The sequence below is a fragment of the Carcharhinus amblyrhynchos genome, chromosome 18, assembly GCF_965287045.1.
Source record: "Carcharhinus amblyrhynchos chromosome 18, sCarAmb.v2.hapA, whole genome shotgun sequence".
NCBI classification, from domain to species: Eukaryota; Metazoa; Chordata; class Chondrichthyes; order Carcharhiniformes; family Carcharhinidae; genus Carcharhinus; species Carcharhinus amblyrhynchos.
Window position 1 is genome coordinate 7,975,232 of NC_137341.1, and position 71,875 is coordinate 8,047,106.

General features: G+C 47.4%; 1 protein-coding gene across 1 annotated transcript; it reads left to right on the forward strand.

Annotated features, from left to right (window-relative positions):
- Positions 1–9,130: 9,130 nt before the first annotated feature.
- Positions 9,131–10,835, forward strand: LOC145354639 (QRFP-like peptide receptor). The gene has a single exon (XM_080206070.1). The coding sequence runs from the start codon at positions 9,136–9,138 to the stop codon at positions 10,474–10,476; it is 1,341 nt and encodes a 446-aa protein (XP_080062196.1). The 5' UTR covers positions 9,131–9,135; the 3' UTR covers positions 10,477–10,835.
- Positions 10,836–71,875: the final 61,040 nt, after the last annotated feature.

Here is a 71,875-nt window from a genome sequence, read left to right on the forward strand (position 1 = left end):
GAGCAGGAGTAGGCCATCTAGCCCCTCGAGCCTGCCCCGCCATTCAAAAAGATCATGGCTGATCTGTCGTGGCTCAGTTCCACATTCCTGCCCTCTCCCCATAACCCTTAATCCCCTCGTCTATCAAAAACCTATCAACCCGCGTCTTAAATATATTTAGCGAGGCAGCCTCCACCACTTCAACGGGCAGAGAATTCCAGAGATTCACCACCCTTTGAGTGAAGAAGTTCCTCCTCAACTCCGTTCTAAACCACCCCCCCTTTATCTTGAGGCTGTGCCCTCTAGTCCTACTGCCCTTTCTGAGTGGGAAGAGCCTCTCCACCTCTATCCTATCCATCCCATTCATCATCTTATACGTCTCAATGAGATCTCCCCTCATTCTTCTAAACTCTAACGAGTACGAACCTAGTTTATTCAGCCTCTCCTCATAGCTCAATCCCCTCAACTCCGGTATCAGCCTAGTAAACCTCCTCTGCACTCCCTCCAAGGCCAAAATATCCTTGCGTAATTGCGGCGACCAAAACTGCACACAGTACTCCAGCTGCGGCCTCACCAGTGCCCTGTACAGTTGCAGCAAGACCTCCCTACTTTTATATTCAATCCCCCTCTCTATGAAGGCCAGCATCCCATTAGCCTTCCTGACCACCTGCTGCACTTGCAGGCTGGGTTTTTGCGACTCATGCACAAGGACCCCGAGGTCCCTCTGCACTGTCGTATGCTGCAGTTTTTCGCCACGTAAGTAATAGTCCTTCCTACCATTATTCCTAGCAAAGTGGACAACTTCACACTTGCCAACATTAAATTCCATTTGCCAGTTCCTGGCCCATTCGCCCAGCCTATCTAGATCCTTCTGCAGACTCTCCACACCCTCCGCGCAATTTGCTCTGGAGTCACATGTCGGCCAGACAGGGTAAACACAACAGATTTCCTTCCCTAAAGGGCATTAGTGAACCAAATGGGGTTTTCCAACAATCAACAACAGTTTCATGGTTATCAGTAGATTCTTAATTCCAAATGTGTTTATTGAATTCAAATTCACCACCTGCTATGGTGGGATTTGAACCCAGGTCTCCAGAACACGAGCTGAGTTTCTGGATTAGTAGTCTAGTGATAATACCACTAGGCCATCGCCTTCCCTAATTGCAACTCTCATACTCTGAGCTGCACTCCCTGTAGTTATAGCTCCCTATTGAGAGGACAATATCAGTGAGTTTACCTTTTGTGTTTGGTATTTCCTCGCAGGGAAACAAATGAGTGTAGCAATACAAGCCTTTTTATTCCAGGGTGTAGAGCCAACATTAAGATACAATCTTTCATCAAAATGACTACAAGTTCTTCCCTAGTGTTATGGGTTGACCCAAAGCCCGAGGCTTGTTTTCTGATCTTTTCCGTAGCTCCATTCCAGCTTAAACACAACAGGAGCTATTTGTTCATTAGAACAAATTTACTCAAACAATATATGGAATGCTTGACATGAGATATAAATAACTTGATACTGAAAGATGCAGGCTTCTATTTTATAATATTTGCATAGCTGTGTCTGTAACACTACATTCTGCACACCTTTCCTTCTCTGTGAACAGTATGCTTTCTCTGTATAGCGTGCAAAAAACAATACTTGTCACTGTATACTAATATATGTGACGATAATAAGTCAAATCAAATCAATACAGCTCCCCTAACATGGGACAAGATTTGGCAATGATATAGATAGATAGTTTACTGTATCCCCAAAACCTTACTATGATAACTCCAGGAGTCAACCATAGAAGAACAGCAGCTTTATTGTACAAAATAGAGCAAAGCAAAAACCACCCAAGCCTGCAGTGAACACCAGGTCTTAACCAGGACAATGGAATAATGGACCCACTCAGGGGCTTGCTTTATACAGGTTCAGTATGTGAGCTCCACCTGGTTAATTATCAATCCCATAGAGTCATGGAGTTTTACAGCATGGAAACAGGCCCTTTGGCCCAACTTTTCCATGCGCCTAGTTTTTAACCACTAAGCTAATCCCAATTGCCTGCATTTGTCCATATCGCTCTATACTCATCTTACCCATGTAACTGTCTAAATGTTTCTGAAAGACAAAATTGTACCCCAGGGAGCTTGTATTCAGTGTGTCCCACGGGGGGGGGGACAATCAGTAATTCCCCATACAAGTCCTTTTTCTTGCTGTTTCTACCAAACAGTTCTCAAATATTTTGACCATTTTGTTAATTCTTTTGTCTTCCTGTTTCAAAAGTGTCTGGACTTTTAAAGAAAAGATATCTCACTGTGTAATTCTAAAGGGTTACTTTTCTCTTTGTCTCTCCTTCATTTTCCATCAGTTTGACCTTGTTGTCCGTTGCTGATGACTGCAGCAGCCAGACTGTCCGTCCATTGCTCAATCCCCTGTTATTTGCTTTTCATACAGGTCGCCATTAGTTGTGCTCCGAGCCTCACGGCTGATCAACTCCAGCCACAGTATATGAGTTGGGAATGAATGGATCACATCAGCGTCCCTCTGGCTCCAGCACGCTCAGACACACAGAAAGAACTGTCATCTCAAACCATACCATTAACTCAGAGTTTTCATTCCATGCAGCATTAAAAAAAAAACTGAGAAAAAAAATCAATTAAAAATAAATGCACTCATCTCCCTCTGACGTTATTTGTCTTTTGCAGTCACGTTCTTGTGGAATACAATATCTTAGTGCAACAAAAGCAAAAGAATGGGAATCTGAAATGAAAAAAAAAAGGAGGTGCTGGAAAAACTCAGCGAGCAGGTTTTTTAACAGCCTCGCTCGCCCCGAAACCATAAAACCCCACCCGAGGTTGACAGACTTTCCCTCGTCTGTCCTACGCCAGTGCTGATTCCCGTGGTGGACGGGACAGTAAACTCCTGGCCAGCAAGTCTGGCAACATATGGGGAGGCAGAACATTTTTCTCTCTCTACAGACCTGCTGAGTTTTTCCAGCGCTTTTAAGTTTTAGGTGCTGACAGGGTGGATATGGAGAGGATGTTTCATAGAATCCCTACAGTGCAGAAGGAGGCCATTCAGCCCATCGAACCTACACTGGCAACAATCCCACCCAGGCCCTATCCCCACAACCCAATGCATTTCCCCTGCTAACCCCCATGACATGACGGGGTAATTTAGCACGGCCAATCAACATTACCCACACATCTTTGGAGGAAACAATAGCACCCGGAGGAAACCCACGTAGACATGGGGAGAACATGCAAACTCCACACTGACAGTCACCCGAGACTGGAATCGAACCCAGGTCCCAGGCGCTGTGAGGCAGCGGTGCTAACCATTGTGCCACCTTCCTCTTGTGGGAGAATCTAGAGCTAGAGGGTTTAAAAATAAGGGGTCAGACATTTGGAACAAGAGCTGGGGAGATGATGTGCAGGTTAGGTGGGTTGGTGGTGCTAAATTGCCCTTCCGTGTCCCAAAAGATGTGTGAGTTTGGGGAATTAGTGGGGTAAATGTGTGGGGTTACAGCGATAGGGTGGTGGGCTGGGACAAAATGCTCTGTCGGAGAGCCAGTGAAGATTCGATGGGCTGAATGGCCTCCTCCTAGTAGGGATTCTATTCTCTGATTTCCTGGCAGTTTTTCTCTCTGAGGGTTGTGACTCTTTAGAACTTTATTCCTCAAAAGGCAGGGGAAGCAGTGTTTTTGAATATTTTGAATGCGGCAGCAGATAGATTATTGATTAACGAGGGGAGTGAAAGGTTATCAGAGGTAGGCAGGGACATGGAGTTGAGGGTACAGTTGGATCAGCCATGGTCTTATTGAATAGCAGGGCAGGCTCGAGTGGTCTACTCCCGCTGCTAATTTGTATGCTTATAATTGCATGTTAAGGTGCAGTTTGGCTGTTAGCATTTTGCCGAGACAGTGAATCGTGCAGACTACAATGCATTTCTCTGCTGTGCAGAATTTCTCAATGAGAACATTTCTAAACCACAGTCTAAAGCAATAGTTGAGTTATCCAGCCGCCCACCTCCAACATACAAAACAAATAGAGCGGATGTTGGAATCCGAAACGAGAACAGGAAATGCTGGAAAATCTCAGCAGGTCTGACAGCATCTGTGGAGCGAGAAACAGAGCTGACGTTTCGAGTCTGGATCCGGATATACGCTCCAAATTTCCTTCCTCAATGGCTGTGATTTTGAATTGAATGCCCTGTGTATTCAATTGGTGCTCTGGGACGGTCAAATTCTGCCTGGCTCCAGAGACTCGGACTTCGGAATAAACTGAACATTCTGTCAGGCAGCTGCTTGGCACACTCCCCTGGACAGCTGCCCACCGTCATCTCAGGAGTGGCAGTCTATTCCTTTGGCCATATCTTTCCAGCTGAGATGGGGAGCAGAATCACAACAGTAACTTTTTAAACCTTTATCCTGATATCACCAATGGTTCTCAGGATCATGTTTAAGGAACCATTTTTTTTAAACAAATCATTCATAGAAAAGCCAACAAGACTTTTTTTTCCATAGTAACAGGGCTCAAATCTCTAAGAGCTAACAGAGAGCTCTTATCACCGTATCTAATGCAAATGAGCAAATAAGTATACTTTTTTTTGATTAGTGTCACATGTCGGCTTACATTTACATTGCAATGAATCATAGAATCATAGAAATCTACAGTGCAAAGAGAGGCCCTTCGGCCCATCGAGTCTGCACCGAACACAATCCCACCCAGGCCCTACCCCCATATCCCTACATATTATACCCACTAATCCCTCTAACCTACACATCCCTAGACACTAAGGGGCAATTTAGCATGGCCAATCAACCTAACCCGCACATCTTTGGACTGTGGGAGGAGACCAGAGTACCCAGAGGAAACCCACACAGACACGAGGAGAATGTGCAAACTCCACACAGACAGTTACCCGAGCCGGGAATCGAACCCAGGACCCCTGGAGCTATCAAGCAGCAGTGCTAACCACTGTACTACCATGTAAAGTTACAGTGTAAATCCTGAGTTGCCACACTCCAGCACCTGTTCGGGTACACTGAGGGAGAAGTTAGGTGCATGGCCAATGCACCTAACCAGCACGTCTTTCTGACTGTGGGACGAAATCGGAGCACCAGGAGGAAACCCACGTGGATATGGGGAGAACTTGTAGACTCCACACAGACAGTGACTCAAGCCAAGAATCAAACCTGGGTCCCTGGTGCTGTGAGGCAGCAGTGCGAAACATTGGGGTACATGGGGTGGTGAAGTAACATTGGATAACAGAAAATTATTGTGGATGCTGGAATCTGAAACCAAAAGAGAAAATGCTGGAAAATCTCAGCAGGTCTGGCAGCAGCTGTAATGAGGAAAAGAGCTGACATTTCGAGTCCAGAAGACCCTTTGTCAAAGCTGGAACGGTTAAATCTGTGCACTACGACAAAGGAACAAACGTCAGCTCTTTTCCCTCTTTACAGATGCTGCCAGACATGCTGAGACTTTCTAGCGTTTTCTCTTCTGATGAAGTAACATGTTCAACTATCAAGTGGAAAACAGCAGCAGTTAGATCAACTCTTTTCCATTCTAGCCAATTTTCATTTGCCTTTATATTACTGCCACGTTTCTACCTGATGCTAATAATGATTCACTGTGTGGTCATTGAGCAGGTGGTCTCTCAGGTTTGTATTGCAGTGGTTTCTCACTGAACAGTTTACCTGGGATATCAAAGCAACCACAGACTGCCATGAAAATATATTTCTTATCATCCACAGACTGTGCACATCATGTCCCCTGTGTCACACTTTGTCATGCATTAAAATAACTTGAAACCTGATGGGCTTGGTTCCTGATCTGTGAGGGGCAGTCCAAAGTATTTATTGATCAGTTACTGTCAAGTGGATTCCAACAGGCTGTGTCAGAAACAGCCTTAATGAGACAGGCTAAGTTAGCACCTCAGTCACACAGCCTGTCTACCCAGGTACAATGTATTGGTCACTGTTAATCTATGGGATTGTCACCCAACAGTGTGCCCTTCTACCATGGCGACATTCAGGGTTGGGTAACCCTGGAGGTGGAGCGTGCAGTGCCTACTGGCACCGGTGAGGCCTTCTGTGCCTGCTGGGCACCACAGGGACTGGGGTGCCATATCGACACCTTTAATCACATTTTAATTTTGAATCATAGAATCCCTACAGTGCAGAGGGAGTTCATTCGGCCCAGCAAGTCTGAACCAACTCTCTGATAGAACAGCTTACCCAGGACCCCCACCATACCCCCCTAATCCTTTTAAAGTTTATTTATCAGTGTCACAAATAGGCTTACATTAACACTGCAATGAAGTTACTATGCAAACACTCTAGCCGCCACGCTCCGGTGCCTGTTCTGGTACACTGAGGGAGAATGGAGCATGGTCAATGCACCTAACCAGCACATCATTTGGATTGTGGGAGGAAACCAGAGCACCCGGAGGAAACCCACGCAGACGGGGAGAATGTGCAGACTCCGCACAGACAAGCTGAGAATCAAATCCGGGTGCTATGAGGCAGCAGTAAAAACCACTGTGCCACTCTATACTTACTGACCTCACTAATCCCCTTAACCTATATACCTTAGGACACTAAGAGCCAAGTTAGCATGACCAGTCAACCTCACCCGTACATCTTGGAGTGTGGGAGGAAACAAGAGCACCTGGAGGAAACCCACGCAGACACGGGGAGAACGTGCAGACTCGGCACAGACAGTGAGCCGAGGCTGGAATTGAATTTGATGTTTTAGGTCACATTTGTGATTTGCTTTTGTTGAAGGTGATATTATCCCTTGAAGGGGCTGCTCTTTCACCTTGGTTTGATTTGGTTGACACAATAGAAAGTGCTGCAAATAGGCAGCGAGTCAGGCAGCCTCTGTGGACAGGGTAATGAGTTTCACCAGCAGCTGCTCTTCTCACTTCAGATTTCCAGCGGCCAGTTGCATTTCGCTTTTATTAGAAATACATTTATTTTTGAAAAAAGCACTCCTCCACCTTGTGAAGTCATTTTCGCATTCAGAAAGCACATGTCATTGTCCTCAGAAAGCTCCCAAAGAGATTTACAATCAATGACACACTTTGGAATTGTTACTGAGTCAGAAACTAATCTCCAACGCAGCAAGTTCCCACAAGCAACAATGCAATCCATTACCACGGGATCTATTCTGGTCATGTTGCCACAGGGGTAGATATTGGTCAGGGCAAGTTACTTCTCAGCCCTTCTCTAAATGCTGTTTCCTCTCTTGTCTCTGATGGCGCAGCTTTCAAATAGTCCTGGCGTTCATTGCGAATCATGGGCTCGAGCTCTGGGAGTGGGACTTCAGCTTGTGAAAGTCTGACTCAGACCAGAGCCTAACCCACTGGGACACCGACATTGTCCCTTTGGGGTTAGTGTCTGGAACACACACACACACACACACAGCGGGGACCGTTCAAGCATTCCCCAGGTCTTGGCTGGCGGAGTGTGGGGCGAAGTGAGTGCGGCGGAGAGCAGATGAGTTCAGATGGAGACTGAACAGTTGGCTGGCCAGCTTCCAGCTCCCGGCAGCAAGGAATCTCTTCCGTGGAGCGGAAAGTTTCGAATTTCCCGATTGCTGTTTCAGATTCAGTGATAGTAGAGTGAACTGTGTGAGGCTTTTGGTGAGGATTATTCAGCTGGCCCCGAAAGCCCCGTGACCAACGATTAAAAACTGGGGGAATTACTGTCTCTCTCTCTATCTTTCCCTCTCTCTGTCTGTCTCCCTGCTTCTGTCTGATTCTCTCTGTCTCACTATCTCAGTCTTTTTCTCTGCTTCTCTGTCTCTTTGCTTCTTTCTGGCTCCCTCGCTCTCTCTGTCTCTCTGCCTTTCTCTCTCTCTGCGCCTGTCTGATTCTCTCTGCCTCTCTCTGTGGTTCTCTGTCTCTCTGTCATTCTCTGTCTCTCTTTGTGGTTCCCTGTCTCTCTCTGCCTCAGTTCGTCTCTCTGTGTCTCTGCCTCTGTCGCTCTCTGTTCCTCTGTCTCTCCCTGTCACATTCTGCCCCCGTCTGCTTCTATCTGTCTTTCTGTCTCTCTGCCTCTCTGTTTCTCTGTCTCTCTCTGAATCTTTCTGTGTCACTTTCTCTGCCTGTGCGTGTGTGTGTCTTTTTTGTGCCTCTGTCGCTGTCACGTTCTGCCTCTGTCTCTCTTTTTCTCTGTCTCTCTCTCTGTATGGTTTTCTCTCTCCCTCTGTGTGGGTCACTCTCTGCCTCTGTCTCTATCTGTCTCTTTCGCTACCTCTTTCGATGTTTCTCTGTCGCTCTTTGACACTCTTTTTCTCTGTCTCTCTCAGTCTCTCTTTGTCGTGCCTCTGCCTGTCTCTCTGTCTATTTGTCTGTCTGTCTGTCTCTCTGCCTCTGTCTGCACTCGTGACTCGAGGCTGAACCCACGACCCTGCTTTGTTGGAAGTAAGAATACATTATGATCAAGATTTGAGACCTCCTCTGCTGCCGAGATGAGGGATGGATGCTGGAAGGGAGAGCGCGGACGAAGATGGGATTGAGAGAGGGCAGACTGCGACTGAGCGGAACACAGGCAAAGGGCAACGCAAACAAGCGATCAGAAGTAAACTCGAGCGGGAAGGAAGAGGGATTAACATCAGAAGTTGGAAGGAACTGCATTCGGAAAATCAAGAGAGATGAAGGCAGAAAAAGAGAAATGAGAAACTTGTGGTGAAAAGGTTAAAAGAGAAATGACGAAAACAAGGGCTACAGACAGTCTGATGATGATTGGGTGCCAGTAGATAATTAGAGATGTCCACAGCGTTTGGGAGAATAACTGAACGGAGAAGAGAGAAGCAAGAGAGAAATAATCTATCCTGATCTCTGTCAAGAAGCAGTGTTAAAGAGGGAGGCACCACTTTGTGTTCAAACACTGAGGGTGTAGGACTCAGAGGGCTCCCACTGGGGTGACTCCAAAGGTGGGAAATGCTTGGCCACCCGCGGAGTGTTGGAGTTGATCCTGGGGAGTTGGAGGCTGAGTCGCTGTTCTTTCAGCACTAGCTCAGTTCAGCACTGAGGGCAGCTCGCAGCGAGCCACGTCCCGGAGAGCCGGCAAAGGTTTTATTATTGGCAGATATCTCAAACCCCCTCCCTGTGATTATAGCAATGCTGCGGATTAATGTGCGAGTGGGACTTGTCTGGGCAACATGCTGAAGGAGATGAATTCTTCCCTGGGTCTCCCCCGCTCCAACTTCCCCCTGGCTGAACGTTGGACGAGAGGCAATTTTTCCCTCCCCCTCCCGGGCGCCTCCCTGCATGAAGACCTGGCAAACCTGGACAATATCCTGCTGACCATCCGAGAACCTTCCACTATCGCCCTGACGGTCATGTACAGCTTGTCTTTCGTGGTTGGCTTCGTCGGCAACGTTATGTCGATCAAAGTGCTGACCAGCAAAAGGAGCAACCGCATGCCTGGGGTGAGTGCCACTCGCAGTTTGTTAATCAACCTTGCTGTCTGTGATCTGATGGTGGTCTGTGTGTGCATGCCCACCACCCTGGGTTACCAGATCTACAAAGCTTGGATTTATGGTGACTTCATGTGCAGAGCGGCACCTTTCACCCAGGCAGTGTCTGTCTCTGCCAGTGTCCTCAGCATCACTGTTATCAGTGTAAACAGGTACTATAATGTCCACAACCCCTTAAATGCCAGATCCTTCTTTACCTGGAGAAAACTCTTTTGGACTATTTTCGTGGTGTGGTTGTTGTCATCTGGCATCTGCCTGCCCCTGATCTTCATGAATAAATTGGAAGTGATCGACCCTACGTTTGGGGTTCCCTTCTGCAGTGAAGTTTGGTCACAAGTCAGGCTGAAACAGGCCTACAACTTCCTCCTCTTCTGCGCTCTCTATGGTCTGCCTGTGCTATTCAACCTGGTGATTTGCTTTCTCACTTGGCGGAGACTTTGGAGCACGTCCAGTCATTTCAAGGAGTGCGACTCCAGGAGTCAATCCCTCCCAGCTTCCAGGCTGAAAATCCGGAAAAAGATTGCCAAAATGGTGGTGGCTTTGGTGATTCTGTTTGCCTTTTCGTGGTTACCCGTCTACGTGGTGGACATCTGGCTAGACTTCAACACTGAGGATGTTTCAAGGGATGATGACACATCTTCAGAGTGGATCATGCACTTTAGACCATTCGCCCAGTGGCTCGGTCTTACTAATTCTTCCCTCAATCCAATTTGCTATTGCTTCGTTGGAGACCTGTACAGGTCAGCCAAGGAAATGAAGAACAAATATCGAAGAACCCTTGTCTCTCTCTTTAACTATTCTGTGTCTGAAGGCTCCACAAGGTCGACCCTACCCAAACTCCTTTCCTACAAGGAATCTTGTCAGAAACCCACAAAAGAATTCAATTTCACGGAGTCAAAAGAGGAGAAGTTGAAGGACTATTGTTCGCCTCCTGGGATTTCTGAAACATCATTGAGTACTTGCCATCCCGTTCCCAAATCTACGGTTGGAGCTGATGAGGCGGACACGAAGAACAAGAAATAGACCACATAGAACTTGTAGAAATCTATTTCTATTGAGTTAACACTATGTCACTGATTAATTCACCACTATCATTCCCAATTTGAAAATAGCCCTGAAACCAAACTGGGTGAGGATAAATGGCTTTGTTAGTAGTCTCTAGGTAACCAATATAGAGTTCTGTAAAGCCAAAGATTGTGACATGTGTAAATCTACCATTCATATCTTGGGCAACCCAAAATCTTCCATAATGAATAGTGTTAATTCCTTACCTGTGCATATCATTTTGTGTACATTTTCTTGCATAAATACTTGAAGGTGTCCAGTTCTACTCTCAAGTGACGTGTTTGTATAGAAAATGATGTAAGCATGCTATTCGACCATGGGAAACACCACATTCAAGCCCAATATTGTTTTTGGCTGACGTATACACTTGCCAGCTTGGGACACTGCACAGACACCAGGACGCAAATGCTTCCTGATTGTTTGTCCTATCTCTTATGCACTGGTGTCAATTGTCGCACCCTAGTAACTGTACCAGCTGTGATAAAACAAGACAGTACAGAACTGAACCCAGCACTGTGTGGCCTTTTTCACTTGGAATTATATCTTTAGTAAGGACACTTTGTACTGAGACCACAATAACATAGCAAGTAGAATCAATACTAACATGCAGTTGAAGTGAGAGATTGTGACCACCCTGTTGATACATAGCTATTTTATCGAGATCAACATTGTTCTCATGTATAATATTTTAATTTTGTTGAAAACAGTGAATGTTTTATGATACTTTGCTTACCTGCTGTGCCTGATGTACTACTGGTCTGTCAGCTTTCATTCGGAGTAGCGTTAGTCATTTCAGTTGCTCTCAAATTACTAAATGTCCGCTAAGAAGTGGCCGTTTTCATTTTATAATATTTAGCCTATTTAATTTGTCCTCTCCCCTTTCCTGAAGATTAATGGTGGGGTTTGAATCAATGGGTGCCAGGCACAATTTAGTACCTTGTTCAGGCGACTCACCTTCATGTGTAAACACTGAGTGGTGTTGACCTGGGGATGAGTGGGGTTCATAGCTAATCCAAGTCCTGATTTCCTTCAATGTTCACGGAATCAGCACTGGATAGAAGAGTGTGGATGAACCTTTCCATCTCTAATCTTGAAGCACCGCAGTATGCTATGCCCCTACTGTCACAGTGATTCTAGCTAATGCAATCCTAACTGCAAATTTGGCACAGTGGCACAGTGGTTAGCACTGCTGCCTCACAGCACCAGGGATTCCCGGCTTGGGTCAATGTCTATGTGGAGTTTGCACATTCTCCCCAGGTCTGCATGGGTTTCCTCTGGGTGCCCTGGTTTCCTCCCACAGCCCAAAGACATGCTGTGACTGTGCTAAATTCTCCGAACAGGTGCCAGAATATGGAGACGAGGGGATTTTCACAGTAACTTCATTGCAGCATTAATGTAAGCCTGCTTGTGACTAATAAATAAATAAACTTTATAAAATTCTGCTGGGGTCTGTATAATCTCAATGAATGGTGCCTCTATAATGGGCCATTAGTGAAAACGTCTTCAAAGCGAACAAAGATAGGGGTAAGGTTTCATCCTCAACTCCTTGGTAATAATCTGGCAGAACATATTTTCTGCCTCTTGTAAAACATTTTGATCTGTTCTCTCGGGCAGATTTTACACTGGATAGTCAATTCAATCTGCAAAATTTCTATGCATGGGTGAAGATGAAAATTTTACCCCCTAATTGTAGTCTGGTCAGGTAATTCTACGTGCTTCACTCCCTTTTCCATAAAACTGGATAAGTGAATTATGTCACACTTCAGCTGAGATAAGCCTGGCAGCTACAAGTAAAATTAAGCTCCTACAACGACAGATGTAATATTTGTGGCAATAGCAGAGACTTAAGACATATTCTAAGCACGCACACACACACAGTGAGAAGGGAGGTGCACAAAATAATGAGGAGATGCAGCAGGTAGTCTTGTAGAAAGACTGAGAAATAGAGTCATACAGTGCAGAAGAGCCTTTTGGCCCATTGAGTACAAACTGACAATAACTACCACTCAAGTCACGCTAATCTAATTTTCCAGCTCTTGTCCCATATCCTTGAATGTTATGTTTCAGGTGCTCATCTAAATACTGTGCGGATGAAATACTTAATGATCTGGGGTAACAGGTGCAAAGAAGCATGTAAAACAAAATTTCAGAGCCATTTGAATGAAAGAAAGAGAAAAAGGGAAACAAAATAGTTAAATTTTAGTTTATTTATTCGTGTCACAAGTAGACTTACATTAACACTGTAATGAAGTTACTGTGAAAATCTCCAAGTCGCCACACTCCGGCACCTGTTCAGGTACACTGAGGGAGAATTTAGCATGGCCAATGCACCTAACCAATGTATCTTTCGGACTGTACAAACTGGAGTACCTGGAGGAAGCCCGCGCAAATTTAGGGAGAACATACAGACTACGCACAGGCAGTGACCCAAGTCAGAAATTGAGCCTGGATCCTGGGCGCTGTGAAGCAGTAAAGCTAACCTACTGTGCCATTGTGATAGAGAGAAACACACTTAACAGATCGTGAAAATTGTACAAACGGAGGATAGAGAGAGATGGTACAAAGGCATGCAACAGATGTACAGAGATAGACTTTTTCTGCCCATAAGAAACCAGTTTGGAAATGTCAGTCACTGAAGGAACTCACTGTATTTGTTATCCTTATCCTTACAGAGCAGCATGGTGGCACAGTGGTTAGCAATGCTGTCTCACAGCGCCTGGACCTGGGTTCAATTCCTAGCTTGGGTCAAGGTCAGTGTGCAGTTTGCACATTCTTCCTGTGTCTGCGTGGGTTTCCTCCGGGTGCTCCAATTTCCTCCCACAGTCTGAAAGACATGCTGGTTAGATGGATTGGCCAGGCTAAATTTACCCGAACAGGTGCCGGAGTGTGGCGACTAGGGGATTTTCACAGTAACTTTATTGCAGTGTTAATAGAAGCCGATTTGCGACACTAATAACTAAACTCGAAATAAACTACTCTTCTTTTGAAAAGAAAATATGAGATGGAGTCCCAACCATTACCAAACCACCCTGTTATTTTTGTTGGTCCAATGTCTCTGTCTTGTTCAGACAGGCTGGACAAGAGCTCAAGGAACCTGATTTTGATACACATTTACTATTCCTACGGAAATTGAAGAATAATTGATTGATTGACAGCATTCTTTGTGTGTTGTTCTGCTGCCACAGTGCCCAGACAAAGCTGTATGGCTGCAACGGCGACACAAAGTTCCCACCAAACAATTAAAAATGAAGACCGATCCATCAAGGCTATCCACAATTCATGAATAAGCGTAATAAAAAAAAAAGCAATCATGATAATAAATGGCATTTCAGCTCGGTCATAAACTTAATTCATACTGAGCTCCCCTTGAGGGCATTTTTGGCTTATTATTTCACCGTCAACACTCCAATCTTAAAATCATGGGCGTGATGAATTCAGACAGTCCTCAGCCAATCTGTTGTTGGTTTGTTCTTTTGTGTTGAGGGTTGACACAAGATTCCCAGAAACTGAAGCAAAATCACAGCTGTTGTGCCGAATGGCAGCCGCAGTCTCCAGGAGTTGTGACAAGCTAATGCAATGTTTAAAATGACCACAGATTTTACTTCTTTTTTTCGCTTCAGTGTGAGAGACACTCGGTATTTTCACAGCCATCTGGGAAAGGAGATGCTCAAACAAGTTGGCCCCAATTTTCATAGAATCATAGAAACCCTAAAGTGCAGAAGGGGGCCATTCGACCCATCGAGTCTGCACCAGCAACCATCCCATCCAGGCCCGAACCCCGTAAACATATTTACCTTGCATATCTCTCCTATCTACGGAACTCAGGACACTAAGGGGCAATTTAGCACCTAGCCCACAGTTTTTGGACCGTGGTAGGGAACCAGAGCACCCAGAGGATACCCATGTAGACATGGGGAGAATGTGCAGACTCCGCACAGACAGTGACCCAAGCCGGGATTTGAAGCCAAGTCCCTGGAGCTGTGAGGCAGCAGTGCTAACCACTGTGCCATTGTGCCGCCATCAACAACAAAAACAACACCTCTGGAAATTTGGAACATAATTTAATTTGTAGCTTAGCTCTCAACCAGTAAATATTATGCTGTGCAAAGTGTCTCTTTATTGCACAACAGTTATTAAGCGCAGATCCCAGCTCTTAAAATTAATCTCACAACATCAGGTTAAAGTCCAACAGGTTTATTTGAAATCATGAGCTTTCGGAGCACTGCTCCTTCATCAGGTGAGTCACCTAATGAAGGAGCAAGTGACCCTACAGTGAGGCAGGAAGGTGCCTCATTGTACCCATCCCAGTCTAACACCGGCATCTCCAAATTAAAACTAATCAGTTGATTTGAGTTTAATAATGGATACACTCAAATTGGTACCAACATTTTATTTTGTAATCGAATTCTGTTACACAAATAGCGGTGTTTTATTAATTACATTATACAAGTGATTACGTGACATTAACACTAACATATTGTGTGGCTTAACCAACTTGAGACAGTTTCAAGATTCATCGAGCAACTCTATTCTACTCTTGACAACAAGGACACTAAATTAATTTTGCCCACAAAGTTTGTCTGCTATTAGGAAGCCACAGATGTCTCATCACATTTAAAATAGAAAGAAATACATTGTGCTCATTTATTCCTGCTTACATTTAACCGGAGGGAAACAAATACCAATTGTACTTTGCTATCTTTGTTGAGGTCTGAAATAGAGCAAATGAAGACAGACAGAATTAAATGCAGTAACCATCTCCCCCCACTCCCCCCTCCCCCCTGCCGACTCCCCCCCACCCCCCCCCCGCCAATCAAATCCTGGAACAGTTAGCTGATGTTTCTTTCGCTAGAATCTAAATGTAGTTAAACACAAATAAAAAATATTGTATTTTCAACTTATTGACATTATAATTCAGCATTGGAAGATCCAATGAATATTTTTATATCCTTGTGTTCTCTGATATAATTAGCGGCCTGCCCAATGACAAACCTGAAATAGTTAATCATGTCGGTTGTTATGTTTAAAAATGCCATAGTTATTGGCACTAATTTAGTGGCACATTTTGAATTTGCACAGAAGTTGCTTAAGTGAGTTAGCAACATGGTGGCACAGTGGTTAGCACAGCTGCCTCACACTCCAGGGGCCGAGGTTCGATTCCCAGCTTGGGTCACTGTCTGTGCAGAGTCTGCACGTTCTCCCCATGTCTGTGTGGGTTTCCTCTGAGTGCTTCAGATTCCTCCAGAACTCTGGAGGCGGGCAGGTTAGGTTCACTGGCCATGCTAAATTGCATCTTAGTGCCCAAAGATTTGCAGATTAGGTGGATTGGCCATGCTAAATTTCCCCTTAGTGTCCAAAGATGTGTAGGTTTGGTGCATTGACCATGCTTAATTGTCCTTTAGTGTCCCAAGATGTGCAGGTTTGCTGGATTGGCCATGCTTAATTGCCTCTTAGTGTCCAAAGATGTACAGGTTATGTGTACTGGCCATGCTAAATTGCCTCTTAGTGCCTAAAGATTTGCAGGTTAGGTGGATTGGCCATGCTAAATTGCCCCTTAGTGTCCCACTATGTGCATGTTAGGTGGATTACTGGGGTAAATGCATAGGATTACAGGAATAGGACCTGGGTGGGATGCTCTTTCAGAGAGTTGGTACAGATCTGACGGACCAAATGGCCTCCTTCTGCATTGTCAGGATTCTATGATTCCAGCAATTTAGCCCTTAGAAATTCCAAAGAACTATTTCAAAGTAAGTTTATGGAAACCGGAGATGGGGGTGATTTTGATCATGTGTAAACTGGGCTAAAACAAATCGATTGGTAAGATACTGTAGGTGTGGTTAATCTTAGGAAAAAAATGAGGAGAGATTATATAAGTCAAATGAACATGATGAGCAGCACCTTCCCTGTCCCGTAATGTGGGACCAGGAGGAAATTCTGAAATTAGGTCAATCTTCCCAATAGCAGATGCCACCCCACCTGATCCCCTTCCCGTTTCCCCCATGCTGTCCCCCTGAGATCAAAGGATGGCAAGTAATTACAGATGACTTATCAGAGGCAGGCTGGGAAGGAGGCTATTTGTACCTGTTCTTTAACCCTAGCTGGATCAGCAGGGATCAGAGGGCCACCACCGTGGCCACAAGCCCTTGTGTAGAAGGCCTTTCCCTCTACAGGGGTTTCCAGGCAGCTGTGGCAGCGAAACAAACAAAGAACAAAGAACAACCCAGCACGGGGAAAAACATTCATTACAAATTGACTGCTCTCCAGGAAGCACCTTGAGATGGAGGTACTCCTTGTATTCCCCCTCCTACAGTCACAGCACTCACCTCTGCCAGTCTTCCCTGGCTGCATGCCCTGCAATTGGCCCTGAAGACTCAGGAATCTGCCCACTGGGGATGGTGTCTTAATTGGCCACTTCAGGGAGGATCTCACAGGCAGCATTTCACCGTGGGGTCAGGATCTGGAAATGGTCCCACGTCATGATGCTTAAGTGCTTCCACTTTATATGATTTATTTCAATGTGCACTTGACAGTTTTAATGTATAGAGCTGTAACCCATAGAATCCTGACAATGCAGAAGGAGACCATTCAGCCCGCATCGACTCTCTGAAAGAGATCTTACCCAAAGCCCACCACTCCATCCAACCCCCGTAGCCCTACACATTTACCATGGCTAATCCACCTAATTATACATCTTTCGACGCTACAGGGCAATTTACCATGGCCAATCCACAGAACATGCACAATCTTTGGATTGTGGGAGGAAACCGGGCCACCGAAAGGAAACCCAGAATGTACCAACTCCACACAGGCAGTCACCCAAGGCTGGAATTGAGCCCAGGACCCTGAAGCTATGAGACAGCAGTGTTGACCACTGTGCCACCCCACCTGTCACTGAGGTGAAACAGATTTTAATTGGTTATCTATAGGAGATAGATGAACAATTGGGTCTGGGGGGGTGGGTGGGGGGGGTCACATATCCCTGATTTTTTTTAAACTTAGATTAGGGAGAGATGTGGTCACCCACAGCTACCAACTTGAGTAATAACAAAGTAATTACGACAACGATCTTTAGAAAGAATCGCAAATATTTACCAGGGTAAAGCTCCAGAATGGAAACAATAGAGAGTTTGCAACAATGTAAACCTAGTACCAGCATTTGCCAAACAAATCATCTTATAATACATCATCTTACAATGATTATAATATAATCATCTTGCAAATGTGCTGTTTTTCTCAGCCTATTTGCAAATTGTCATTATCAAAGGTAACAAGATTAATGGGTAATAATGCTGCTTTGGATTTATCGTTCAATACTGACATCGGGCTGTATCTGTGACTGCTATATTAACAGTCCAGGTACTGGGTGCATTAAATTTATCTAATCTAGCCATCTATACTTCATCAAGATCTGTCATGTGGAATTACATACAGTTATGAATAAGACTAGCTCATTATTTTCAATCAGGAGGGTTACATTTTGGGTGGCTGTTGTATTTAAAAATACATCAATGTGTGTTGAAATCGCATTAAGTGGTGCTTTTAATCTGGAACAGACGAAGACAGGGGAGATTCACCGGGATGCTGCCCGGGGATGGAACATTTAAATTATGAAGGCATTGGGTAAGCTTGGGGTGTTTTCGTCAGGGCAGGAAATACTGAGAGGCGACCTGATCGAGATGCACAGGGGTTATGAGGGGTGTGGACAAAGTGGATAAGGAACAGCTGTTCCCCTTAGTTAAAGGATCCATCATGAGGTGACATAGGTTCAAATTGAAGGAGGTTCGGGGGGGGGATGTGAGGAAAAGCTCTTTTACCCAGTGAGTGGTGACAGGCTGGAATGCCTGGGAGGGTGGTGCCAAGTGCTCACCCAGGCACCCTGGGTGAGCACTTGGCACAGCATAACATTCAGGGCTACGGGCCAAGTGCTGGCAGTTAGGACTGGAGTTCAGATTTGTCAGTATGGACTCGATGGGCTGAAGGTCCTCTTCTGCACTGAATGAATCTATGATTCAACGGGCAGCATTTTATGACCTCGCTCGCCCCAAAACCATAAAATGCCACCCAAGATCAACAGACCTTTCCATTGTCCACCCCTGGCCTGCTCCGATTCCCGTGGCAGGCGGGCAGGATGGTAAAATTCCACCCTATAACTCCTGATTTCTAACTAAAAATCAAAGACTCATGCAACTCAGGAGGTAATTCAACTCAAAAGTTGTCTGATTATATTTTCTCTTCAGAGACCCAAAATGCTCAACTGTGGTAATTGAGACCACAAAATGTAGGAGCACAAGTTGGCCATTTGGCCTCTCAAGTCCGTTCTGTATTGTAATCCACTGTTCTTATGGGTAAAACTAGTATAACTCACAGACGCCATTGGTGCTGTAAGCTACAATGTCTCTCTATTGAGTGAAAGGACAGGAATAATGTGTATACCACAAGTGCAACTTTGATGATTCTTCTGGAATCTTGTTCATTCAATGTGCGGCACCGTATACATATTATCTCTTTCATTCATTTGTGTTGCCAATGTTGCAGATTTAGGAACCGCTGTTCAAACATTCAACAGTGTTTCTCTTCATGTGTAACACATCCAAACTGATTACATGTAGGGTATGAAATAATAAATAAATTACCAAATGAAGTATAGTTGTGTCCAAGACGAGGGCAAAATTAATGCTTTCCATTACAAACTCATGACTACTTTCTCCCATTCTCTTAAAATGTCGTGCGTGTCTATTTTGATGGACAGTATAACTCCTTGCACAAGAAATTCTGTAATATGTATATATTCACAAATGCTATTATCATTTCTGTAAGACTTTGTTTCATATTAGCTCAGAGTGCTGAGCCACTATCATGACTACCTGGGCGATTTTTTTGGCTTTGAAGATGTGTACAGATGGAACGTGCCCATTTCAAAAAGGTTTATTGCAATGTGCCATTCAATATCTGTAAGTGATGTGGAAATAAACTTCAAATTATTTCTGTGTTACCATGAAATCCAATATTTCATTTAATTCATACAATAGAAATATACAAATATGAATCCAGAAGTGCAATTCGGTAAAAAAATGTAATATTTAGTATGTCCATGTGCCCACTTTTACCTTGGACATATGTAGTATTAAGAACTTGGGGAAAGAATTTCAGGTTATAAAGTGTTGATCATCTCGAATTATTCAATAAATCCATCCAGCAGATACCTGGGCTGTACAAACCATACAGGCCTCAGGGTTAGGCCCTGCTTATAACTGAGCATGCTAATTCACCTCATGCTACAACAGAGATGCCACAGGTACCCAAGATAGAGAGAGGAAAATCAGGCAAGATTGTTATCTAGTGATTCATGTTATCAGTATGTGTGTGCGTGTGCGTGTGTGTGTGTGTGTGTGTGTGTGTTGGCGGGGTGGAGGTGGTATGTGTGTGTGTGGAGGGGATGGTGGGGTATGTGGTGTGCGTGTGTGTGTGTGTGTGTGTGTGTGTGTGTCTGTGGGGGTGTGTCTGTGGGGGTGTGTCTGTGGGGGTGTGTGTATTTGTGAGTGGGTATGTGTGTGTGTGGGGGTGGGTGTTGTGATTGTATGCGTGTGTGTTTGCATGTGGGTGTGTGAGTGTGTGTGTTTGGGATTTAGTGTGTGTGTAGGTTTGTGGATGTGTGTGGGCGTGCGTGTGTGTGAGTATGGGCATGCATGAGTGTGTGTGTGCATGTGAGAGTGTATGTGTGGGTGCGTATGTGTGTGCGGGTGCGTATGTGTGGGTGTGCATGAGAGTGTGCGTGTGGATGTGTGAGTATAGGAGGATGTGTGTGTGTGTGTTTGTGTGGGTGTGTGTGAGTGAGAGTGTGTGAGTGTGGGATTGTGTGTGGGTGTGTGGGTGTGGGTGTGGGTGTGTGTGCGCATGTGTGTGTGTGGGTGTGGGTGTGTGTGTGTCTCCTTAAATTGGTTAGGCTCATTTATCTCATCTCCACTGGAAAATCTGTCAAACTCGCACCCAATCCGAGCTTCCTGAGTGAAATTCCAGGGTGCCTTCAGGTGAGATGGGGAGAGGAGAGTATTAGAAAGAAATTATTTCAATGATGCACTACAGCACAGCGCTTCCAGCACAATGCATTGGCAAACCAGATGGCCGAGACAAGGTAGAGAGTTTGTTCTGAAAATTCACCAAGTGCTCGCTGTCAATATTTTCTGATCAGGCAGCACTGAGGTCCACCTGGGGACCTGCTTAAAGGTCCCAAAAACCATGTCATTCAGTGCCAGATTATCCCCAGCCTGAGGACTGGGCCTAGGCCGAGTGTGGGGCTCTGCATGCAGAATTATGAGGCCCACCCCTGTTTGGAGAATTAGACCATTCTGAACAACGTCAGCACCTTCCTAGCTGTGTACAGTATAATATAGTTAGCAGGAAGCCTTAAGCCAGCAATGCTGAATGGGCTCATTGGAGACCACCATTACCTGAATGTGGAGGCGGGAGGTCCAATTGGACTCCTCCGGAAGGCCGCTGCCCTCGACTGGACTTGTATGCCCAAACCATCAGGAGGTGCATTAACACCAGATTCATCAGCTGCACTCACAAGACAGCCCCGAACATCACCCAAGCACAACGCAACGCCATCCACGCTCTCAAGACAAACTGCAACATTGTCATCAAACCAGCAGACAAAGGAGGGGCCATCGTCATACTGAACAGAACGGATTACTGTAAAGAAGTGTACTGACAACTAAACAATGAGGAACACTACAGACAATTACCCACAGATCCGACCAAAGAACACACTCATCAACTCAACAATCTGATCAAGACCTTTGATCCGGACCTTCAGAGCACCCTCCGTGCTCTCATTCCACGTACTCCCCGCATTGGAGATCTCTACTGCCTCCCAAAGATACACAAGGCAAACACACCTGGCCGTCCCATCGTATCGGCCAATGGACTCTGTGTGAGAACCTCTCCGGCTACGTCGAGGGCATCCTGAAACCCATTGTACAAAGAACCCCCAGCTTTTGTCGCGACACTACGGACTTTCTACTGAAACTCAGCACACACGGAGCAGTTGAACCAGGGACCCTCCTCGTCACAATGGATGTCTCAGCGCTCTACACCAACATCCCCCACAACGATGGCATTGCTGCGACTGCCTCAGTACTCAATGCTGACAACTGCCAGTTTCCAGATGCAATTTTACAACTCATCCGCTTTATCCTGGACCACAACGTCTTCACCTTCAACAACCAGTTTTTCATCCAGACACATGGAACAGCCATGGGGACCAAATTTGCACCTCAATATGCCAACATCTTCCTGCACAGGTTCGAACAAGACTTCTTCACTGCACAGAATCTTCAACCGATGCTGTACACTAGATACATCGATGACATTTTCTTCCTTTGGCCTCATGGTGAACAATCACTGAAACAACTATATGACGATATCAACAAATTCCACCCCACCATCAGACTCACCATGGACTATTCCCCAGAATCAGTTGCATTCTTGGACACACGCATCTCCATTAAGGACGGTCACCTCAGCACCTCACTGTACCGCAAGCCCACAGACAATCTCACAATGCTCCACTTCTCCAGTTTCCACCCTAAACATGTTAAAGAAGCTATTCCCTATGGACAAGCCCTCCGTATACACAGGATTTGCTCAGATGAGGAGGATCGTGACAGACACCTCCAGACCCTGAAAGATGCCCTCGTAAGAACAGGATATGGTGCTCGACTCATAGATCGGCAGTTCCGATGCGCCACAGCGAAAAACCGCACCGATCTCCTCAGAAGGCAAACACAGGACACAGTGGACAGAGTACCCTTCGTCGTCCAGTACTTCCCCGGAGCGGAGAAGCTACGACATCTTCTCCGGAGTCTTCAACATATCATTGATGAAGACGAACATCTCGCCAGGGCTATCCCCACACCCCCACTTCTTGCTTTCAGACAACCACACAACCTCAAACAGACCATTGTTCGCAGCAAACTACCCAGCCTTCAGGAGAACAGTGACCACAATACCACACAACCCTGCCACAGCAACCTCTGCAAGACATGCCGGATCATCGACACGGATACCATCATCACACGTGAGAATACCATCCACCAGGTATATGGTAAATACTCTTGCAACTCGGCCAACATTGTCTACCTCATACGTTGCAAGAAAGGATGTCCCGAAGCATGGTACATTGGGGAGACCATGCAGACGCTACGACAACGGATGAATGAACATCGTTCGACAGTCACCAGGCAAGACTGTTCCCTTCCTGTTGGCGAACACTTCAGTGGTCACGGGCATTCAGCCTCTGACCTTCGGGTAAGCATTCTCCAAGGCGGCCTTCACGACACACGACAGCGCAGAGTCGCTGAACAGAGACTGATAGCCAAGTTCCGCACACGAGGGCGGTCTCAACAGGGATCTTGGGTTCATGTCGCACTATCTGTAACCCCCGTGACTTGCCTGGGTTTGCAAAACCTCACTTACTGTACTGTCTGGAGACAATACACATCTCTTTAAACTGTGATCAGTGCTCCTTCCACTCACATTATCAGCCACTTCAGGTCTTGAACAGCAGGTTAGGTGTAAGGATTCGCATTCTAATCAGTAATCTCTAAACTGTCTGTGCTTTATATGCTCTGTCTGAGGCCAGAACTCTCCATTCACCTGACGAAGAGGCAGTCCCCTCGAAAGCTTGTGAGTATATTATCAAATAAATAGGTTGGACTAAAACCTGGTGTTGTCAGACTTTTTACTGTGTTTACGCCAGTCCAACGCCGGCATACCCACATCGAGGCGGGAGGTGCCAGAGTTGTCCACCCAACTCCACCAGAGTGGCATCTGCTCATGCAGCCCCCTCCCAAATCACCACGACCCTCCCAATTGTTTCACTAATCTCCCAACTGCCCCCTGTATCTCCCAGCACCCTTCCTTTCCTGACAATACCTCAATGTTATAATTCAGCGACTTGAAACAGAAATCCTCTTCAGCAGTGAGATGTGTGAGATGGTTCAGCAGGGGATGGCAGAATGTGTAGGTAAGGGCAGAGGTGAATGCTGAGTGTAGCTCTGGCCAACCAACTCCAGAACATCGAAACATATAAACCAGAAGCAGAGGAGGGCCATTCGGCCCTTCGAGCCTGCTCCTCCACTCATTTTGATCATAGCTCATCATCAAATTCAGTGTCCTATTTCCCCCTTTCCCCGCCTCCCCCATATCCCTTGATCCCTTTAGCCCTTAGAGCTATACTTGAAATCTTTCAAAGTTTTACCTTCAACTACTTTCTACGGTAGTAAGTTACACACATTCACCGCTCTCTGTGTGAAGAAATCTCTCCTCACCTCAGTTCTAAAAGATTTACCCCTTATACTCCACCTATGACCCCTAATTCTGGACTTCCTCACCACCAGGAACATTCTTTCTGAATCTACCCTGTGTCACCCTCTTAGAATTTTATAAGCTTCTATGAGATTCCCCTCTCACTCTTCCAAACTCCTATGAACATAATTCGAACCGATTTAGCCTCTCCTCATATGAGAGACTTGCCAGCCCAGGAATCAGCCTGGTAAAGCTTCGCTGTATTCCCTCTGCAGCAAGGACATCCTTCCTCAGATAAGGAAACCAAAACTACAGCCTGTTACCTGAGCCCTGAGCTCACACTGACGAGTGAGTTAAACCAATTAATAAGCAGTGGACCTGACCATGATGAGCATTCAACAATGCAGCGCACTAAACTTGCTCACAGCTGAAGCTGGGTGAAGTAGTGTTGGTACATTCTGCTCAGCCACATTATGAAACTTGCAGCAGTTGTTTCTGTGAAATGCAACAATCATTTTGGCAGCAACTGCCCAAGAGCATCAGAGAGATAGAGGACAGAGGAAGGGCAGATTCGAGATATGAAACTGTAATCTCTTCGATTCATTTGTTGACCATGAACTAGTTCATTATGATTAAAGCAACAGCAATGTTTCCATCATTTCCCTTTCACTAAGGTGCCCTTGGTGACAAATCACAGCAGTTGTGCCCAGTCTGAAATCATCGAATTCCTACCGTGCGCACAGAGGCCATTCAGCCCATCAACAACAATCGCAATACATTTACCCTGTTAATCCCCCTGACACCATGGGACAATTTAGCATGGTCAATCCATCTAAACCACACACCTTTGAAGTGTGGGAGGAAACTGGAGCACACGGACGAAACCCACGCAAACATGGGGAGAACATGCAAACTCCGCACAGACAGAGACCCAAGCCAGGAATTGAACCCAGGTCCCTGGATCTGTGAGGTAGCAGTACATTCTTTCAGGTTGTACCACAGCTTGGTATGGCTCCTGCTCTGCCCAAGACCACAATAAACTACAAAGGGTCTTAAATCAAGCCCAATCCATCACACAAACCCCTCCCACCCATTGACTCTGTCTACACTTCCCACTGCCTGGGAAAAGCAGCCAGCATGACTACGGACCCCACGCGCCCCAGACATACTTCCTTTCACCTTCTTCCGTCGGGAAAAAGATACAAAAGTCTGAGGTCTGGTATCAACCGACTCAAGAATAGCTTCTTCCCTGCAGCTGTCAGACATTTGAATGGACCTATCTCGCATTAAATTGATCTTTCTCTGCACCCTAGCTATGACTGTAACACCACATTCTGCACTCTTTCCTTTCCTTCCCTATGAACAGTATGCTTTGTCTGTATAGCACGCAAGAAACAATACTTTTCACTGTATACTAATACATGTGACAATAATAAATCAAATCAAAAACCACTGTGCTACTGTGCTGCTGTTAAAGACAACGTGAATTTAGCAGTGGGAGAAAGACCTGTGCAGATTAGGTGGGAACCCCAGTACTAAATGTTTATGCTTCAGACATTTTCAAATCTGAAAATTTGCAGATACCTGCTTCTAGCTCAAAGTGCAACTTGAAACATTTTTCCTGCTTTCGCACATATTGATAATTTTATGCTCCATTTAACTAATGAGGTCCAGAATTGGACATTGTACAAGTACCATCTCAAGGGGGTGAAGAAGTGATGCTTTAATGGTACACAGTCTTGTTCAGACTCCAGTATCACAGGCAGCATTGGATACTGCATCTTAGGAAGGTTACGTTGACCTTAGACGAGCTCCAGTGCAGATTTGCCAGAATGCTACCACGATTGAATGATAAGCAAACTTATATTCCCTTGAGTTTAGAAGTTTATGGGTGATCTAATCAAGGTCTTCTAATATGATGGATGGATTTGACAAAGGTAGGTAAAGAGAAATGACTTTGTCCAGTGAAAATCAGATTAAAATAGGACATAAAGTTAGGTTTAGAACAAAGCCATTTTGAAGTGAAATTAGGGAGCGTGTCTTCATACAAACGGTGGTGGAACTCTGTAACTCACTTCTTCACCTCATTTTCAATTAACCGTTTACTCCAATTCAGGGTTGCAGGGAGGGGGTCAAAGCATATCCAAACAGACATTAGGGGTCAAATTTTCCCATTCCACTTCCAATGGGAAGCGTAACAGGTGAGGAGCGGACCATGGGAAGACCTCAGATGGGATTTTCCGGTTTCAGGGAGAGTGCAGATGGGAAGTCCAGCTCTGGGAGTTAGGCGGAGGTGCAACCAAGATGAGATGCCAATCCATCACACACACACACATACACACTCTCTCTCTGAGGGGCAATTTAGCATGGCCAATGCACCTAATCAATGACCTGGAGTGTGGGAGGAAACTGGGGCACCCAGAGGAAACTCCTCACAGTCACCCAAGGCTGGAATCAAACCCAGGTGAAATCAGCAACTTTTTCTCCCAAAAGTTTGTGAATACTGAATCAATATAAACTTTCCAGACTGAGATGAATGGATTTGTGTCAGGTAAGAACGATGGGAAATGAAGTTGGGGAACAGATTGGCAATGGAATGGCAGGGCAGATTGAAGTGAAATTTCTCTTTATCTACCCTTGTCAAATCCATCTATCATTTCAGAGGACCTTGCTCAGCTGACCCTCCTAAACTCAAGGGAATGGAGTGCTTGTAATTTCACTGTTCACTCCCTGCTATCATTCTCAAGACAGAATGGCCTTATCTTTGATCCATCAATAAATATGACAGAATATGAGTGATGATTGTATGTTTTAAAAGTTACGAATAGAAGATGGTAGGGAGATTGCCATTAAAAAATGTTGATGCACAAGGTTCCTGCAGCATTATTTTATCAATTCTGCACATTAGCCAGAGCATTTAACTAATATCCCTCCATCCCCGGACAAACGCCGTTCAATCAAAAATATTTTATTTGTGTGATATTGACGTTGGGTGCCTGAAATGAGAAGGTGTTCCATTTTCCAATTGAAACACCCCCTACCTTGACAGATAACGGGTGGCACAATGGTTAACAATGCTGCCTCACAGCGCCAGGGACATGGCTTGGGTCTGTGCGGAGTGTAAGCTCCACACTGACACCTCACAAGAGCTATTAAATCAGAGATGGAGAACCTCGGCTAGTGAGTGGCCCTCCATCATCTCAGTGGGCCGCAAGATTGAAATCAGCGTGGTCATTAATCATGACCCCATGAATAAGATTAAATAATATTGGATACGCTTATTACAGGCTGAATATTTCATAAGGAGCTGTAGAAAATGTTTAATCGTTCATGTATTAATAGAACAGTCATTAACTTCAAATAGAGCTACAAAGATCTAGAGGTTTGCAACACAGAAACAGATATTTCAGCTCAACTTGTCCATGCCGCCCCTTTTATTAACCCCTAAGCTCGTCCCAATTGCCTACATTTGGCCCATATCCCTCCATACCCATTTTACCATGCAACTGTCTAAACGTTTTTTTAAAAGACAAAATTGGACCTGCCTCTCCTGCTACCTCTGGCAGCTTATTCCAGACACCCTGTGTGTGAAAAAATTGCCCCTCTGGGCTCTTTTGTATCTCTCCCCTCTCACCTTAAAATCATGCCCTCCGGTTTTAGACTCCCGCACCTTTTCAAAAAGGCATTTACTATCTAGCTGATCTATGTCCCTCATTATTTTATGGATTTAGATAAGATTACCCCTAAGCCTCCTATGCTTCAGAGAAAGAAGTCTCAGTCCATCCAGCTTCTCATTATAACTCAGACCATCAAGTCTCAATAGCATTCTAGTAAATCTTTTCTGCACTCTTTCTAGCTTAATGATACCCTTTTGATAATAGGGTGACCAGAACTGTACACAGTATTCCAAGTGTGGCCTTACCAATGTCTTGTGCAACTTCAACAAAACATCCCAACTCCTGTACTCAATGTTCTGAACAATGAAACCAAATATGCTGAATGGTTTCTTCATCACTTTATCCACCTGTGACACCACTTTCAAGGAGCTATGAACCTGTACCCCTAGATCTCTTTGGTCCATAACTCTTCCCAACGCTCTACCATTAACTGAGTAAGTCTGCCCTGGTTCGATCAACCAAAATGCATCATCTCTCATTTATCTAAATTAAACTCCATCTGCCATTCATAAGCCCATTGGCCCAATTGATCAAGATCCCATGGCAATCCTAGATAACCTCCTTCACTGTCCACTATGCCACCAATCTTGGTATCATCTGCAAACTTATTAACCATGCCTACTAAATTCTCATCCAAATCATTAATATAAATAACAAGTAACAGCGCACCCAGCACTGATCCTCGAGGCACACCATTGGTCACAGGCCTCTAGTTTGAGAAACAACCCTCTACAACCACACTCTATCTTCTGTCATCAATTTTGTATCAATTTGGCTACCTCACCCTGGATCCCATGAGATTTAATCGAATGCAACAACCTACTTTGTGGTACCTTGTCAAAGGCCTTGCTAAAGTCCAGGGAGACAACACTGCTCTCATCTACCTTCTTGATTACCCCTTCAAAAAAAAACTCAGTCAAATTTGTGAGACATGATTTTCCACTCACAAAGCCATGCTGACTGCCCCTAATTAGTCCTTGCATCTCTAAATGCTTGTAGATCCTGTCTCTCAAAATACCTTCCAAACCACTATGGATGTGAAGCTCACTGGCCTGTAGTTTCCAGACTTTTCCCTGCAGCCTTTTTAAGCAAAGGCACATTTACCACTCTCCAAGATTCATGCACCTCACCTGTGACTATCAAAGATTCAAATATCTTGCTAGGGGACCTGCAATTTCTTCCCTAGCCTTCTATAATGTCCTGGGATGCACTTCATCAGGTCCTGGGGGTTTATCTACTTTGATGCACTTTAAGACTTCCAGCACCTCCTTCTCTGTAATATGTACATTCCTCAAGACATCACTATTTATTTCCCAAGTTCCCTAACATCCATGCTTTTCTCAATAGTGAATACTGATGAGAAGTATTAAGGATCTCACCCATCTCTTTGGACCCACACATAGATGACCCTGTTGACTCTTAACAGGTCTTACTCTCTCCCTAGTTACTCTTTTGCCCTTTCTGTATTTGTAGAAGCTCTTTGGATTCTCCTTTACCTTATCTGCCAAAACAATCTTGTTGCTTTTTGCCCAGCTGATTTCTCTCTGGTAAGAACAAAATAAATATTTACACTTTAGACACAGAGGGAGCACAGGGCTCTCACAGTCAATGTTGTAAGTAATCAGCACGCACCTCACTTCACTCACTCTTGATTTACATGTGGATCATTTCAGTCAAACCGGTAGGAAGAAAACTACATGGTAGTGAACCAGTGGAATTCGGTGACCCTGAGTGAGAGCCACAGTCAACAAAATGTCTCATGCTCTGCACTCAGAATCCAGATGGGCTACATGCAGCCCCCAGGCCATAGGTTGCGCCCCCTCACTGTAGTAAAGGGGAAGGATTTGTACTCCGCTTGGCTCCATCAAAATCTTCCCTTCCATTCTACCCCCTCCTGCCCCTACTGCCATCCCACCAGGATCTGCCAGTGGCTCTCTCCCTCTCACCAACCGATAGGCCCTAGTTGGCAGCTCTGTGCAGCAGCCAGTCAATTTGGGGATGGCACCGAACTGGTGAGTTGCAGACAAGTGCCCGTTCAGTGCCCGCGTCTCACTGGCAAAATCTAATAGAGTCTCAACCCTGTAAAAGAGTGAGGTCCCCTTGAACATGACCTTGACATCAGGTCTGGTTTTCCGCTTCCTTTAACAATATCCTTCAGAGACCATCCACTCTCTGTGAAATACAAGATAGAAGACAGAGTCACTTTGCCTGCAGGAAGTGGATAGCTCATTGAAGGTTGGAATGATATGTTCCGTTTACTAATGAATGCAGCCGGTCGTCAAATGAAAAGGTGTCATTTTAGTGTCAAAACAAATCAACGAGTGACAATGTCAAGATCTGAAGCTCCAATTGTTCATCACACTGTTAACTCTGGTAACATTTCAGATCGCTGGCTGTGGTATAGAAACTGATTGAACTGATCATAAGAAACTATGAAGTGTTGCGTATGAAGCTCAGTCCATCACCGAAACCAATCTCCCATCCATTGCATCCGTCTAAACTTCCCGCTGCCTCAGAAAAGCAGCCAGCATAATCAAGGCACCCCGAACATCCTGGCCAGAATTTTACAGCTTTGCCCCCCAGATTTGGGGTGGGCGAGTCTAGCACAACAGCATTCTCCGTTGGCTTTGGGTGGGATCGTACGAGCCTTAGGCAGGTGAGGCAGTAAAATTCCAACATCTCTCTTCTGCCTTCTTCTGTTGGGAAAAAGATACAAAAGTCTGAGGTCACTTGCCAACCGACTCAAGAACAGCTTCTTCCCTGCTGCCATCAGACTTTTGAATCGACCTATCTCCCAATAAGTTGATCTTTCTCGACACCCTAGCTATGACTGTAACATTCCATTCTACGCTCTCTCCTTCCCTTCTCTGTGTACGGTATGCTTTATCTGTGTAGCGCGCAAGAAACAATACTTTTCACTCTATACATACATGTAAGAAAAATAAATCAAATCAAAGAAACAAAGGCAGAGCATTCAGCCCCTGCTCCACCATTCATTTTGATCATGGCTTTAACTCTGATTTCCGACCTCCATAACTCTCGATTTCCCTTGGAAGATTCAAGATTTGTCTAACTCGATCTTGGATATATTAAATGACCCAACCACCACCGCTCTCTGGGGAAGAGAATTTCACAGACTAGAGACTCACAAAGAGAAAGCATTTCTCCTCATTTCAGTCTTAAATGGGAAACTCCTCATTTTTAAACTGTGTTCCCCCTCCATTCTAGATTGTCCCACAGGAGGAAACATCCTCTCAACATCTACTCCGTCAAGCCCCCTCACTATCTTATATGTTTCAGGAAGATCGCCTCTCATTCTTCTGAACTCCAAGACTAATAGGCCCAACCTGCTCTACCATCCATCATAAGGTAAACCCCTCATTCCAGGAATCAGACGAGCAAGCCTTCCCTGAACTGTTTCCAATGCAAATATATCCACCTTAAGTAAAGTGACCAGAACGGCACACAGTATTTTTGGAATGGTTTCACTAATGTCCTACAGTTGTAGCAAGACTTTCCTACTTTAATACTCCATCTCACTTGCAATGAAGGCCAAAATTCCATTTGCTGTACTAATTACTTGCTGTACCTGTACGCGGACTTATTTCGGTTCATGTACAAAGACACTCAGATCCCTCTGTATTGCCGCATTCTGCAGTCTCTCTCTATTTAAATAATGCAGAGTCTGCACATTCTCCCCGTGTCTGTGCGGGTTTCCTCTGGGTGCTCCGGTTTCCTCCCCCAATCCAAAAGGCGTGCTGGTTAGATGCGTTGGCCATGCTAAATTCTCCCTCAGTATACCCGAACAGGCGCCGGAGTGTGGGAGATTTTCACAGTAACTGTATTCCAGTGTTAAGGTAAGACTATTTGTGGCACTAATAAATAAACTTTACTTTCACTTTAACTTTGGACAAGCTCCCATTTTCTCACAATGTTTTCCATTTACCAAATTTCTGCAGATTCGCTTAGCCAATTGCAAAGAAAAAATATCCTGATGGAAGCAAAAGCATAAGCCAATGTGTGTCAGCTCCTTGAAAGAGCTCTGAATTAGTCTCACTGCCCAGCTCTGCACATGTAACCCTGCAAAGCTATCCTCATCAGATAGGTAACTGATCCATGTTTAAGTTCCTATTGAATCTGCTTCTTCCACATTTCAATGGGGCATTGCAAACCACAGAAAATCTGTGTAACATTTTATTGGCCATGTAAGGGCCATTTCGACCCAGTCTCAGTTTCTAGGCTGGCAGGAGGATTTCCCCTGGGTGGGGAGCGCCTGAAAATAATTGGGCTTAGGCCTAGTGTGGCACTGGCCAAATAACATTTCCAATGATGGACCTGTACAAGAAGATTGGCTATTGCAGCAATGTCCTCGCCGTCAAGGAGCACCAGATAAGATGGCTCACGCTCGTGCTAAGGATTCCCCCAAGAGCGAATATCAATTGTTGCTCTATGATGATACCAGTAACATAAATGGAGAAAGCCAAAAACAGCACGGCAGCGGATTGTGGTGGCTGAAAGAACTAGAGGCGATACGGTTTACATGGTGCAAGGCACAAGACAATGGAGAAATGACCTTATGTTCCACTCAGGACAAGGAGGATATCTAACTAATAAAATAAAGATGAATGCCGTGCTCATTTCAATTTTAAATACAGCTAAGACTAAAATTAACTGAGGCTGAAATGTTTAATTGCAAGATTAATTATAATTTATTTTTCATTTGTTTGGCAGCTGGAAATCACACACACTCACATGCACACACACACACACACATACTCATGTGAATTAGTTATATAACATATATAATACTTTTATCTTTCTGGAACATTTGCACTTTCAATTTTTTAGGTAGTCTTGATTTCCCTTGTGTCTTTACAGGTTTAAATATTGAAAGGAAGAGCAGTATTACCCATGCATTTTTGATCAGCTCCTGCCCGTTTTACAATGCATTGACCGTGTAACATAAGTTGACAGTGGACCTCCTGCCACCCAGACATACAGCTATTCTGTTTGAGTGTTAAGAGCTAGCACTGCGCACCTTAATAATGCTTTTGATAATCTGAACATTGCATCTGATCATTCTACTAACACCCAATGCTTTCATCACTCTTGTGTTGGAGATGGTTCTCCTTTGTTCCATGATCTGTTCACCATTGAGATTTCTCTTTTTACATATGATGGTATCTTATCTTTAAATAAAGGATTAGCTGGATAATATTGAAATGTTGTCCATTCCAGATTATTAGGGAATATTCTGTCTGCATCAGTTCCTAATATAAATGCCTTTTCCACAAAGATTGGCCCTTAAGGAGATGTTTGGGACTAAATAATTGTCTAAATTAGCCGGCTCGGATTTAACTCCTGTTGACAAGTGGGCCCAACTGATGCACAACACTCATCACAGCAAATCTAAAATCCAAATGGTTGAATAAAGCACTTCACAAATAATAATTAGCAACTGGGTGAGCCTGGGAGATTCAGTGCTGCCAACCCAATAATTCAGACAATAATTGTTGAGTTTGCATCCAAATTTATCTGCCTCCATAAAGAAAAGTTTGTTAACTGTCCATTAAGGATCAATGTAGACAGGCCACACAATATCAGAGATATTTGTCTGAGATATACTCATTTCAATTGTACAAATTACCAGGTTGCAATCACCCTTTATAGGGTGGCACACTGGTTTGCACTATTGCCTCACAGTGCCAGGGAACCTGGGTTCAATTCCAGCCCTGGCTGAGTAGAGTTTGCACATTCTCCCCATGTCTGCATGGGTTTTCTCCCTGTAATAAGTCCTTAGTGGGAGAAGTCCCCCTTCCCCAAAATTCATACTGACTGTTCTCAGCATGCAGTCTCCATCCAGACTGCCTGAGTAACAGGCACTCCCCTTTAAATACAGAGCATGGGGCTCCCTGATTGGGCCATCAATTTGGCTCTTAATCAGGACATTTCTTTTGTGACCAATCAAATAAACCAACTCAAACTAACTCAGGGACAACTCAAATGGGGCAGCTCCCTAAAAGGAGGGGAACCACCTGGAACAAAAGACAAAGCAGAAAGAAAACTTAAAACATCAAATTAAAATGTGACGAAAGGGGTCAATAGTACACTCTAGCCCCTGCAGTGCCCAGCAGACATGGAAAGCATTAATGGTGTCCCCGGGCACCGCATCCTCTCTCTCCAGGGACACCCGACCACAAATATAGCCGCAAAAGAAGGGTAGACTGTTGGGTTGGGTGACCCCCTCGGTTGCCCGCTACCTGGTCCTATAGATGGCGTGCCCTCAATCAGGGAGTTCGTAAACCAACCTCACTGGCTTGATTGAAGTCATTACACTCTCACAGTCCAAAGATTTGTGGGTTAGGTGGGTTAGCCAAAGTAAACGTGTGTGATTGCAGGGATAGGGTGGGCGAGGAGGGTGGGCCTGGGTAAGAGTCGGTGCAGACTCGATGGGCTGAATGGCCTCCTTCTGCATGGTAGGGATTCTATGATTCCATGGGAAAAATTGTCAAGCAACATGGTTCCACTGGTCGGCGCAACATCGAGGGCCGAAGGGCCTGTACTGCGCTGTAATGTTCTATGTTCTATGAAGCAAAATTAGTTTTGTTTTATCAAACTGTCCCCAAGCTTTTTGGTCAATGCAGCGGTGAGAATCATAGAACTCCTGCAGTACGGAAGGAGGCCATTCAGCCCATCGAATCATAATGACCACAATCCCACCCAGGCCCTTTCCCTTAACCCCACGGATTTACCATCGCTGGTCCTCTGACACTAAGGAGCAATTTAGCACAGCCGATCCATCTAACACGCATTTCCTTGGACTGCGGGAGGAAACCCATGCAGACACGGGGAGAATGTGCAACCATCACACAGACAGTGACCCGAGACTGGAATTGGACCCAGGCCCCTGGCACTGTGAGGCAGCAGTGCTAACCACTGTGCCATCTTGCCACACCACGCAGAGAACTATTGCATAATTTTAAAGTCCTAAAAAGTGCAAGATGGCGGCGGCGAAAGAAGCCGCTCTTCACCGAAATCCATCAAGTTCCTCTTCGGGGGCCTGGCGGGGAGGAAACCAGAGCACCCGGAGGAAACCCCCGCAGACGTCGCACAGACAGTGACCCAAGCCGGGAATCGAACACAGCTCCCTCGTGCTGTGAGGCAGCAGCGCTAACCACTGTGCTACCGTGCTGCCCCAGATTCTGGAATTCCCTCCCCTCTGCTTCTCCACCTCGATTTCCTCCTCAAAAAACATGTCAAACCTATTGCCCCTCAGGAGTGTCTTGAGGTGTTTCATTGTGTTCTGGCCACGAGGTTAATGGAGGTTGTTATTTTAAGGATCTTGTTTCAAATCTAATCATTCAAGATAGAGCAGCACAGAATCAAAGTACAACCATCTATTTATTTCAGTGTCACGAGGCAGCTTACATTAACACTGCAATGAAGTTACTGTGAAAATCCCCACACTGCGGCATCCGTTCAGGTAACACTGAGGGAGAATTTGGCATGGCCAATGCACTGTAACCAGTCCTTTGGACTGGGGCGGGGGGGGGGGGGGGGGGGGGGCGGGAGGGCCGGGGCGCCCGGGGGAGGCCCATGCAGAAATGGGGAGAATGTGCAGACTCCATATGGGCAGTGACCCGGGCTGGGGGTTGAACCCGGGTCCCTTACGCTGCGGGGCAGCAGTGTTAACCTGCTGTATGCTTCTGGTAGCTTTTGTCAGATTGCCCCTGTGAAGTTTCTACTTTACTAAAGTGCTATATAGATGCAGATTGTTGTTGCACTGCTGGTTTCAAGCCAGTGTCTCTTACGTTACCGAGGTTCTGCTTTTCCCATGTGCCCAGAATGGTGGCACAGCGGGTTGGCACTGCTGCCTCGCGGCGCCGGGGATCTGGGTTCGATTCCCGGCTTGGGTCACTGTCTGTGTGGAGTTCTCCCTGTGTCTGTGTGGGTTTCCTCCGGGTGCTCCGGTTTCCTCCCACAGTCTGAAAGACGTGCTGGTGAGGGAGGATTGGCCGTGCTAAATTTGCTCCTTGTAAGCTGAGCAAACTTACCGACTTAGGTTCAAAGACTAGAGCAAGAGTCTCGCAGAGCCCTGTCCCATCTCCTACTAGGATTCCCCGCCTCCCCCCAGCTGTGTATCTCCAAGACATTAAGAGGTCTCACAACATCAGGTTGAAGTCCAACAGGATTGTTTGGTAGTGGACGCCACTGGCTTTGGGAGCGCCGTTTCTTCATTGGGGTGGGTGGGGAGTTCTGATCGCGGGCAGGGTATATAGAGGCACACCCAGTTGGCGGAATGCTGATTGGAATGCCGGTCTTAGCAGCTAGTCTGCTGGTCGGGTCTTGAAGGTGCGGACAATGTGAGTGGAGATGGCGTTGAGCACGGGTTAAAGAAATGTGTATTGTCTCCAGACAGGACAGTCAGTGAGATGTTGCAAGTTCAGGCAAGTCATGACTAACCTGAGCTTGTAAATCATACGCGTCACTTTAACCTGTGCTTGGTGCTGTCTCCACTCACATTGCCTGCACCTTTGGGACTTGAGTGGCGGATTGGCTGTGGAGACTGGCATTCTGGTCAGTATTGTGTGAACTGAGTGTGTGCCTTTGTATGCCCTGTTTGTGGTCGGAGCGGCGTTCCGAAGGCTGGTGGCTTTTGCTGTCAGGTAGACCTGTTGGACTTTAACCTGGTGTTGTGAGACTTCTGACGGTGTTTACCCCAGTCCAACGCTGGCATCTCCACATCATATTTCCAAGACATGCCAGACCTCCAGTTCGAACTCCTCTACAAGGCATGATCGAGTGTCGGGGGTTCTGAGTGTGGAAAGTGACTGAATCGAGGATTTGATTTATGATTGTCACGTGTATCGGGACACAGTGAAAAGTATTGTTTCTTGCGCTATACAGACAAAGCATACCATTCATAGAGAAGGAAATGAGAGAGTGCAGAATGTAGTGTTACAGTCATCGCTAGGGTGTAGAGAAAGATCAACTTAATGTGAGGTGGGCCCATTCAAAAGCCTGATAGCAGCAGGGAAGAAGCTGTTCTTGAGTCGGTTGGTATGTGACCTCAGACTTCTGTATCTTTTTGCCGAACGAAGAAGGCGGAAGAGAGAACGTCCGGGGTGTGTGGGGATCCTTGATTATGCTGACTGCTTTCCCCGAGGCAGTGGGAAGTGTGGACAGAGTCAATGGATGGGAGGCTGGTTTGCGTGATGGACTGGGCTACGTTCACAACCTATTGTAGTCCCTTGCGGTCTTGGGCGGAGCAGGAGCCCATACCAAGCTGTGATACAACCAGAAAGAATGCTTTCTATGGTGCATCTGTAACAGTTGGTGAGGGTTGTAGCGGTCATACCAAATTTCCTCAGTCTTCTGAGAAAGTGGAGGCGCTGGTGGGCTTTCTTAACTATAGTGTTGGCATGTGGGGGGGACGCCAGGGCAGACTGTTGGTGATCGGGACACATAGAAACTTGAAGTTTGCGACCTTTTCTCTCATTTGACAGCCCACCTGGGGAGTGTCAGCTCTGGGCTAAGCTCCTCTCCCCAGCCTGAAAAGTGTCGGTATGAAAGCTGAAACGGCTGACACTTGGGCCCTGAACTGTTGAGCAGCGGCACTGGGAAATCCCCTGGCACACCGACTGCTTGGCATTGTGCCGAATGTCAAGGTCAAACACCAGCTGTATTGTTGCAGCCTCGGGGACAGTGTCACGCTGTTCTCTCTGCTCCTGAGCTGCCTCGCTGCCTGCACTCCCCGGGGTTTGTGAGCTGTCATCTGATTAACACCCTTTGACCTGCTTACAAAGACTCAGCACAAAGAGTGTCTCCTCAGACTGGGGGAGGGTTACTACACGTTCCTCCCATCCACAGCCTGTCCCAGTTCCCCTGTCAGTTCGAGGCCACCTGAATGTTCTGACTCCCAGTTCAGCAATTACTCAAATTCTCATCTGTTTTCTTTTTCAAATCTCACCGTGGCCTCTACGCTCAGGCACGCAGACACGTGTGTGCACACTCATACGCCCACTCTCGCACACGCGTGCACACTCATACACACTCTCGCACACATGCACACTCATGTACACGCACTCTTGTGCACATGCAGAAGCGTACACTCTCTATTGCATGCGTGTGTGCACACTCATATGCAGTCGTACACACACTTTCACGCGCGTACACATGCATGCACACGCATACATATACACCCGTGTGCGCACACCCCCTCGCATGTGCACACACCCTCGCACACATGCACACACTCCCTCTTGCACGCACATGTGCACATTTATACATACACTCGTGTGCGTGTGCACGCTCTTAGAGACTCTCGCGCGCGCACACCCATACTCTGTCTCCCTCGTGCGTGCGCGCACACACACACACACACACACACACAGTCTGGTGGTTCCGGTCTATCGCTATTAATAGTCTGTGCAATGTCAGACATGGCATCCTCCTGCACTGACACCTCTCTCACCTTGAGCTCAACACTGCAATGACTAGACAAAACAAACTCCACCCTGGGACCCTGTGACGGTGAACCTTGGAGACCCATCTGACTTTCTCGCCCGAGGTTTTGGCTAAGTCTCAGAGGCCACGCACCCTTCTCCGTTCAGTAGAACGGGAGTGCGGGTATGAAATGCGCAGGCAAGGCCTGGGCCACTGAGACATTCAGAGTTGTGATCTACTCAGAGAGATTGTTCGCCATAAATTATCCCCCTGCTTGTGAGTCTTTCTGCACTGGAGATCACTCGGCGGCTTTGCTGCCACAGAACCTTCTGTGCTGGAGGGTCCAATCATTCCGTTGAATAGATGAAGACAGCATTGCTCGACAGACTGGAGGGGGCTGATTGTGGACAAGTCCCCAGGACCGGATGGAATGCATCCGAGGGTTCTGAAAGAAATGGCGGAGGTGATAGTGGATGCCTTGGTGGTTATTTTCCAGACGTCGCTGGATTCCGGGGAAGTGCCGGAAGATTGGAAAATGGCTAATGTTACGCCGTTGTTTAAGAAGGGTGGCAGGCAAAAGGCAGGGAATTATAGGCCGGTTAGTTTAACGTCTGTTATTGGTAAAATGTTAGAATCCGTCATCAAGGAGGAAATAGCGAGGCATCTTGAGGGGAATTGCTTGATAGAGCAGACACAGTACAGTTTCGTTAAGGGGAAGTCGTGTCTGACAAATTTACTGGAGTTCTATGAGGATGTGTCTCGGGCGGTGGATAGAGGAGAGCCGGTGGATGTGGTCTTTCTTGATTTTCAGAAGGCGTTTGACAAGGTACCTCACAAGAGGTTATTGCAGAAGGTAAGGGGGCATGGATTTGGGGGTAGGGTGTTAGCGTGGATAAAGGATTGGCTGTCTAATAGGAGGCAGAGAGTGGGAGGTCAATGGGTGCTATTCGGATTGGCGGTCGGTGACTAGTGGAGTGCCCCAGGGGTCGGTGCTGGGGCCTCAGCTATTTACCATTTATATAGATGATCTGGAGGAGGGAACCGAGTGTATGGTGTCGAAATTTGCTGATGACACCAAAATTGGTGGAAAGGCAAATTGTGCAGAGGGTGTGGAGAGTCTGCAGAAGGATCTAGATAGGCTGGGCAAATGGGCCAGGAAATGGCAAATGAATTTAATGTTGGCAAGTGCGAGGTGGTCCACTTTGGTAGGAATAATGGTAGGAAGGACTATTACTTACGGGGCGAAAAACTGCAGCAGGCGACGGTGCAGAGGGACCTCGGGGTCCTTGTGCGTGAGTCGCAAAAACCCAGCCTGCAGGTGCAGCAGGTGGTCAGGAAGGCGAATGGGATGCTGGCCTTCATAGCGAAGGGGATTGAATATAAAAGTAGGGAGGTCTTGCTGCGGCTGTATAGGGCACCGGTGAGGCCGCAGCTGGAGTACTGTGTGCAGTTTTGGGCGCCGTACTTACGCAAGGATATTTTGGCCTTGGAGGGAGTGCAGAGGAGGTTTACTAGGCTGATGCCGGAGTTCAGGGGGTTGAGCTATGAGGAGAGGCTGAATAAATTAGGCTTGTACTCGTTAGAGTTTAGAAGAATGAGGGGAGATCTCATTGAGACGTATAAGATGATGAATGGGATGGATAGGATAGAGGTGGAGAGGCTCTTCCCGCTCAGAAAAGACAGTAGGACTAGGGGGCACAGCCTCAAGATAAAGGGGGGGCGGTTTAGAACGGAGTTGAGGAGGAACTTCTTCACTCAAAGGGTGGTGAATCTCTGGAATTCTCTGCCCGTTGAAGTGGTGGAGGCTGCCTCGCTAAATATTTTTAAGACGCGGTTGATGGGTTTTTGATAAGAGAGGGGATTAAGGGTTATGGGGAGAGGGCGGGAAAGTGGAACTGAGCCACGACAGATCAGCCATGATTTTATTGAATGGCGGGGCAGGCTCGAAGGGCTAGATGGCCTACTCCTGCTCCTATTTCTTATGTTCTAAATACATCTGTCAAGGAGTGGTGAACTGGTAATGACTTATTTTTAGAGCAGAGTTTAATAATTTAGCACGCAGAAAATAGAATTGAAATGAACTAATCTGATGGTGCAGAGATGACGATAGTGGACATATGGAATCATAAATCCCGACTGTGCAGAAGGAGCCATTCTGGCCATTAAGTCCACACTAACTGTTACCCTCTCTACCCATCCTATCACTGCAATCATATGCATTTAGCATGGCCAATCCACCTAGCCCAAATATCTTTGGAGTGTGGGAGGAAACCCATGCAGACACAGGGAGAATGTGCAAACTCCACACAGACAGTGACCTGAGGCTGGAATTGAACCCGGGTCCCTCGTGCTGTGAGACAGCAGTGCTAACCACTGTGCCACCGTGCCGCCCCACAAAGGCTGTGATCTCAAATCTCAACCTGGTAAGTTGTACAACTGAAATGAGTAAATCTTCTTGTTTGTGAACTGGCACAAGGAAAATGTGATGTGGAGATGCCGGCGTTGGACTGGGGTAAACACAGTAAGAAGTCTCACAACACCCGGTTGAAGCCCAACAGGTTTATTTGGTAGCAAAAAGACACTAGCTTTCGGAACGCTGCTCCTTCGTCAGGTGAGCACTCCGAAAGCTAGTGGCTTTTGCTACGAAATAAACCTGTTGGACTTTAACCTGGTGTTGTGAGACTTCTTACAAGAAAAATAAGCAGGAAGGCCTCCAGGTTGTTGTTAATGCTGAACTGCCTCATTGATGTCCTTCCGGGAAGAGAAACTGGTCGCTGGTCTACGCACTGACCCAGTCTACACTATGTCATTGCCACGCTGTCTACGAGGGAGCTGTGAATGGGAAGAAATGCGGTCAGGTCAAAATGATTTCCGCATCCCTGGAGCAGATTTTAAACAACATCTTGTCAACAACAGTTTTCCCCAGACTGTAAGATTCTGCACCACTGACTCTGCAGATGAGGAAGCTTTGATAAGCAGAAATAAGCAGTGGTATAATGAGACTCTACACCTCAGTAAAGGTATCGAACGTTAATGAATTAAAGTTGCAGAGATTATCGAAATTGATTGCAAAACTGGGTATTTTTAAAATTCTAAATGCAGTGCCTCCAATATCTTAGTGGCAATAAATGAGACTATTAACTGAGACTATTAATGAGCAGATACCACAGCCATTAGTTGATCTCAGCTAACAGTATCTCAGAGGGAGAATCAATTGATAGGCATGTATTTTTTTTTAATTAGTAGCGGAGATAAAGGATTCTCATCTCATCCTCAGTGCAGCAGGAGGCCCACTTGGGCTTGGCGGGGAGGAGGAGGCGGTGGGTTGTTGGTGTCGGGGGTGGGATGGGGGGTGGAGGGGGGGTTGAGGTGCGAGAGTGGGAGTGGGGTGGTTGGGGGAGGGAGGGGCGGCGGGTTGGGGAAGAACAGGGTGGGAGTTGGGGTGGAAGGTGGAGAGGAAAAGTGGGGCGCAGGGTGGGGAGGGGAGAGTGGGGTTGGAGGTTGGTAATGGGGGTGGAGTGGGGGTGGGAGTGGGGTGGGGGGTGGAGGGTAGGGGAGAGTGGGGGGTAGGCAGTGGGGGTTTGGTGGAGGGAGCATGGGGGGTAAGGGGTAGGGGTGAGGGAGAATGGGGTTGGGGAGGGGAATGAGGTGGAGGGTGGGGTGGGAGTAATGGGGTGGGGGTAGCAGGGAGAGTGGGGATGGCTGTTTTTGTTCCCATTCATCTGAAAGAGGAGCGGGAACACGAGGAATGTCGGATCAAAGCAAACTTTGACACCACGCCACACAAGGCAATATTCAAACAGTTGTGAAAAGAGGTCGGTTTTAAACAGTCTTTGTGAGGAGGAAAAGGAGGTAGAGAAGCAGAAAGGTTTCAGGAAGAGATTTCCAGGGCTTAGGGCTGAGGCACACGAAGGCGCTGCCACCAATAGTGGAGCGATCGAAATTGGAGGTACCAAGGATGCTAAAATTGGAGAATAACTTGGGGTGTCGTGGGGTGGAAGAAAGTTACAAAGAGAGGGAGGTGAGACATTGTGGGGAGGGAAACGAGCTGGGATTTTACTGCCTCACCAGAATCGGGGCGAGTGAGGCTCACAGAGCGACATTCTCCAATGGTCTCAGGCAGGATCTATGAGCCTCGGACCAGCGAGGCAGTAAAATCCTGGCAATGGAGTGGAAAGTTATCCTCCCTTTAAAAATAGGAAACTCAATCCTCTAATATGGGAAGATAAGATCATGCTTTGTTGAAAATCAAGGTTGCGCTGATGGGCAGCACACTTCAAACAATACATGTAATTTTGAATGTAATCAGTGCCTGTTAATTTATAGCAGATATTTGGCAAAAAGAAAGTACCAAATGTTCTTGGAATTTTAGCCTGATTTATTTATGAAAGTGGGCTATTTTGAGTCCATGCCTGATGGATTAGAATGAAAGCAAGTTGACAGCTTATTTTAGATCTCTCCTGACATCACTGAAAGTAAAAAAAACCCAAAAGGTCACAGTGCTGAGTTGCTGCTGATTGACCCTGTTTCACAAAGTCAAAATCACCCCCCAATCTTCCATTAAATAGCTTTGATTCTGACTTAAAGCCAGGAAGAGGAGGAGACACGCATTCCGGCTGGGATTTTACCGCCCCACCTGCCACAGGGATTGGAGCAGGCGAGGGACAGGCAATGGGAAGGTCCGGTGACCTCGGGCGGGACTTTACGGTTTCGGGATGAGTGAGGTCGAAAAATCCCGCCCACATTCTTCATTCTATGTTCCTGTGCTGGCGAATCTATGGAATTCACTCCCACAGAGTGTAGTCGAAGCCAAAACGTTGTCTGATTCCAAGGAGAAATTAGATACAGCTCTTGGAGCAAAAGGGATCAAGGGATATGGGGGGAATCAGGATATTGAATTTGATGATCAGCCATGATTAAAATCAATATGTAGCAGGCTCGAAGGGCTGAATGGCCTGCTCCCGCTTCTACTTTCTATGTTTTTATCCCAAAGAAAGCCCCCACAAATAATGAATGAACATTTTTTTCAAGCCATATGGAAGTCGTTTAGAAACAGGAGTGGCCCCCTTCTGAATGGTTTGTGCCTTGGTGGTCATCTCCGAGCCTGCTGTGTCTCAGGAATCTCACTCTGGCTCAGCGGTGTCTCTGTCTCAGGAATCTCACTCTGGCTCAGCGGTGTCTCTGCCACTCTGCAGCAGGAAGGAACAGGGGACTGAGAAGGTGCAGAATTCACTGGCCTCTGTTTTCTCTGGCATCCTCTCAGCCAGCTGAACCCTAACCCTTTCCTACTCCACGCCCTACCAAACAGCTTCAAGTTTTTAGGTTTCCAGATCACCAACAACCTGTCCTGGTCCCCCCTGTGCTGACACCATAGTTCAGAAAGGCCTACCACCGCCTCTACTTCCTCAGGAGACTCAGGAAATTTGGCACGTCAGCTACGACTCTCGCCAACTTTTACAGATGCACCATAGAAAGCATTCTTTCTGGTTGTATCACAGCTTGGTCTGGCTCCTGCTCTGACCAAAACCATAAGGAACTACAAAAGATCATGAATGTAACCCAATCATCACGCAAGCCAGCCTCCCATCCACTGACTCTGTCTACACTTCCTGCTGCCTCAGCAAAGCAGCCAGCATAATTCAAGGCCCCATGCACCCCTCTCTTCCACTTCTTCCTTCAAGAAAAGGTACAAAAGTCTGAGGTCATGTACCAACCAACTCAGGAACAGCTTCTTCCATGCTGCCATCAAGCTTTTGAACGGACTTACCTGACATTAAGTTGGTCTTTCTCTACACCCCAGCTATGACTGTAACATAACATTCTGCATTATCTCCTTTCCTTCTCTATGAACGGTATGCTTTGTTGAATAGCACACAAGAAATAATACTTTTCACTGTATATGATAAGATGGTGACAATAAATCAAATCAAATCAAGTCAGACATCACAGCCATTGGTAACTCACAGTTATCAGTATCGTTGGCCATCACCTTCATATCTCACTTGCTGGTATCCTTTTGAAGCAGAGGTACGGACATGCGGATGTCATGACCCAGTGATCAGTTCACAATATGCCAAGTCTTTAGGAGTATGGCAGTCATCCATTGACAGAAATGGCTGAGCCAGACTGAGCAGCGAGTGTATGCTGATGCAATTAGTACACTCCACGACCTCTGAGTTGGTGACATTGTCCAGCTAAGCAATGCTGAGTATACATTTGAGAGAGACAGCAATGATGGAAACTGTTCAGCCTTTTTCTCCTTCCCAGCTTATATTGTCCAGGTCTCATCACTGGAGAAGAGTGCACTGAGAATATAGACTTGTTAGACTCACAGTTTGGTGTTGTCAGTTAGCCTGTTATAGCCTGGCCATTACTCAGCCTGGCTATAATAGCTACAGTTTTTCTGATGCATGCGTTGATTTCAGTATCAAGTGAAAGATTGTTGGTGATTGAGGAGCTGAGATATGTGAACCAACAACAACGTCTAGCATCACATTGTCAATGCTGATAGATGGCAGTACGGCAGCATCCTGGACTCTTGTCTTTTTGATGATGATGGTCAAACAAAACCCTTTAAAGGCTTGAGGGAGTCTGTCCATTTGCTGCTGAAAGTGTTCCTCATTATGGTGAGATTGTGGTCCGTACAGACTCAATGGGCCAAATAGCTTCCTTCTGTATTGTAGGGATTCTATGATTCGAGCCTTCTCTAAGCTCGAGGCCTCGACCATCTAGAAGAACAAGAGCAGCGGGTGAATGGGAACGCTATCAGCTTCAAATTCTCCTCCAAGTTACTCACCATCCTAACGATACCATATAGACTGCAGAGATTCAAGAAGACAGCCCACCACCACCTTCTTAAGGACAATCAGAGATGTGCAATGGTCTAGCCAGCGAGGCCCACTTCCCATAAATTAGCACATCTAAAAGAAAAACTTGGAACTATATTGTTGATCCTTCACTGTTGTTGGCTCAAGATCCTGGGACTTCATTCTTAATGGCACTGTGGGTGGCATCACAGCGGGTTTGAGAAGGTGGCTCACCACCTCTTTCTCAAGGGTTCTTCAGGATGGGGAAGGAATGCTGCCGTAGTCAGCGACGCCACATCTTGTGAGCAAATAAATTTTAGAAACATTGTGGCCAGAATGATGGACTCTGGGTCGCACTCTGCATCGAGAAAGATCATTTAGCAAATCAAAAATGAATGAAGGTGAACAAATAACCAGGTCACTGTTTTGATACAAATTTGGAGATTATTCCAGCATCAAGTCAACAATGGAACTGAAACCTTAAAATCCACAGTGTTGGGGAAATAGATCTGTGTGGGTGATGAGTTGAGTAGAATTGAGTGAATAGACAGCAAACAGTTTCATATGTTAAGGGCAGAATTGGACCCTTGCGTTGGTGAGAAATGAATCATCGTGCAGGTAAAGTGACAGTTTAGAAGAATTAAACTCAGTTTCAGGATTATGACATTTTAATGCTTTCCTTCAGAGAAGCCAACTGATAGCATTGTGGTTAGCACTGCAGTTTTCCAGCACCAAGGTCACAGGTTCAATTCTCAGCTTGGGTCACTGTTTGTGTGGAGTTTGTGTGTTCTACCCCATGTGTGCAGGTTTCCTCCCATAGTCTGAAAGACGTGTTGGTTAGGTGCATTGACTCAAACAGGTGCTGGAGTGTGGCAACTCAGGCAATTTCACAGTGATGTTAATGCAAGCCTTACTTGTGACGAATAAATAAGCTTCTTAACTTTTCATGGTAATATGTACCATCTGACATTTTCTCATTGTTTAGGAGATGCAGAATATGAGTATTGCTGAAAAAGAGACATTTTTGTCAAAGCTTTTCAAAGCTGACTGGCTGTTCCTTCAACTATTCTCAATAGGCAAGCTACAGACTGCACCCAACCAGCATGTTACTTAGACACACACAGTCGCCCGAGGCTGGAATTGAACATGGGTCCCTGGCACTGTGAGGCAGCAGTGCTATCGCGCCACCTCCAACAAGCCCCTGGCAATGTTCATATTCCAACAAGCCTCCTCCACACATTACCATTTCCAATTTACTCCCATGACCATCTATTCTCTTCTCCCTGGTTAATACTCTTGTCCCAGTGAGTTGGATGTACATTTCTCTTGCTTCCTGTTACTTTGGCTCAAGCACTGTAGAAACGCTAAAGCTCTAAAAAAGAAATAGGATAGATTTTAGTTTGGATTGAATAATTCAATTGTATGGTTTGTCCATAACCCTTGTTAGACTTTAGTTTGAACACTGGCATGGTGGCACAGTGGTTAGAACAGCTACCTCACAGTGCCAGGGAAATGAGTTCAATTCCAGCCTTGTGGGGGACTGCCTGTGTGGAATCTGCGCATTCTCTCCAGGTCTGCATAGGTTTCCTTGGGAACTGTTCTAGAAGATAGAAAAGTCTGGAAGATCGAAGCAAGTATATCTCTATCTCTGTAGCTACCTATCAGCTCCTTACCTTTGGGACAGCACGGTGGCACAGCACTGATGCCTCACAGCACCAGGGACCTAGTTCAATTACAGCCTCAGGTGACTGTCTGTGTGGAGTTTGCACACTCTCCCTGTGTCTGCGTGGGTTTCCTCCGGATGCTCCGGTTTCCTCCCACAGTCCAAAGATGTGCGGGTTAGGTTGATTGGCCATGCTCAGTTGCCCCTGAGCATCTCAAGATGTGTAAGTTAGGGGATTAGCAGGGTAAATGTGTGGGGATAGGGGTTGGGTGGGATTGTGGTGAGTGCAGGCTCGATGGGCTGAATGGCCTCCTTCTGCACTGCAGGGACTCTATGATTCTGTTATGAACTGCATTCCAGTTTGGAAATTGTTGGTAGCGGTTAGACTATATTAATATTTCGGCGACCCACTGTTCACATTCTGACGTGGATTATAGGCAGTTAGGTTTTTTGGGCTGGGATTTTACAGCCTCACTCACCCCAAAGCCATAAAATCCGGCCCAAGGTCAATGAACTGTCCCATTCTCCACCCCTCGTCTGCTCCGATTCACATGGCAGGTGGAACGATAAAATTCAAGCCAAAGAGTTTGGGATGATGTATAAACAGGGTGGTTATGGCATAATTGAAATTACTACAGCTTTAACAATTTGATATGTATGTCATGGATGTTTTAATCAGACAAAGTGATTAATAAAATTCTTCTTCAGTGAACAGGGCATTGGATTTTAGTTCGAGAGTTGGGATCCCACCATTCGGCACATTTCCCAGCCCCAAGTCCATACCCTATTGTTGCATATTATAGTTCAAAGATTACAGTGCTTATTACACTCTATCATCATTAGAACTAATCATAACATGGCTGCTTTTAGTCAGTACCTTGTGGCAGAGGTCACATGACCATGGCAAACCAGGTAGGACCTTCAGGTAGACCTCTAATCCCTGTAACCACATCTTTGTACTCCTCCAGGATCTGTTCAGCAGCCAATGATTTAGCGTGTTGTGTGGAGTTTGCACATTCTCCCTGTCTCTGCGTGGGCTTCCTCCGGGTGCTCTGGCTTCCTCCCATAGTCCAAAGACGTGCAGGCTAGGTTGATTGGCCATGCTCAATTGCCCCTTAGCATCTCAAGGTGTATAAGTTCGAGGATTAGCAGGGTAAATGCGTGGGGATAGGGGTTGGGTGGGATTGTGTTGTAATTCTCTTTTGCCATGTTCAGGGTTAGCACTCCAAGCTGTACGCCTGCACCAGCTGAGATCAGTGGTACCTGCTCACAATCGATGACCTGGAACATTCCTCTTGCCGTTGTAACTGGAAAAACTGCCAATACGGCCACATGTCACCCCTCAGTTTGACAGGAGTTAGAAGAGAACGTTTCACAACCGGTGATTCTCTGAAGACTGTTTATTTGTTTTTCCTTATCAGTGACTTTCAGTGCCTCTGAACATTTCTGTTTTCCTCTTAAGTTTAAGTTTATTTATTTGTGTCACAAGGAGGCTAACTGTGTTGGTCACTGTGAAAATCCCCTTGTTGCCACGGTCCGGCACCTGTTCGGGTACACTGAAGGAGAACTTATCATGGCCAATGCACCTAACCAACACGTCTGTGGGAGGAAACCGGAGCACTCGAAGGAAACCCACGCAAATGTGCAGGCTCCATACAGATAGTGACCCAAGCTGGGAATTTTTTTAGGATTGATGGTGCCTTTGGAAGGTTTGGAATTAACTTAATGATCATGAACCACAAGTTAATAGAAGCTTGAAAATAGAATGAATTATTTCTGTCTGGCACTACAAAAGGAGCTTTCAGCATTTTCTATAAGTGCTGAATATGTTCTAGATTATATTTGTCATTAGTTCCCACATTAATCAGAATTCCAGATACAAAATTGTCCAGCTCATCCTGATTGCTTTGCACAGAGAGCAGTGAGTGCCAGAGAATTTTCCACTTGTCAACAAACAAAGTGAATACAATCATGGAATCCCTGCAGTGTGGGAAGAGGCCATTCAGCCCATCGAGACTGCACCGACAACAATCCCACCTAGCTCCAGCCCCGTAACCCCACGTGTATACCCGCCAATCCCCCTTGAAGGGACAATTGAACATGGCCAATCAACCTAACGCCTTCACCATTGGGAGGAAACAGCAGCACCCAGAGAAAACCCACGCAGACACGGGGAGAATGTGCAGATGCCACACAGACCCTGGGTCCCTGGTGCCGTGAGGCAGCAGTGCCAATCACTGTGCCGGTGTCAACCTGCGAAGGTTGGCTAACATACCAAGATAGCTACAGCTGCCAGCACACAGTTTCCCCTGGAGTTCCACCTCCACAATAGCAACATGGAAATCATGGCTAGTAACAGTGCAACTGTGTACCAAAACCTTCAGAGGGCGCCTCTACCTTGAGGAGGACAAATTCTCTCTCCGTAAATCAGCAGTTTAATCTCTCATGAAGAAGCTACCAATTTATAAGTGCCAGAGGGTTTCCTATTGGCCACCTTGCGTCCTTAATTGGATGATGAGCTTGCCCCCTTGGCCTCTGATTGGCCAATCTGCAGAAAATCAGGGCTGTGTGTCAGGTACTGTCTGGAGTGAGATGTAACCATGGATTCAAGGTGCTAACCAAGCCGAGAATTAAACTCAGGTCCCTGGCACCGTGAGGCGGCAGTGCAAACCACTGTGCCGCCCAAGGTAACAATGTGCTGTACTAGCCAAAAGATAAGGCCAATGCAGCACATCACCAAAGCTGAGAGGAATAAGAGAGAGGATAACAGGTCACAAGAGGGTGATCACACTTCGCTTTTAATGGCCTGGAGATCGTAGGGAACGTATGACGTGGTGGAGTCTGGAGTGCCGCAGTTTGGATGTTCAGGGACAGGTGCTACTCCTGCTCCATGAATGTAAAGGGTGACACGTTGGCACGGTGGTTAGCGCTGCTGCCTCACAGCTCCGGCGACCTCAATTCCATCCTCGGGTCACTGTCTGCGTGGAGTCTTCACGTTCTCTGCGTGGGTTTCCTCCGGGTGCTCCGGATTCCTCCCACAATCCAAAGATGTGCAGGTTAGGTGGATTTGGCCATGGTAAGTGTATAGGGTTACGATGATAGGGCGGCGGGCGAGTGGGTAGGGGAGGGCCTGGGTAGGATGCTCTTTCGCAGTGCAGGCTCGATGGGCCAAATGGCTTCTTTTGTAGGGATTCTATAATTTTCCCTGACCCAGGGAGAATGTGGCATCCCCAATGTGGCATGTTGGGTTCATTGGCCATGGGAGATGTCCCTTGGTGTCCAAAGGTGTATAAATCAGGTGGATTAGCCATGGTAAATAAGCAAGGTTACGGGAGTAATGTGGGGGGAAGCCAAGGTAGAATGCTCTTTCGTAGGTTTGGTGCAGACACGACAAGATGAATGGCCTCATTCCGCACTGTGGGAATTCTATGGATATCAGATTGAATAGTCTGTAGGTTCTGCGTAATTCCATTGCCAGCACTGTGATTCTTCCTAAGTGGAAAAGTAATGCAATTTACTCCATCCTTTGAATCGTGGCATTGACCGGTTTTGCAAGTCACTAAACATGCAATTCTAAATGGTCTTCCCTATTCTCAGAACACCCCAAATCAATCCCTACAGAACAAACCTCTTTTGAAGTGTAATTACTGCTGCTTCTGGCCAAAACAGCAGCCATTTTGTGCACAGGAAGATTCCAGAGGCAATGCAGAGGTATAGTGGATCCGAGACTTGTCGTAACCGAGCCATGAATATGCCTGAAAGGTGAAGGCCTGATTTAGTTTCGGGGGGATAAACCTAACAAATAGAAAAGCACAGTTTGCATCAACAGTTCGCAAGAAACTCCAAAGGGATGTGAATGTACCCAAGTCCATCACGCAAACCAGCCTCCCATCTACTGAGTCCATCCACACTTCCCACTGCCTTGAGAAAAGCAGCCCGCATAATTAAGGACCCCACACATCCCGGGCATTCTGTCTTCCACCTTTTTCCATCGGGAAAAAAATACAAAAGTCTGAGATCACGTACCAACCAACACACGAACAATTTCTTCCCTGCTGCTGTCAGACTTTTGAGTGTACGTATCTCGCACGAAGTTGATCTTTCTCTACACCCTATCTATGACTGTAACACTACATTCTGCACCCTCTATGAACGGTATGTTTTGGCTGTACACTGCACAAGAATCTGTGCGGATAGCACGGTAGCACAGTGGTTAGCACTGCTGCTTCACAGCTCCAGGGACCTGGGTTCGATCGCTGGCTCAGGTCACTGTCTGTGTGGAGTTTGCACATTCTCCTAGTGTCTGCGTGGGTTTCCTCCGGGTGCTCCGGTTTCCTCCCACAGTCCAAAGATGTGCGGGTTAGGTTGAGTGGCCATGCCAAAATTGCCCTTAGTGTCCTGAGATGCATAGGATAGAGGGATTAGTGGGTAAATATGTAGGGATATGGGGGTAGGGCCTGGGTGGGATTGTGGTCGGTGCAGACTCGATGGGCTGAATGGCCTCTTTCTGTACTGTAGAGATTCTAAGCCAAGAAACAATACTTTTCACTGTATACTAACACATGCAACAATAATAAATCAAATCAAATAACAAGTTTAGAAATCATTGAAGAGAGTTGTGTGTGCGGCAGGTGTGAACATTTGATTCTAAAGTGTTCCACCCAACTCAGAAATGGACCCTTATTGACACTTTAGTAAGATGAATCACATATCATTATAGAACGCAGATGAATCACAACTAGCTAACAAAACCACAGACACAGCTCGCAAGTTCCTCATTAATCTGTAGCTTTAGCTGGATTATTCATTCAACATTTCGAATCAGAAGCCGATGTATAGTTAACCCAATAGACTGTTCATAATTATTGGCCCGATGCAGCAATGCATTTCAGTCGAGCAAATCAAAGGCACTACTGAGATTGTCTGGGTCACTGTCACTGTGATGAATGTTGGCTACATCACGTCAGGAACAAGACCTGACAAGCGAGCTTGTGACATTTTAGATCAGACATCCGAGATGTAGAAAGATTTGGTTTGACATGATCAACTACAATAATTTAACAAAATATGTGAAAAATAAACGACACGGCTTCCAAGTTGCTGGAGTAAGATTTGGAAAAGCAATTTTTCTTGCTTCATTTCTTTTTTTTCCCTGCAGAATGTGGTCTTCACTGGTTAGGCCAGCATTTATTACCCATCCCTAATTGCCCCTTGAGAAGATGGTGGTGAGCTGCCTCCTTGAGCTGCACGTGGTGTAGGTACACCCCCAATGCTGTTAGGGAAGGCACTTCAGGATTTTGACCCAGCGACAGCGAAGGAATGGCAGTATGTTTTCAATCAGGGTGGTGAGTGGCTTGGAGGGGAACTTCTAGGGTGGTGGTATTCCCAGATTCCTGCTGCCCTTGTCCTTCTAGATGGTAGTGGTCAAGAGTTTGGAAGATGCTGTCTAAAAAGCCTTGGTGTTGCGAAAGTGCATCTTGTAGATGGTACACACTGCTGCCAGAGTGTGGCGGAAATGTTCAGTTCCTTTATTAGTGTCACAGTAGGCTTACATTGCAATGAAGTTACGGTGAAAATCCCCAAGTCACCACACTCCAGCACCTGTTCAGGTACACTGAGGGAGAATTTAGCATGGATAATGCACCTAACCAGCACACTTTTCGATGGGAGGAATCCGTAACACCCAGAGGAAACTCATGCAGACACGGGGAGAACGTGCAGACTCTGCATAGACAGTGACCGAAGCCAGGAATCAAACCCACGGCCCCTGGCATTGTGAGGCAGCAGTGTTAACCACTGAGCCACTGCGCTGCCCATTGTTGGCACAGTGGCACAGTGGTTAGCACTGCTGCCTCTTGGCGCCAGGGACTTGGGTTCGATTCCCAGATTGGGTGACTGTCTGTGTGGAGTTTGCACATTCTCCCCATGTCTGTGTGGGCTTCCTCCGAGTGCTCCGGTTTCCTCCCACAGTCGGAAAGACGTGTGTGTTAGGTTGATTGGTCGTGCTAAATTGACCCTAGTTTCGGGGCGGTTTAGGAGGATAAATATGTGGGACGACAGGGCTGGAGTGGGATTGTTGTCAGTGCAGACTTGATGGGCTGAATGGTCTCCTGTGCTGTAGGGATTCTGTGATTGTATGATTTAGAGGAATAATGTATTCCAGTGAGTGGTGCACAGTCACTATTGGACCAATCTGTTCACAGTACGCTAGATACATAATGAATATTTAGATAATTTGTTGTAATTTGGCTGAGGGATAAATATTGGCCAGGAGATCGGCAGGAACCTCCAAGTCTCCTTTGAATAATGCCAAGTGATATTTTTCATCAACGCAACAGAATATATTGCAGCATCAATCAGCAGAGAAAAAGAATCCCGAGCGCATTTACAATGAAGAACCTCAAATACAGAGCATTATTTTTCGATGTCAAGCCACACTTCTATCATCTGAACAAATAGACACGCCCTCTAATTTCTCTGAACTGCCCTCCAGCAAAAAGGCGTTTTTGGGATGATTTTCAGCCTGCGATTTTCGTCGGAGAGAACGGCAACGCGGGCGGAAAATCCGGAGAGAATCGGGAGACGCAGGTTCCCGTGTTTCACTGTGCAAATGTGGATGCCAAAAACCTGATTTCCACCATAATGATAGCTGCAGTTCCAGCCATCGCAAATCCGGGCTATTGACTCGGAAAGATGGAAGCAATAAATGTTAACTGTATAAAGGGAACCCTTGATTTCCTCAAAAATGCAATTCACAGAGAATTTATCCAGTTCACACAAGATTTAATATTTTGTAACTATCGACACGGCTGTTGAATGTTTCTCTCCGCATTCGCTGCCTGACTATCAAAGTTTTTCCAGCATTTTTTTGCACAAGGACAGTCACCTGAAGCTGGAATTGAACCCAGATCTCCAGCACTGTGAGGCAGCAGTGATAAACACTATGGAATTGCTTTACTGGTTGCTGCCAAGATACTTCCTGTTACACCTTTAAAACCTTGTTTAGCCCAGGCCTGAAGTCCTCACTACCTGAAATTTTTCATAACATTTGACATCATTTGCTTTCAGCTGCTTCCATTTGACATCAACTGCTCCCAGTGAAAGTCAGTTTGCCAACTTTGATACCACAAGTAATCACCCGGCTATCTTTCGCTTTCGTTTTGACTCCGAACTGACCATTTAGTCAACATTCGCACTCAGAACCATACTGGCGATGTCAAGTGACGGTGACCAATTGACAGTATTGCCAACGATTGTGATCACAACTCAATGTGATCATGTATAGAGCCAAAATATTCCTAATTCCCAAACAATTGTGTACAAAGTAAATGTAAGGTCACATTTCCCCGTGACGCACTCTCTCCCTCCATCCCATCACACTCCTCAATCCCCTCCCTAAACCCCTCCGACTCCTGTACCAAAACCAACTCATCCACCACCCCTTCATTCCTCCTTTCTTCCCATCACCCATTTCCCTCTGGCCTCACCCCTCTCCATCAGCTCCCGTCCCTTCCCATTCCTTCTTCCTCCTCTCCACTCCCCGCTCCCCTCCTTCCCTTCCCCTCTCCATCCTCTTCTTCCCCCCTTCATTGCCCTCCATCTTCCCCAACTCCTTCCTTCTTCTCCTCTCTTTCCCACTCCCTTCCATGTTCCTGCCCTGGAATATCCCTATTCACTGTGCTGACTAGCAAACACACATGAAGCACCCGAGGCTGGTTCTACAAAGATTGATGTCAGAACCAGAGCCAGAGTGGAGTAGGCAAGGATAAAACACTGAGAGTTTACACACGGAGCACTGAGACCGGGATCCACACACGGAGCACTGAGACCGGGATCCACACACGGAGCATTGAGACCGGGATCCACACACGGAGCATTGAGACTGGGATCCACACACGGAGCACTGAGACTGGGATCCACACACGGAGCACTGAGACCGGGATCCACACACGGAGCACTGAGACCGGGATCCACACACGGAGCACTGAGACCGGGATCCACACACGGAGCATTGAGACTGGGATCCACACACGGAGCATTCAGACCGGGATCCACACACGGAGCATTGAGACTGGGATCCACACACGGAGCACTGAGACTGGGATCCACACACGGAGCACTGAGACCGGGATCCACACACGGAGCATTGAGACTGGGATCCACACACGGAGCACTGAGACTGGGATCCACACACGGAGCACTGAGACCGGGATCCACACACGGAGCACTGAGACCGGGATCCACACACGGAGCACTGAGACCGGGATCCACACACGGAGCATTGAGACTGGGATCCACACACGGAGCATTGAGACCGGGATCCACACACGGAGCACTGAGACCGGGATCCACACACGGAGCATTGAGACTGGGATCCACACACGGAGCATTGAGACCGGGATCCACACACGGAGCATTGAGACCGGGATCCACACACGGAGCATTCAGCCCGGGATCCACACACGGAGCACTGAGACCGGGATCCACACACGGAGCATTGAGACTGGGATCCACACACGGAGCACTGAGACCGGGATCCACACACGGAGCATTGAGACCGGGATCCACACACGGAGCATTCAGACCGGGATCCACACACGGAGCACTGAGACTGGGATCCACACACGGAGCACTGAGACCGGGATCCACACACGGAGCATTCAGACCGGGATCCACACACGGAGCACTGAGACTGGGATCCACACACGGAGCACTGAGACCGGGATCCACACACGGAGCATTCAGACCGGGATCCACACACGGAGCACTGAGACTGGGATCCACACACGGAGCACTGAGATCGGGATCCACACACGGAGCACTGAGACCGGGATCCACACACGGAGCACTGAGATCGGGATCCACACACGGAGCATTGAGACCGGGATCCACACACGGAGCATTCAGACCGGGATCCACACACGGAGCACTGAGACCGGGATCCACACACGGAGCATTGAGACCGGGATCCACACACGGAGCATTCAGACCGGGATCCACACACGGAGCACTGAGACCGGGATCCACACACGGAGCATTGAGACCGAGATCCACACACGGAGCACTGAGACTGGGATCCACACACGGAGCACTGAGACCGGGATCCACACACGGAGCACTGAGACTGGGATCCACACACGGAGCATTGAGACCGGGATCCACACACGGAGCACTGAGACTGGGATCCACACACGGAGCACTGAGACTGGGATCCACACACGGAGCACTGAGACCGGGATCCACACACGGAGCACTGAGACCGGGATCCACACACGGAGCACTGAGACCGGGATCCACACACGGAGCATTGAGACCGGGATCCACACACGGAGCACTGAGACCGGGATCCACACACGGAGCACTGAGACCGGGATCCACACACGGAGCACTGAGACCGGGATCCACACACGGAGCACTGAGACCGAAGAGGTTTGAGAGATTTTGATAGCTTTGTCAGAATGTCAATGAACGTACATCCAGTCGGTGAGCTTTGAGAGACTTAGGTAGTTTTGAGCACACTGCAAAGCTTTGATTGTACTGGATGGCTTTGAGCACACCAGGGAGTTTTGAACATGCAGGCAGGCATTGAAAGTCCTGAGAGCTCTGAGCATGTCACATGGGTTTGAGTGTGCGGGATAGCTTTGAGTGTGCGGGATAGCTTTGAGTGTGCAGGATAGCTTTGAGTGTGCTGGGTAGCTTTGAGTGTGCTGGGTAGCTTTGAGTGTGCGGGATATCTTTGACTGGACAGAATAGCTTTGAGTGTGCTGGGTAGCTTTCAGTGTACAGGGTAGCTTTGAGTGTACAGGGTAGCGTTGAGTGTGCTGGACACCTTTAAGTGTGCTGGGCGGCTTTGAGTGTGCTGAGTAGCTTTGAGTGTGCGGGATAGCTTTGAGTGTGCGCGGCTGCTTTGAGTCTGCTGGGTGGCTTTGAGTGTGCTGGATAGCTTTGAGTGTGCGGAATAGCTTTGAGTGTGCTGGACAGCTTTGAGTGTGCGGAATAGCTTTGAGCGTGCAGGATAGCTTTGAGTGTGCGGAATAGCTTTGAGTGTGCTGGACAGCTTTGAGTGTGCGGAATAGCTTTGAGTGTGCTGGATAGCTTTGAGTGTGGTGGGTAGCTTTGAGTGTGCTGGATAGCTTTGAGTGTGCGGGACAGCTTTGAGTGTGCAGGTTAGCTTTGAGTGTGCGGGATAGCTTTGAGTGTGCTGGGTAGCTTTGAGTGTGCGGGTTAGCTTTGAGTGTGCAGGATAGCTTTCAGTGTGCAGGATAGCTTTGAGTGTGCGGGATAGCTTTGAGTGTGCGGGATAGCTTTGACTGTGCAGGATAGCTTTGAGTGTGCCGGGTAGCTTTGAGTGTGCCGGATAGCTTTGAGTGTGCGGGATAGCTTTGAGTGTGCTGGATAGCTTTGAGTGTGCGGGATAGCTTTGAGTGTCCAGGATAGCTTTGAGTGTGCGGGTTAGCTTTGAGTGTGCAGGATAGCTTTGAGTGTGCCGGGTAGCTTTGAGTGTGCCGGATAGCTTTGAGTGTGCGGGATAGCTTTGAGTGTGCTGGATAGCTTTGAGTGTGCGGGATAGCTTTGAGTGTGCGGGATCGCTTTGAGTGTGCTGGATAGCTTTGAGTGTGCGGGATAGCTTTGAGTGCGCTGGATAGCTTTGAGTGTGCGGGTTAGCTTTGAGTGTGCAGGATAGCTTTGAGTGTGCGGGTTAGCTTTGAGTGTGGTGGGTAGCTTTGAGTGTGCAGGTTAGCTTTGAGTGTGCCGGGTAGCTTTGAGTGTGCTGGATAGCTTTGAGTGTGCGGGTTAGCTTTGAGTGTGGTGGGTAGCTTTGAGTGTGCTGGATAGCTTTGAGTGTGCGGGACAGCTTTGAGTGTGCAGGTTAGCTTTGAGTGTGCAGGATAGCTTTGAGTGTGCTGGATAGCTTTGAGTGTGCGGGTTAGCTTTGAGTGTGGTGGGTAGCTTTGAGTGTGCTGGATAGCTTTGAGTGTGCGGGACAGCTTTGAGTGTGCTGGACAGCTTTGAGTGTGCGGGTTAGCTTTGAGTGTGGTGGGTAGCTTTGAGTGTGCTGGATAGCTTTGAGTGTGCGGGACAGCTTTGAGTGTGCAGGTTAGCTTTGAGTGTGCTGGATAGCTTTGAGTGTGCGGGATAGCTTTGAGTGTGCAGGATAGCTTTGAGTGTGCGGGTTAGCTTTGAGTATGCGGGATAGCTTTGAGTGTGCAGGATAGCTTTGAGTGTGCGGGTTAGCTTTGAGTGTGGTGGGTAGCTTTGAGTGTGCTGGATAGCTTTGAGTGTGCGGGACAGCTTTGAGTGTGCAGGTTACCTTTGAGTGTGCGGGATAGCTTTGAGTGTGCTGGGTAGCTTTGAGTGTGCGGGTTAGCTTTGAGTGTACGGGATAGCTTTGAGTGTGCAGGATAGCTTTGAGTGTGCGGGTTAGCTTTGAGTGTGTGGGATAGCCTTGAGTGTGCTGGATAGCTTTGAGTGTGCGGGATAGCTTTGAGTGTGCAGGATAGCTTTGAGTGTGGTGGGTAGCTTTGAGTGTGCTGGATAGCTTTGAGTGTGCGGGACAGCTTTGAGTGTGCAGGTTAGCTTTGAGTGTGCGGGATAGCTTTGAGTGTGCTGGGTAGCTTTGAGTGTGCGGGTTAGCTTTGAGTGTGCAGGATAGCTTTGAGTGTGCAGGATAGCTTTGAGTGTGCGGGTTAGCTTTGAGTGTGCGGGATAGCTTTGAGTGTGCGGGATAGCTTTGACTGTGCAGGATAGCTTTGAGTGTGCGGATTAGCTTTGAGTGTGCAGGATAGCTTTGAGTGTGCCGGGTAGCTTTGAGTGTGCCGGATAGCTTTGAGTGTGCGGGATAGCTTTGAGTGTGCTGGATAGCTTTGAGTGTGCGGGATAGCTTTGAGTGTCCAGGATAGCTTTGAGTGTGCGGGTTAGCTTTGAGTGTGCAGGATAGCTTTGAGTGTGCAGGATAGCTTTGAGTGTGCCGGATAGCTTTGAGTGTGCGGGATAGCTTTGAGTGTGCTGGATAGCTTTGAGTGTGCGGGATAGCTTTGAGTGTGCGGGATAGCTTTGAGTGTGCTGGATAGCTTTGAGTGTGCGGGATAGCTTTGAGTGCGCTGGATAGCTTTGAGTGTGCGGGTTAGCTTTGAGTGTGCAGGATAGCTTTGAGTGTGCGGGTTAGCTTTGAGTGTGGTGGGTAGCTTTGAGTGTGCAGGTTAGCTTTGAGTGTGCCGGGTAGCTTTGAGTGTGCTGGATAGCTTTGAGTGTGCGGGTTAGCTTTGAGTGTGGTGGGTAGCTTTGAGTGTGCTGGATAGCTTTGAGTGTGCGGGACAGCTTTGAGTGTGCAGGTTAGCTTTGAGTGTGCAGGATAGCTTTGAGTGTGCTGGATAGCTTTGAGTGTGCGGGTTAGCTTTGAGTGTGGTGGGTAGCTTTGAGTGTGCTGGATAGCTTTGAGTGTGCGGGACAGCTTTGAGTGTGCTGGACAGCTTTGAGTGTGCGGGTTAGCTTTGAGTGTGGTGGGTAGCTTTGAGTGTGCTGGATAGCTTTGAGTGTGCGGGACAGCTTTGAGTGTGCAGGTTAGCTTTGAGTGTGCTGGATAGCTTTGAGTGTGCGGGATAGCTTTGAGTGTGCAGGATAGCTTTGAGTGTGCGGGTTAGCTTTGAGTATGCGGGATAGCTTTGAGTGTGCAGGATAGCTTTGAGTGTGCGGGTTAGCTTTGAGTGTGGTGGGTAGCTTTGAGTGTGCTGGATAGCTTTGAGTGTGCGGGATAGCTTTGAGTGTGCAGGATAGCTTTGAGTGTGCTGGATAGCTTTGAGTGTGCAGGATAGCTTTGAGTGTGCGGGATAGCTTTGAGTGTGCAGGATAGCTTTGAGTGTGCCGGGAAGCTTTGAGTGTGCCGGATAGCTTTGAGTGTGCGGGTTAGCTTTGAGTGTGCTGGGTAGCTTTGAGTGTGCGGGATAGCTTTGAGTGTGCTGGATAGCTTTGAGTGTGCGGGATAGCTTTGAGTGTGCGGGATAGCTTTGAGTGTGCTGGATAGCTTTGAGTGTGCGGGATAGCTTTGAGTGTGCGGGATAGCTTTGAGTGCGCTGGATACCTTTGAGTGTGCGGGTTAGCTTTGAGTGTGGTGGGTAGCTTTGAGTGTGCAGGTTAGCTTTGAGTGTGCCGGGTAGCGTTGAGTGTGCTGGATAGCTTTGAGTGTGCTGGATAGCTTTGAGTGTGCGGGATAGCTTTGAGTGTGCGGGATAGCTTTGAGTGTGCGGGATAGCTTTGAGTGTGCAGGATAGCTTTGAGTGTGCCGGGTAGCTTTGAGTGTGCCGGATAACTTTGAGTGTGCGGGTTAGCTTTGAGTGTGCTGGGTAGCTTTGAGTGTGCAGGATAGCTTTGAGTGTGCGGGATAGCTTTGAGTGTGCTGGATACCTTTGAGTGTGCGGGATAGCTTTGAGTGTGCGGGATAGCTTTGAGTGTGCGGGATAGCTTTGAGTGTGCTGGATAGCTTTGAGTGTGCGGGATAGCTTTGAGTGTGCGGGATAGCTTTGAGTGCGCTGGATACCTTTGATTGTGCGGGTTAGCTTTGAGTGTGCAGGATAGCTTTGAGTGTGCGGGATAGCTTTGAGTGTGGTGGGTAGCTTTGAGTGTGCAGGTTAGCTTTGAGTGTGCAGGATAGCTTTGAGTGTGCCGGGAAGCTTTGAGTGTGCCGGATAGCTTTGAGTGTGCGGGTTAGCTTTGAGTGTGCTGGGTAGCTTTGAGTGTGCGGGATAGCTTTGAGTGTGCTGGATAGCTTTGAGTGTGCGGGATAGCTTTGAGTGTGCGGGATAGCTTTGAGTGTGCTGGATAGCTTTGAGTGTGCGGGATAGCTTTGAGTGTGCGGGATAGCTTTGAGTGCGCTGGATACCTTTGAGTGTGCGGGTTAGCTTTGAGTGTGCAGGATAGCTTTGAGTGTGCGGGATAGCTTTGAGTGTGGTGGGTAGCTTTGAGTGTGCAGGTTAGCTTTGAGTGTGCCGGGTAGCGTTGAGTGTGCGGGATAGCTTTGAGTGTGCTGGATAGCTTTGAGTGTGCGGGATAGCTTTGAGTGTGCGGGATAGCTTTGAGTGTGCGGGATAGCTTTGAGTGCAGGATAGCTTTGAGTGTGCCGGGTAGCTTTGAGTGTGCCGGATAGCTTTGAGTGTGCGGGTTAGCTTTGAGTGTGCTGGGTAGCTTTGAGTGTGCAGGATAGCTTTGAGTGTGCGGGATAGCTTTGAGTGTGCTGGATACCTTTGAGTGTGCGGGATAGCTTTGAGTGTGCGGGATAGCTTTGAGTGTGCGGGATAGCTTTGAGTGTGCTGGATAGCTTTGAGTGTGCGGGATAGCTTTGAGTGTGCGGGATAGCTTTGAGTGCGCTGGATACCTTTGAGTGTGCGGGTTAGCTTTGAGTGTGCAGGATAGCTTTGAGTGTGCGGGATAGCTTTGAGTGTGGTGGGTAGCTTTGAGTGTGCAGGTTAGCTTTGAGTGTGCCGGGTAGCGTTGAGTGTGCTGGATAGCTTTGAGTGTGTGGGATAGCTTTGAGTGTGCGGGATAGCTTTGAGTGTGCGGGGTAGCTTTGAGTGTGCTGGATAGCTTTGAGTGTGTGGAATAGCTTTGAGTGTGCGGGGTAGCTTTGAGTGTGCGGGTTAGCTTTCAGTGTACGGGATAGCTTTGAGTGTGCAGGATAGCTTTGAGTGTGCGGGTTAGCTTTGAGTGTGCGGGATAGCTTTGAGTGTGCGGGATAGCTTTGACTGTGCAGGATAGCTTTGAGTGTGCGGGTTAGCTTTGAGTGTGCAGGATAGCTTTGAGTGCGCTGGATAGCGTTGAGTGTGTTAGATAGCTTTGAGTGTGCTGGAGAGCGTTGAGTGTGCTGGATAGCGTTGAGTGTGCTGGATAGCGTTGAGTGTGCTGGATAGCTTTGATTGTGCGGGGTAGCTTTGAGTGTGCGGGGTAACTTTGAGTGTGCAGGATAGCTTTGAGTGTGCTGGATAGCTTTGAGTGTGCTGGGTAGCTTTGAGTGTGCGGGATAGCTTTGAGTGTGCTGAGTAGCTTTGAGTGTGCAGGATAGCTTTGAGTGTGCAGGATAGCTTTGAGTGTGCAGGATAGCGTTGAGTGTGCAGGATAGCTTTGAGTGTGCTGGATAGCTTTGAGTGTGCTGGGTAGCTTTGAGTGTGCGGGATAGCTTTGAGTGTGCGGGATAGCTTTGAGTGTGCGGGATAGCTTTGAGTGTGCTGGAGAGTGTTGAGTGTGCTGGATAGCGTTGAGTGTGCAGGATAGCTTTGAGTGTGCTGGATAGCTTTGATTGTGCGGGATAGCTTTGAGTGTGCAGGATAGCTTTGAGTGTGCAGGATAGCTTTGAGTGTGCTGGATAGCTTTGATTGTGTGGGATAGCTTTGAGTGTGCTGGATAGCTTTGAGTGTGCTGGATAGCTTTGATTGTGCGGGAAAGCTTGAGTGTGGTGGATAGCTTTGAGTGTGCTGGATAGCTTTGAGTATGCTGGACAGCTTTGAGTGTGCTGGATAGCTTTGAGTGTGCTGGGTAGCTTTGAGTGTGCGGGATAGCTTTGAGCGTGCTGGACAGCTTTGAGTGCACTGGATAGCTTTGAGTGTGCGGGATAGCTTTGAGTGTGTGGGATAGCGTTGAGTGTGCTGGATAGCGTTGAGTGTGCTGGATAGCTTTGAGTGTGCTGGATAGCTTTGATTCTGCGGGGTAGCTTTGAGTGTGCGGGGTAACTTTGAGTGTGCAGGATAGCTTTGAGTGTGCTGGGTAGCTTTGAGTGTGCGGGATAGCTTTGAGTGTGCTGAGTAGCTTTGAGTGTGCAGGATAGCTTTGAGTGTGCAGGATAGCTTTGAGTGTGCAGGATAGCGTTGAGTGTGCAGGATAGCGTTGAGTGTGCAGGATAGCTTTGAGTGTGCTGGATAGCTTTGAGTGTGCTGGGTAGCTTTGAGTGTGTGGGATAGCTTTGAGTGTGCTGAGTAGCTTTGAGTGTGCAGGATAGCTTTGAGTGTGCGGGATAGCTTTGAGTGTGCGGGGTAGCTTTGAGTTTGCGGGATAGCTTTGAGTGTGCGGGATAGCTTTGAGTGTGCGGGATAGCTTTGAGTGTGCGGGGTAGCTTTGAGTGCGCTGGATAGCCTTGAGTGTGCTGGATAGCTTTGAGTGTGCAGGATAGCTTTGAGTGTGCAGGATAGCTTTGAGTGTGCTGGATAGCTTTGATTGTGCGGGATAGCTTTGAGTGTGCTGGATAGCTTTGAGTGTGCTGGATAGCTTTGATTGTGCGGGAAAGCTTGAGTGTGGTGGATAGCTTTGAGTGTGCTGGATAGCTTTGAGTGTGCAGGATAGCTTTGAGTGTGCTGGACAGCTTTGAGTGTGCTGGATAGCTTTGAGTGTGCTGGGTAGCTTTGAGTGTGCGGGATAGCTTTGAGTGTGCTGGACAGCTTTGAGTGCGCTGGATAGCTTTGAGTGTGTGGGATAGCTTTGAGTGTGTGGGATAGCTTTGTGTGTGCTGGATAGCTTTGAGTGTGTGGGATAGCTTTGAGTGTGCGGGGTAGCTTTGAGTGCGCTGGATAGCCTTGAGTGCGCTGGATAGCTTTGAGTGTGCGGGATAGCTTTGAGTGTGCGGGATAGCTTTGAGTGTGTGGGATAGCTTTGAGTGTGCTGGATAGCTTTGAGTGTGTGGGATAGCTTTGAGTGTGCGGGGTAGCTTTGAGTGCGCTGGATAGCCTTGAGTGTGCTGGATAGCTTTGAGTGTGTGGGATAGCTTTGAGTGTTCGGGATAGCTTTGAGTGTGCGGGATAGCTTTGAGTGTGTGGGATAGCTTTGAGTGTGTGGGTTAGCTTTGAGTGTGTGGGATAGCTTTGAGTGTGCTGGAGTGCGTTGAATGTGCTCGATAGCGTTGAGTGTGCTGGATTGCTTTGAGTGTGCTGGGTAGCTTTGAGTGCGCTGGATAGCGTTGAGTGTGTTAGATAGCTTTGAGTGTGCTGGAGAGCGTTGAGTGTGCTGGATAGCGTTGAGTGTGCTGGATAGCTTTGATTGTGCGGGGTAGCTTTGAGTGTGCGGGGTAGCTTTGAGTGTGCGGGGTAGCTTTGAGTGTGGAGGATAGCTTTGAGTGTGCTGGATAGCATTGATTGTGCGGGGTAGCTTTGAGTGTGCGGGATAGCTTTGAGTGTGCTGGAGAGCGTTGAGTGTGCTGGATAGCTTTGATTGTGCGGGGTAGCTTTGAGTGTGCGGGATAGCTTTGAGTGTGCGGGGTAGCTTTGAGTGTGGAGGATAGCTTTGAGTGTGCGGGATAGCTTTGAGTGTGCGGGGTAGCTTTGAGTGTGCGGGATAGCTTTGAGTGTGCTGAGTAGCTTTGAGTGTGCAGGATAGCTTTGAGTGTGCTGGATAGCTTTGAGTGTGCAGGATAGCTTTGAGTGTGTGGGATAGCTTTGAGTGTGCTGGATAGCTTTGAGTGTGCTGGGTAGCTTTGAGTGTGCGGGATAGCTTTGAGTGTGCGGGATAGCTTTGAGTGTGCGGGATAGCTTTGAGTGTGCGGGATAGCTTTGAGTGTGCTGGAGAGCGTTGAGTGTGCTGGATAGCGTTGAGTGTGCAGGATAGCTTTGAGTGTGCTGGATAGCTTTGATTGTGCGGGATAGCTTTGAGTGTGCAGGATAGCTTTGAGTGTGCTGGACAGCTTTGAGTGCGCTGGATAGCTTTGAGTGTGTGGGATAGCTTTGAGTGTGCTGGATAGCTTTGAGTGTGTGGGATAGCTTTGAGTGTGCTGGATAGCTTTGAGTGTGTGGGATAGCTTTGAGTGTGCAGGGTAGCTTTGAGTGCGCTGGATAGCCTTGAGTGCGCTGGATAGCTTTGAGTGTGTGGGATAGCTTTGAGTGTGCGGGATAGCTTTGAGTGTGCGGGATAGCTTTGAGTGTGTGGGATCGCTTTGAGTGTGCTGGATAGCTTTGAGTGTGTGGGATAGCTTTGAGTGTGCGGGGTAGCTTTGAGTGCGCTGGATAGCCTTGAGTGTGCTGGATAGCTTTGAGTGTGTGGGATAGCTTTGAGTGTGCCGGATAGCTTTGAGTGTGCGGGATAGCTTTGAATGTGTGGGATAGCTTTGAGTGTGCGGGGTAGCTTTGAGTGTTCAGGATAGCTTTGAGTGTGCTGGATAGCTTTGCGTTGTGCTGGGTAGCTTTGAATGTGCTGGGTAGCTTTGAGTGTGCGGGATAGCTTTGAGTGTGTGGGATAGCTTTGAGTGTGCTGGATAGCTTTGAGTGTGCTGGATAGCTTTGAGTGTGTGGGATAGCTTTGAGTGTGCAGGATAGCTTTGAGTGTGCAGGATAGCTTTGAGTGTGCGGGATAGCTTTGAGTGTGTGGGATAGCTTTGAGTGTGCTGGATAGCTTTGAGTGTGCTGGATAGCTTTGAGTGTGTGGGATAGCTTTGAGTGTGCAGGATGGCTTTGAGTGTGCTGGATTTCTTTGATTGTGCGGGACAGCTTTGAGTGCGCTGGATAGCTTTGAGTGTGCGGTATAGCTTTGTGTGTGCTGGATTGCTTTGATTGTGCGGGATAGCTTTGAGTGTGCTGGGTAGCTTTGAGTGTGCTGGGTAGCTTTGAGTGTGCGGGATAGCTTTGAGTGTGCGGGATAGCTTTGAGTGTGCAGGATAGCTTTGAGTGTGCTGGAGAGCGTTGAGTGTGCTGGATAGCATTGAGTGTGCAGGATAGCTTTGAGTGTGCTGGATAGCTTTGATTGTGCGGGATAGCTTTGAGTGTGCAGGATAGCTTTGAGTGTGCAGGATAGCTTTGAGTGTGCTGGATAGCTTTGATTGTGCGGGATAGCTTTGAGTGTGCTGGATAGCTTTGAGTGTGCGGGATAGCTTTGAATGTGCTGGATAGCTTTGAGTGCGCTGGATAGCTTTGAGTGTGCTGGATAGCTTTGATTGTGCGGGATAGCTTTGAGTGTGCTGGATAGCTTTGAGTGTGCGGAATAGCTTTGAGTGTGCGGGATAGCTTTGAGTGTGCGGGATAGCTTTGAGTGTGCTGGATAGCTTTGAGTGTGCGGGATAGCTTTGAGTATGCGGGATAGCTTTGAGTGTGCAGGATGGCTTTGAGTGTGCTGGATTTCTTTGATTGTGCGGGACAGCTTTGAGTGCGCTGGATAGCTTTGAGTGTGCGGTATAGCTTTGTGTGTGCTGGATTGCTTTGATTGTGCGGGATAGCTTTGTGTGTGCTGGATAGCTTTGAGTGCGCTGGATAGCTTTGAGTGTGTGGGATAGCTTTGAGTGCGCTGGATAACTTTGAGTGTGCTGGATAGCTTTGAGTGTGCGGGATAGCTTTGAGTGTGCTGGATAGCTTTGAGTGTGCGGGATAGCTTTGAGTGTGTGGGATAGCTTTGAGTGTGCGGGTTAGCTTTGAGTGTGGTGGGTAGCTTTGAGTGTGCTGGATAGCTTTGAGTGTGCGGGACAGCTTTGAGTGTGCAGGTTAGCTTTGAGTGTGCGGGATAGCTTTGAGTGTGCTGGGTAGCTTTGAGTGTGCGGGTTAGCTTTGAGTGTACGGGATAGCTTTGAGTGTGCAGGATAGCTTTGAGTGTGCAGGTTAGCTTTGAGTGTGCGGGATAGCTTTGAGTGTGCGGGATAGCTTTGAGTGTGCGGGATAGCTTTGAGTGTGCGGGATAGCTTTGACTGTGCAGGATAGCTTTGAGTGTGCGGGTTAGCTTTGAGTGTGCAGGATAGCTTTGAGTGTGCCGGGTAGCTTTGAGTGTGCCGGATAGCTTTGAGTGTGCGGGATAGCTTTGAGTGTGCGGGATAGCTTTGAGTGTGCTGGATAGCTTTGAGTGTGCGGGATAGCTTTGAGTGTGCAGGATAGCTTTGAGTGTGCGGGTAGCTTTGAGTGTGCAGGATAGCTTTGAGTGTGCCGGGTAGCTTTGAGTGTGCCGGATAGCTTTGAGTGTGCGGGATAGCTTTGAGTGTGCTGGATAGCTTTGAGTATGCGGGATAGCTTTGAGTGTGCGGGATAGCTTTGAGTGCGCTGGATAGCTTTGAGTGTGCGGGTTAGCTTTGAGTGTGCAGGATAGCTTTGAGTGTGCGGGTTAGCTTTGAGTGTGGTGGGTAGCTTTGAGTGTGCAGGTTAGCTTTGAGTGTGCCGGGTAGCTTTGAGTGTGCTGGATAGCTTTGAGTGTGCGGGTTAGCTTTGAGTGTGGTGGGTAGCTTTGAGTGTGCTGGACAGCTTTGAGTGTGCGGGACAGCTTTGAGTGTGCGGGACAGCTTTGAGTGTGCAGGTTAGCTTTGAGTGTGCAGGATAGCTTTGAGTGTGCTGGATAGCTTTGAGTGTGCGGGTTAGCTTTGTGTGTGCTGGATTGCTTTGAGTGTGCAGGATAGCTTTGAGTGTGCGGGATAGCTTTGAGTGTGCAGGATAGCTTTGAGTGTGCAGGATAGCTTTGAGTGTGCTGGATTGCTTTGATTGTGCGGGATAGCTTTGTGTGTGAGGGATAGCTTTGAGTGTGCAGGATAGCTTTGAGTGTGCAGGATAGCTTTGAGTGTGCAGGATAGCTTTGAGTGTGCAGGATAGCTTTGAGTGTGCAGGATAGCTTTGTGTGTGCTGGATAGCTTTGTGTGTGCTGGATTGCTTTGATTGTGCGGGATAGCTTTGAGTGTGCGGGATAGCTTTGAGTGTGCTGGATTGCTTTGATTGTGCGGGATAGCTTTGAGTGTGCGGGATAGCTTTGAGTGTGTGGGATAGCTTTGAGTGTGCTGGATAGCTTTGAGTGTGTGGGATAGCTTTGAGTGTGCGGGGTAGCTTTGTGTGTGCTGGATTGCTTTGATTGTGCGGGATAGCTTTGAGTGTGCGGGATAGCTTTGAGTGTGTGGGATAGCTTTGAGTGTGCGGGATAGCTTTGTGTGTGCTGGATTGCTTTGATTGTGCGGGATAGCTTTGAGTGTGCGGGATAGCTTTGAGTGTGTGGGATAGCTTTGAGTGTGCTGGATAGCTTTGAGTGTGTGGGATAGCTTTGAGTGTGCGGGGTAGCTTTGAGTGCGCTGGATAGCCTTGAGTGTGCTGGATAGCCTTGAGTGTGCTGGATAGCTTTGAGTGTGTGGGATAGCTTTGAGTGTGCGGGATAGCTTTGAGTGTGTGGGATAGCTTTGAGTGTGCGGGGTAGCTTTGAGTGCGCTGGATAGCCTTGAGTGTGCTGGGTAGCTTTGAGTGTGCGGGATAGCTTTGAGTGTGTGGGATAGCTTTGAGTGTGTGGGATAGCTTTGAGTGTGCTGGAGAGCGTTGAGTGTGCTGGATAGCGTTGAGTGTGCTGGATAGCTTTGAGTGTGCTGGGTAGCTTTGAGTGTGCTGGGTAGCTTTGAGTGTGCTGGGTAGCTTTGAGTGTGCTGGATAGCGTTGAGTGTGCAGGATAGCTTTGATTGTGCGGGGTAGCTTTGAGTGTGCGGGATAGCTTTGAGTGTGTTGAGTAGCTTTGAGTGTGCAGGATAGCTTTGAGTGTGCGGGATAGCTTTGAGTGTGTTGAGTAGCTTTGAGTGTGCAGGATAGCTTTGAGTGTGCGGGATAGCTTTGAGTGTGTGGGATTGCTTTGAGTGTGCTGGATAGCTTTGAGTGTGCGGGATAGCTTTGAGTGTGTGGGATAGCTTTGAGTGTGCTGGATAGCTTTGAGTGTGCTGGATAGCTTTGAGTGTGCGGGATAGCTTTGAGTGTGTGGGATAGCTTTGAGTGTGCTGGATAGCTTTGAGTGTGCTGGGTAGCTTTGAGTGTGCAGGATAGCTTTGAGTGTGCGGGATAGCTTTGAGTGTGCTGGATAGCTTTGAGTGTGCTGGATAGCTTTGAGTGTGCTGGGTAGCTTTGAGTGTGCGGGATAGCTTTGAGTGTGCGGGATAGCTTTGAGTGTGTGGGATAGCTTTGAGTGTGTGGGATAGCTTTGAGTGTGCTGGATAGCTTTGAGTGTGTGGGATAGCTTTGAGTGTGTGGGATAGCTTTGAGTGTGCCGGATAGCTTTGAGTGTGCGGGATAGCTTTGAATGTGTGGGATAGCTTTGAGTGTGCGGGGTAGCTTTGAGTGTTCAGGATAGCTTTGAGTGTGCTGGATAGCTTTGCGTTGTGCTGGGTAGCTTTGAATGTGCTGGGTAGCTTTGAGTGTGCGGGATAGCTTTGAGTGTGTGGGATAGCTTTGAGTGTGCTGGATAGCTTTGAGTGTGCTGGATAGCTTTGAGTGTGTGGGATAGCTTTGAGTGTGCAGGATAGCTTTGAGTGTGCAGGATAGCTTTGAGTGTGCGGGATAGCTTTGAGTGTGTGGGATAGCTTTGAGTGTGCTGGATAGCTTTGAGTGTGCTGGATAGCTTTGAGTGTGTGGGATAGCTTTGAGTGTGCAGGATGGCTTTGAGTGTGCTGGATTTCTTTGATTGTGCGGGACAGCTTTGAGTGCGCTGGATAGCTTTGAGTGTGCGGTATAGCTTTGTGTGTGCTGGATTGCTTTGATTGTGCGGGATAGCTTTGAGTGTGCTGGGTAGCTTTGAGTGTGCTGGGTAGCTTTGAGTGTGCGGGATAGCTTTGAGTGTGCGGGATAGCTTTGAGTGTGCAGGATAGCTTTGAGTGTGCTGGAGAGCGTTGAGTGTGCTGGATAGCATTGAGTGTGCAGGATAGCTTTGAGTGTGCTGGATAGCTTTGATTGTGCGGGATAGCTTTGAGTGTGCAGGATAGCTTTGAGTGTGCAGGATAGCTTTGAGTGTGCTGGATAGCTTTGATTGTGCGGGATAGCTTTGAGTGTGCTGGATAGCTTTGAGTGTGCGGGATAGCTTTGAATGTGCTGGATAGCTTTGAGTGCGCTGGATAGCTTTGAGTGTGCTGGATAGCTTTGATTGTGCGGGATAGCTTTGAGTGTGCTGGATAGCTTTGAGTGTGCGGAATAGCTTTGAGTGTGCGGGATAGCTTTGAGTGTGCGGGATAGCTTTGAGTGTGCTGGATAGCTTTGAGTGTGCGGGATAGCTTTGAGTATGCGGGATAGCTTTGAGTGTGCAGGATGGCTTTGAGTGTGCTGGATTTCTTTGATTGTGCGGGACAGCTTTGAGTGCGCTGGATAGCTTTGAGTGTGCGGTATAGCTTTGTGTGTGCTGGATTGCTTTGATTGTGCGGGATAGCTTTGTGTGTGCTGGATAGCTTTGAGTGCGCTGGATAGCTTTGAGTGTGTGGGATAGCTTTGAGTGCGCTGGATAACTTTGAGTGTGCTGGATAGCTTTGAGTGTGCGGGATAGCTTTGAGTGTGCTGGATAGCTTTGAGTGTGCGGGATAGCTTTGAGTGTGTGGGATAGCTTTGAGTGTGCGGGTTAGCTTTGAGTGTGGTGGGTAGCTTTGAGTGTGCTGGATAGCTTTGAGTGTGCGGGACAGCTTTGAGTGTGCAGGTTAGCTTTGAGTGTGCGGGATAGCTTTGAGTGTGCTGGGTAGCTTTGAGTGTGCGGGTTAGCTTTGAGTGTACGGGATAGCTTTGAGTGTGCAGGATAGCTTTGAGTGTGCAGGTTAGCTTTGAGTGTGCGGGATAGCTTTGAGTGTGCGGGATAGCTTTGAGTGTGCGGGATAGCTTTGAGTGTGCGGGATAGCTTTGACTGTGCAGGATAGCTTTGAGTGTGCGGGTTAGCTTTGAGTGTGCAGGATAGCTTTGAGTGTGCCGGGTAGCTTTGAGTGTGCCGGATAGCTTTGAGTGTGCGGGATAGCTTTGAGTGTGCGGGATAGCTTTGAGTGTGCTGGATAGCTTTGAGTGTGCGGGATAGCTTTGAGTGTGCAGGATAGCTTTGAGTGTGCGGGTAGCTTTGAGTGTGCAGGATAGCTTTGAGTGTGCCGGGTAGCTTTGAGTGTGCCGGATAGCTTTGAGTGTGCGGGATAGCTTTGAGTGTGCTGGATAGCTTTGAGTATGCGGGATAGCTTTGAGTGTGCGGGATAGCTTTGAGTGCGCTGGATAGCTTTGAGTGTGCGGGTTAGCTTTGAGTGTGCAGGATAGCTTTGAGTGTGCGGGTTAGCTTTGAGTGTGGTGGGTAGCTTTGAGTGTGCAGGTTAGCTTTGAGTGTGCCGGGTAGCTTTGAGTGTGCTGGATAGCTTTGAGTGTGCGGGTTAGCTTTGAGTGTGGTGGGTAGCTTTGAGTGTGCTGGACAGCTTTGAGTGTGCGGGACAGCTTTGAGTGTGCGGGACAGCTTTGAGTGTGCAGGTTAGCTTTGAGTGTGCAGGATAGCTTTGAGTGTGCTGGATAGCTTTGAGTGTGCGGGTTAGCTTTGTGTGTGCTGGATTGCTTTGAGTGTGCAGGATAGCTTTGAGTGTGCGGGATAGCTTTGAGTGTGCAGGATAGCTTTGAGTGTGCAGGATAGCTTTGAGTGTGCTGGATTGCTTTGATTGTGCGGGATAGCTTTGTGTGTGAGGGATAGCTTTGAGTGTGCAGGATAGCTTTGAGTGTGCAGGATAGCTTTGAGTGTGCAGGATAGCTTTGAGTGTGCAGGATAGCTTTGAGTGTGCAGGATAGCTTTGTGTGTGCTGGATAGCTTTGTGTGTGCTGGATTGCTTTGATTGTGCGGGATAGCTTTGAGTGTGCGGGATAGCTTTGAGTGTGCTGGATTGCTTTGATTGTGCGGGATAGCTTTGAGTGTGCGGGATAGCTTTGAGTGTGTGGGATAGCTTTGAGTGTGCTGGATAGCTTTGAGTGTGTGGGATAGCTTTGAGTGTGCGGGGTAGCTTTGTGTGTGTGGGATAGCTTTGAGTGTGCGGGGTAGCTTTGAGTGCGCTGGATAGCCTTGAGTGTGCTGGATAGCCTTGAGTGTGCTGGATAGCTTTGAGTGTGTGGGATAGCTTTGAGTGTGCGGGATAGCTTTGAGTGTGTGGGATAGCTTTGAGTGTGCGGGGTAGCTTTGAGTGCGCTGGATAGCCTTGAGTGTGCTGGGTAGCTTTGAGTGTGCGGGATAGCTTTGAGTGTGTGGGATAGCTTTGAGTGTGTGTGATAGCTTTGAGTGTGCTGGAGAGCGTTGAGTGTGCTGGATAGCGTTGAGTGTGCTGGATAGCTTTGAGTGTGCTGGGTAGCTTTGAGTGTGCTGGGTAGCTTTGAGTGTGCTGGGTAGCTTTGAGTGTGCTGGATAGCGTTGAGTGTGCAGGATAGCTTTGATTGTGCGGGGTAGCTTTGAGTGTGCGGGATAGCTTTGAGTGTGTTGAGTAGCTTTGAGTGTGCAGGATAGCTTTGAGTGTGCGGGATAGCTTTGAGTGTGTTGAGTAGCTTTGAGTGTGCAGGATAGCTTTGAGTGTGCGGGATAGCTTTGAGTGTGTGGGATTGCTTTGAGTGTGCTGGATAGCTTTGAGTGTGCGGGATAGCTTTGAGTGTGTGGGATAGCTTTGAGTGTGCTGGATAGCTTTGAGTGTGCTGGATAGCTTTGAGTGTGCGGGATAGCTTTGAGTGTGTGGGATAGCTTTGAGTGTGCTGGATAGCTTTGAGTGTGCTGGGTAGCTTTGAGTGTGCAGGATAGCTTTGAGTGTGCGG

What these genes read in the sequence shown, in the direction of transcription:
- LOC145354639 (XM_080206070.1), top strand. Translation starts at nt 9,136, where the DNA reads ATGCTGAAGGAGATGAATTCTTCCCTGGGTCTCCCCCGCTCCAACTTC.